The sequence below is a fragment of the Gopherus flavomarginatus genome, chromosome 11 (assembly GCF_025201925.1).
Source record: "Gopherus flavomarginatus isolate rGopFla2 chromosome 11, rGopFla2.mat.asm, whole genome shotgun sequence".
NCBI classification, from domain to species: Eukaryota; Metazoa; Chordata; order Testudines; family Testudinidae; genus Gopherus; species Gopherus flavomarginatus.
Window position 1 is genome coordinate 7,313,265 of NC_066627.1, and position 59,083 is coordinate 7,372,347.

Genomic DNA, 59,083 nt, shown 5'->3' on the forward strand with positions numbered 1-59,083 from the left:
AACCTATAAGGATGGAAACTCTGGAACGTGTAGAGGACAATTTCCTGGTGCAAATGTTGGAGGAACCAACTAGGAGCAGAGATCTTATTGAACTGCTGCTCACAAACAGGGAAGAATTAGTAGGGGAAGCAAAAGTGGATGGGAACCTGGGAGGCAGTGACCATGAGATGGTTGAGTTCAGGATCCTGACACAAGGAAGAAAGGAGAGCAGTAGAATATGGACCCTGGAGTTTAGAATAGGAAACTTTGACTCCCTCAGGGAACTGATGGGCAGGATCCCCTGACAGAATAACATGAGGGGCAAAGGATTCCAGGAGAGCTTGCTGGATTTTAAAGAATCCTTATTGAGGCTTGTAGCAAGGTGGTTACTTTGCTCCTGCCCTGAAGGGCTTAAAACAGCCCTGGGAGAGGGCTGTGGCAAGGAAAGCAGCTACTAGGCTGACTGGGGAAGCAGTCACAGCTGGGCCATGCCCCAATCAGGTCTCATCTGGCCCTATATAAGAGGCTGGGAGCCAGGAGTTCAACAGTCTCTCTCTGCATTCAGAGAGAGAAGGACCTGGCTTCAGGGACGTTAACCAGGTATCTGGAGTGGAGCAGGGCTGTGGAAAGGCCAAGGGAGCCAGGGAGCTTGGGCCTAGGAAAGCCCCAGGCTGCAGGCCTGGTAAGGCCTATTAGGTACTGGGTTGCAGGGGCAGCCCATGGGTAACCAGAGGCAGCAGGTCCAAAACTCTTCGCCTGTGGTGAGTGGCTTATACTGCAGTCTGCCCCAGTGAACAGGGTCTAGATGGAGACTAGGCAGTAGCCAAGACTGAGATGAAGTTGAGATAGTGGGTGGGGGTTCTCTTGGGAGGGGGAGATCCAGACTGTGGGGGTACTGTCAGGGAGCAGCAACCAGTTAATGGGGCATGGGGGTCCTGGAAGGGACCTGGGGGCCAGCAGTGGTGGTATGACACCAACCTGCAGAGGGCGCTCCAGAGGCTGGATGAGCTAATTCCCGGACAACCAGCAGGAGGTGCTGCAGCAGTGAGTCTCACATGTTTACAAGGCTGCAGGAAGAAACTATCTCTATGTATAGAAAGAATAGTAAATATGGTAGTGTCATAAACAGATGGTTAAGGGTTAATGTCTCTTTTACCTGTAAAGGATTAAGAAGCTCAGTAAACCTGGCTGACACCTGACCAGAGGACCAATAGGGGGGACAAGATACTTTCAAATCTTGGTGGAGGGAAGTCTTTGTTTGTGCTTTTTGTTTTGTTCGTTGTTCGCTCTTGGGACTAAGAGGGATCAGACGTACACCCAGGATCTCCAAATCTCTCTGAATCAGTCTTTCATGTTTCAAAATTGTAAGTAGTTGCCAGACAAGGAGGATTAGTCTTATTTTTGTTTTCTCAACTTGTAAATGTTTCTTTTTGCTGAAAGGATTTTTGCCTGTGTTTCCTGTAACTCTGAACTGGAGGCTAGAGGGGGTTCCCTCTGGTCTATATGAATCTGAGTATCTGTAAAGCATTTTCCATCCTGATTTTACAGAGATAATTTTTACTTTTTTCTTTCTTTAATTAAAAGCTTTCTTTTTAAGAACCTGATTAATTTTTCCTTGTTTTAAGATCCAAGCGGTTTAGGTCTGAACTCACCAGGGACTGGTGGGGGGAAAGGAGGAGGGAGGGTTAATTCCTCCTTGTTTTAAGATCCAAGGGGTTTGGATCTGTGTTCCCCAGGGAAGGTTTTGGGGGAACAGAAAGTGTGCCAGACACTAAATTCTGGCTGCTAGCAGTGTACCAGATCTAAGCTAGTAATTAAGCTTAGAAGTGTTCATGCAGGTCCCCACTTTTTGTACTCGAAAGTTCAAAGTGGGGAAAAAAATCTTGACAGGCAGGCAACCAGCTTGGCATAACAGTGAAATTCTTGCTGATCTTAAACACAAAAAAGAAGCTTACAAAAAGTGGAAGATTGGACAAATGACCAGGGAGGAGTATAAAAATATTGCTCAGGCATACAGGAATGAAATCAAGAAGGCCAAATCACACTTGGCCCACGTCCAGACTAACCCGCGGCATCGGCGGGTTAAAATCGATTGCTCAGGGATCGATATATCGCGTATAGTCTGGACGCGATGTATTGATCCCCGAGCGCGCTTACATCGATTCCGGAACTCCATCAACCCAAACGGAGCTCCGGAATCGACACGGAGAGCCGCGGACATCGATGCCGTGCCGTCTAGATGGGTGAGTACCTCGATTTTAGAAATTCGACTTCAGCTACGTTATTCACGTAGCTGAAGTTGCGTATCTAAAATTGATTTAATACCCTAGTCTGGACGTGGCCTTGGAGTCGCAGCTAGCAAGAGACGTTCAAAGTAACAAGAAGGGTTTCTTCAAGTATGTTAGCAACAAGAAGAAAGTCAAGGAAAATGTGGACCCCTTAAGAATGAGGGAGGCAACCTAGTGACAGAGGACGTGGAAAAAGCTAATGTATTCAATGCTTTTTTAAATTATGTATTCACAAATAAGGTCAGCTCCCAGACTGCTGCACTGGGCAGCACAGTATTGGGAAGAAGGTGACCAGCCCTCTGTGGAGAAAAACGTGGTTCAGGACTATTTAGAAAAACTGGATGAGCACAAGTCCATGGGGCCGGATGCGCTACATCTGAGAGTGCTAAAGGAGTTGGCGGATGTGATTGCAGAGCCGTTGGCCATTATCTTAGAAAACTCATGGTGATCGGGGAGGTTCTGGATGACTGGAAAAAGGCTAATGTAGTGCCTATCTTTAAAAAATGGAAGAAAGAGGATCCAGGGAACTACAGGCCAGTCAGCCTCACCTCAGTCCCTGGAAAAATCATGGAGCAGGTCCTCGAGGAATCAATTCTGAAGCACTTAGAGGAGAGGAAATTGATCAGGAACTGTCAGCATGGATTCATCAAGGGCAAGTCATGCCTGACTAACCTAATTACATTCTATGATGAGATAACTGGCTTTGTGGATGAGGGGAAAGCAGTGGAAGTGTTATTCCTTAACTTTAGCAAAGCTTTTGATACAGTCTCCCACAGTATTCTGGCCAGCAAGTTAGAGAAGCACAGACTAGATGAATGAACTATAAGATGAATAGAAAGATAGCTAGGGCCACATTTTGAAAGCTCCTATGGGAGTTCAGTGGGTATTAGGCAACTAGACACTTTTGAAAATCCCATTAAGTAGCTGGACACCTCTAAAAATGTGGCCTCCAGTTCCCAATGAAATCATTGGCTCCTGTCCTGCAGGGCAGGGCCCAGCTCTGGGCGTTGCAACCTGATGCTCAGGGTCACAGCACTGCTCACTAAATGTTTGGCCTGCCCACTGCTCTGCCATGAAGATGGAGGGGCAGCTGGGCCAAAGCAGAGCAGTTCTGTGAAAAAATGATAAAAGGAGGAAAGAATTTCATGCAGCTCTACCTATCTGTGTCTTTAGACACATCTCTGTCTATATACTTTTGAAAATCTGGTTTCTGGTGCACTGAGGTCCCTGAATAAGAATGGAACCCATGACCTCTGGCTATAAAACCATGGGTTGCTAAATCTTTAATTCTAGAAGCAAGTGTATGAGATATAGGCTATAGTGGACAACCTCTGTCTAGCCATAGAATATCAGGGTTGGAAGGGACCTCAGGAGGTCATCTAGTCCAACCCCCTGCTCGAAGAAGGAACAATCTCCAACTAAATCATCCCAGCCAGGGCTTTGTCAAGCCAGGCCTTAAAAACCTCTATGGAAGGAGATTCCACCACTTCCCTAGACACACAATAGCAGATTGGACGGTAGCCATCCTGAAGCAAAAAAACTTCAGCACCAGACTTCAAAGAGAAATTGCTGAGTTCTAGTTCACCTGCAAATTTGACACCATCAGCTCAGGATTAAACAAAGACTGTGAATGGCTAGCAAAATCATAAAGCAGTTTCTCCTCCCTTGGTTTTCACACCTCAACTGCTAGAAGAGGGCCTCATCCTCCCCGATTGAACTAACTTCGTTATCTCTAGCCTGCTTCTTGCTTGCATATATATACCTGTCCCTGGAAATTTCCACTACATGCATCCGATGAAGTGGGTATTCACCCAGGAAAGCTCATGCTCCAATATGTCTGTTAGTCTATAAGGTGCCACAGGACTCTTTGTTGCTTTTACAGATCCAGACTAACACGGCTACCCCTCTGATACTAAACAATCCTAGTTCTCTCAGCCTCTCCTCATAACTCATGTGCCCCAGCCACGTAATAATTTTCGCTGCCTTCTGGTGGACTCTCTCCAATTTGTCCACATCCTTTCTGTAGTAGGGGGCTCAAAACTGGATGTAATATTCCAGACCTTGCCTCTCCAGTGCCAGATAGAGGGGAATAATCACATCCCTCGAACTGCTGGCAATGCTCCTACTAATGCAGCCGAATGTGCCGTAGCTTTCTTGGCAACAAAGGCACACTGCTGACTCATATCTAGGTTCTTGTCCACTGTAATCCGTAGGTCCCTTTCTACAGAACTGCTTCTTAGTCAGTCAGTCTCCAGCCTGTAGCAGTGCGTGGGATTCTTCCGTCCTAAGTATCTACCTCTCCGCACAGCTTAGTGTCATCTGTGAACTTAATGAGGATGCAATCCATCCCATCATCCAGGTCATTAATGAAGATGTTGAACAAAACCAGCCACTGGAAAGTGACAGTCACCTTAACGTACTATGGCTTATACCAAGACAAAGATATGCAATTATGAAAGAATCAAGGCAACAAGAAGACACTGTCATGACGAAGGTATTTCAGCTCTGAGAAATGACCGAAAAATTCCATCTTGGGCTATGAAAGCCAAGCTAGGGTCCTCCCAGCTCACACATCATCACCTGTGATACTATTTCTGTGTTTGGAAAATGCATAGCCATTCTGCTGCCGATGCGAGAGTCTGAATTAAAGACAGCTCCTTCTCTCTGAGTATGAAGCAAGGTCTGTTTTTTAAGTGTTTTAGTCGCTAATAGCTGCTGAAGAAGAAGGGGCCATTTTTACATAGTCACTTTGCACCCACGAATCTGCAGTTGCTGGGTTAGTTTTCCCTGTTTGTACCTATTCTTTAGACCACATCACACTAAGAGCTGCCAAACCAGATCAAGAAGGGAGTCCATCTCAGCCAGTATGGAGTCTTGCATACCAACTAGAGATGAAGGTTAGTCTTGAGCTGGTGCATCACCCAAGCATATTGGAGCTGTGGTTCAAGTCTCTGTTCTTCTCCTTGCGTAAGACCTTGCACAAATTACTTAACCTCTTTGTGACTCAGTTCTCCATCTGTATAATGGGGATAATAGCACTTTCCTACTCCATGGAGATGTTTGGAGGCTAAATACATTAAAGATTGTGTGACACTTTGGTACTGAGGTCCATATTTGTAACATAGAGAGACAGAGCCAGCTTCCTTACAGGTATGAAAGGACTTGATCTTTTCCTGAATGCTGCTTAATTCTTGTCTTCAATTTTATCATGTGGCAGTGAGTTCCACAGGCTAACTGCATTTGTGAACATCATGTGAAAAAGAATCTCCTTTTGTGAGGGTCAATTTTTCTGCCATTCACTTCTATTGAATAACTCCCTTGTTTGTATTGACACAGGGAGCACAGAAGTGTCTGAGTGTTCTTCTCTGTGCCAGTTAGTGTATTTTGTATACTTTCATCCAGTGCCTACTTATCCATCTCATCTCTACAGAGAAGTGAGCTCTGTATTCCACATCAGAACATACCACATTGTTCCCTCCTGGGTGCATTGTTTTTTTTTCTTTCAACACTGAATTTCTTCTGCCTTTTTGATGTCTCTCTATCTAGCTTGGTCAAGTCTCTCTGAAATTCCTAACACCCTTCTCTGTCTTGACAATACAAAACAATTTTGTTTCATCAGCAAATTTTCCCAGCTCACTCATTTAACTCCATTTCCAACCATCCAGCTGTTTCACTATCCCCATATGTAAGTGGGGAATTGGTCCCACTATTATTGGGAACTTTCCTGGCTTATACCCCGGTGCAGTGGGCTAGTGAAAGGATCTGAGTCCTTGCTCCCACTTCGTTTATCCAGAGCCCTGCCTGACCTAGAGGCCTCCCTTTCCACTCTCCTGTGTGCCAGAGTCATCATAACCCCAACAAGGCTGGGCCCAGGATTCCTGGGGGCTCAACTCCCAACCTTGTTGTGGTCACTCAGGACAGGGGCTAGAGTGTCCCCATTCCAGGGTGCTCTCTCTGCACTGGACGCTTCCCTGACCCATTGATCATTACATACAGTTCAAAGCAAATACAATTTATTAAATAGCAACCAATTTAAAAAAATAAGGAAAAATGCGAAAGGTTACAAGAAAACACATCACCCCACTCTGTGGCACGGGGACCTCACAAGCAGCATCTCTCTGGAATGTAAGGGAAGTTCAATCTGTTCCTCACAAGTCCCAGGCCACCTGCCCAGGCCCTGGCTGTGCTGCAGGGATGCTGCCGGTCAGACATATGCTCTGGTGGTGGCCACACACCTCCAGGCTCAGGGTGGCAGGACCCGACTTCCCAGCATGGCCCCTGTCCCATCAGGGTTACGATCCCCCTCCAAGTCTGGTCTGCAAGGTGTCTTGGCTGGGGGTGTCTCTCTCTGCTGGGCCTGCTGTCCAGGGTCCCTCTTGCTCTCCCCAACTTCTCACTGTACCCAGGTCTGGACTGCTCCAGCCCCAGCTCCACTCTCCCTCAGCTCCAGCTTCACTCTGCCTCAGCACAGCTGCTGCTGCTGCTCTGCCTCCAGCTCACTGGGCTGCCTCTCTGGCTCTGGTTGCTGCAGCTCTGCTCCCAGCACAGGGCTGCTCAGTGGCCTGCTTTTGTGACTCTGTTCCCAGCTCTGACCTGCTTCCTGAGCTGTTTTTCTGGCCCCTCTGGCTGGCACAGATCTGCTCCCCAGCTCAGCTTGGGGCCCTACTGCCTCCTTAGCTCCCCACTGAGTTTTAGAAAGGGGACAACAGTCCCCTTATACATACATACCCATCTTTCTGTTTAGCTATCTATCCACAACAAAGGTCCCATGGTGCTGGAACAGTTTTTTTAGTGGGGGTGCTGAGCTGCACCTCTCTTACTCTGTCTGTGCCCCAACCACCCCGTAGAGCTGGGCTGGGAGCAGGGCCATGGGTCTGGGGTGTGGGGACTCAGTCACAGGTAAGGCAGAAGAGGCTGGGGCCACAGCTAGGGGTGGGAGCCCTGGACATGGGGCTGGCAGCCAGGACCCTGCTTGAAGGACTGGTAACAGACACCCCAGGAGCACAGGCAGTGGCTGCGTAGGACCCCTGGGGCTGGGTGCGGAGCCTCCAGGGCCTCAGCTGGGCTGGATCCAGGAGGAGACTCTGGCCAGGACCCAGGGCACAGGGCCAGTGGCAGGGATGCCAGGCGCAAAACCTTAGAGTGCTGCAGCACCCCCTGCATCCCTACTATCCGTACCTATGCGCATTCTGTGAAATGGAAGCTGAAGGCATCCCAGTGTTAATTTGCCAAGTTGAAGATTGTCCACTTAATCCCATTCCTTGTTTCTTGACTCTTAAGAAACTTCTGATCCATGACAGAATTTTACCCTTCACACCATGATGACTTAGCCTCCTTCAGATTAAATATAATGTGCATTAGCCACCAAAAAGCAAACATGATTCTGGGATGCATTAACAGGTGTGTTGTGAGCAAGACACGAGAAGTCATTCTTCTGCTCTACTCTGCGCTGGTTAGGCCTCAACTGGAGTATTGTGTCCAGTTCTAGGCATCACATTTCAAGAAAGATGTGGAGAAATTGGAGAGGTTCCAGAGAAGAGCAACAAGAATGATTAAAGGTCTTGAGAACATGACCTATGAAGGAAGGCTGAAGGAATTGGGTTTGTTTAGTTTGGAAAAGAGAAGACTGAGAGGGGACATGATAGCAGTTTTCAGGTATCTAAAAGGGTGTCATCAGGAGGAGGGAGAAAACTTGTTCACCTTAGCCTCTAAGGATAGAACAAGAAGCAATGGGCTTAAACTGCAGCAAGGGAGGTTTAGGTTGGACACTAGGAAAAAGTTCCTAACTGTCAGGGTATCATAAACCTAGTCCCAGATTTGGACCTTAGCGTCCAAAATATGGGGGTTAGCATGAAAACCTCCAAGCTTAGTTACCAGCTTGGACCTGGTAAAGCTGCCACCACCCAAAAAATTAGAGTGTTTTGAGGCACTCTGGTCCCCCCCCAAAACCTTCCCTGGGGACCCCAAGACCCAAATCCCTTGAGTCTCACAACAAAGGGAAATAAACTTTTTCCCTTCCCCCCTCCAGGTGTTCCTGGATAGACACACAGAAGCAAGCTCCGTGAATCTAAACAGAGGGATTCCACCCTCCCCGTTTCCAGCCTTGGAAAACAGAAGTACTAATCTCTCTTTCCCCCTCACCCAGAGGGAATGCAAAGTCAGGCTAGTAAATCTAACACACACAGATTTCCCCCTGACTTCTTCCTCCCACCAGTTCCCTGGTGAGCACAGACTCAATTCCTTGGAGTTCCCCACTAAAGAAAAACTCCAACAGGTCTTAAAAGAAAGCTTTATATAAAAAGAAAGAAAAAATACATAAAAATGGTCTCTCTGTATCAAGGTGACAAATACAGGGTCATTTGCTTAAAAGAATATTGAATAAACAGCCTTATTCAAAAAGAATACAATTCAAAGCACTCCAGCACCTATAGGCATGTAAATACAAAAGAAAAAAAACAATAACCCCTATTGTTTTTATGATCTCTGTACTCACAACTTGGAAACAGAAGATTAGAAAGCAGGAAATAGAAATCACTTCTCATAGCCGAGAGAGCATACAGGCAGAAGACCAAGAACAAAGGACTCACTCACAAACTTCCCTCCACCCAGAGTTGAAAAAATCCTGTTTCCTGATTGGTCCTCTGGTCAGGTGCTTCAGGTTACTTTTTTTTTTTCAGGTGAAAGAGACATTAACCCTTAGCTATCTGTTTATGACACGCCCCCCAAATTGCAGACAGTGGGGAAGCTCACTGGCGGCGATTTCCTCCTAGAACTTTAAACTAAACAGATTAATACAACACATGCACCGTTACATATACCACTAAGTATATAACTAACAGACTTCTACAGTTTAAGAACACTTTCTAACTACTGGATTCTGGGAAACTCTCACGGGAGAGTGCATCAGCAACTTTGTTAGAAGCTCCTGAGATGTGCTGAATTTCAAAATCAAAATCTTGGAGAGCTAAACTCCAACGAAGAAGTTTCTTGTTGTTCCCCTTGGCAGTATGAAGCCACTTTAGCGCAGCATGGTCAGTTTGTAGCTGGAACAGCCGTTCCCAAACATATGAGTGTAGCTTTTCCAGGGCGTACACAATGGCATAGCATTCCTTTTCACTGACTGACCAGTGGCTTTCCCTCTCAGACAGTTTCTTGCTGAGAAACACGACAGGATGGAAGTTGTGATCCGTTGCTTCCTGCATGAGAACTGCTCCTATACCACGCTCAGATGCATCCGTGGTTACTAGGAATGGCTTGTCAAAGTCCGGGGCCCTGAGCACAGGGTCAGACATGAGCGTTGCCTTAAGTTGGGTAAAGGCCTTTTGACACTTATCAGTCCACTTAACTGCATTTGGCTGGGTCTTTTTAGTCAGGTTGGTCAGTGGGGCAGCGATTTGGCTGTAGTGTGGTACAAATCGCCTGTAGTACCCGGCCAAGCCTAAGAAGGATTGGACCTGTTTTTTTTACCTTGGGACAGGCCACTTTTGGAGAGCATCCACCTTGGCCTGTAGGGGGTTTATGGTTCCTCGACCCACCTGGTGCCCCAGATAAGTCACTCTGTTTTGGCCTATTTGACACTTTTTGGCCTTAACAGTTAGTCCGGCCTGCCTTATGTGTTCAAAGACCTTTTCCAGGTGTAGTAGGTGTTCGGGCCAGGAGTCTGAAAAAATGGCCGCATCATCGAGGTAGGCAACTGCATATTCTCCCAGTCCTGCTAGTAGACCATCTACCAGCCTCTGGAAGGTGGAGGGTGCATTTCGAAGGCCGAAAGGAAGGACATTAAATTCATACACCCCCGCATGGGCGACAAATGCTGACCTCTCCTTGGCAGGTTCATCTAGCGGTATTTGCCAGTACCCCTTGGTTAAGTCTATTGTAGAGATGAACTGGGCACGTCCCAACTTCTCCAATAGCTCATCGGTGCGTAGCATTGGATAGTTGTCCGGACGAGTTACCGCATTTAGCTTACGGTAGTCCACACCTCTTGTCTTAAATAGGAGTTGGGAGGTTTAGGGGGAACCCAGACCCGCCCTTTACTCTGGGTTCCAGCCCAGAACCCTGTGGATTGCAACTGTCTACTGTGACTTGTAAAAGCTGTGTGACAGCTACAACTCCCTGGGCTATTTCCCCATGGCCTCCTTCCAACACCTTCTTTATCCTCACCACAGGACCTTCCTCCTGAAGTCTAGTAATGCTTGTACTTTGCAGTCCTCCAGCAGTATGTCTGCTCACTCTCAGCTTCTAGCACCTCGTGCTCCCAGCTCCTCACACACCCCTCACTAACTGACATGATGTTCTTTTTAAAACCAGGTTCCTTGATTAGCCCAACTGTCCTAATTGATTCTGGTAGCTTCTTACTTGGCTCCAGGTGCCCTAATTAGCCTGCAACTTCCTGATTGTCCTGGAACAGCCTATTATCTTACTCAGGGAAATGGGACCTGCTTAATCTCGGGCTAATACATCTACCTTCTATCATTCTCCTGTAGCAATCTGGCCTGACCCTGTCACAGTCCCCTAAAAGTGACATCAGTACATAATCCAAAATTTCTTTTTTTGTTTCTTACTTTGCAAAGTACTAATATTCACATAATGTACTATTCCTGTGTGACATTGCATTCTATATGATTTTTTGAAAGTATGCTGATGAGTGTGAATATAATGTAGGTAAACTATACTTAATGCAAAAGGTCTCTTGTATGGTATCATTACAAAGCTTATAATCTACAGAGTGTCAAGTATCAGAGGGTAGCCGTGTTAGTCTGGATCTGTAAAAGCAGCAAAGAATCCTGTGGCACCTTATAGACTAACAGACGTTTTGGAGCATGAGCTTTCGTGGGTGAATACCCACTTCCTCAGATGCATGTAATGGAAATATCCAGGGGCAGGTATATATATGTGTGCTAGCAAGCAAGCTAGAGATAACGAGGTCAGTTCAATCAGGGAGGATGAGGCCCTGTTCCAGCAGTTGAGGTGTGAAAACCAAGAGAGGAGAAACTGGTTCTGTAATTGGCAAGCCATTCACAGTCTTTGTTCAATCCTGAGCTGATGGTGTCAAATTTGCAGATGAACTGAAGCTCAGCAGTTTCTCTTTGAAGTCTGGTCCTGAAGTTTTTTTGCTGCAGGATGGCCACCTTAAGGTCTGCTATAGTGTGGCCAGGAAGGTTGAAGTGCTCTCCTACAGGTTTCTGTATATTGCCATTCCTAATGTCTGATTTGTGTCCATTTATCCTTTTCCGTAGAGACTGTCCAGTTTGGCCGATGTACATAGCAGAGGGGCATTGCTGGCATACGATGGCGTATATTACACTGGTTCATTCACCTGCACATCCACCAATGTAATATACGCCATCGTATGCCAGCAATGCCCCTCTGCTATGTACATCGGCCAGACTGGACAGTCTCTACGGAAAAGGATAAATGGACACAAATCAGACATTAGGAATGGCAATATACAGAAACCTGTAGGAGAGCACTTCAACCTTCCTGGCCACACTATAGCAGACCTTAAGGTGGCCATCCTGCAGCAAAAAAACTTCAGGACCAGACTTCAAAGAGAAACTGCTGAGCTTCAGTTCATCTGCAAATTTGACACCATCAGCTCAGGATTGAACAAAGACTGTGAATGGCTTGCCAATTACAGAACCAGTTTCTCCTCTCTTGGTTTTCACACCTCAACTGCTGGAACAGGGCCTCATCCTCCCTGATTGAACTGACCTCGTTATCTCTAGCTTGCTTGCTAGCACACATATATATACCTGCCCCTGGATATTTCCATTACATGCATCTGAGGAAGTGGGTATTCACCCACGAAAGCTCATGCTCCAAAACGTCTGTTAGTCTATAAGGTGCCACAGGATTCTTTGCTGAATCTACAGAGTGTGGTCGTCCTATTTGTATAAATGTATCTGTCTTGTAACTGAAACTAGAAATATGAAATATAACTCTGAGGGCCTACTGTAATTGTGGAAAGTGTGGGCCATTAATGGTGGTTTGGAATCTTGACGGCTCCCATCAACCAAGACAATTGACTGGATGGCTCTGTTTTCAGGCAGGCCTTCCTGTGAGTAGGCTGGGAGGAATGAAGTCATGGGGTCTCACAGGACACATGACCATGTCACCTGGTGTTGAAATCCATCTTAAACCTGGTGCTTTTCCATTTAGAAGGGGAGGTGGGGACCAAGAGGCAAAAGATTCCTGCCCTGTGCCAAAGCCATATGAGGGAGTGGAACAGAACAAAGGGGACTGCAATCATGAGACATCCTCTAGCTAGTCACATGAGCTGGAACAAGGGCTGTACGAGGGGACAGGATTGTACCCAGACTAGAAAGGCATCCAGTCTGTGAAAGAAACTTATTGAAACATCTCCGAGGGTGAGATTTTATCTCTATTCAGGTTTCTTACTATATTAGGCTTAGACTTGCATGTTTTGCTTTATTTTGCTTGGTAATTCACTTTGTTCTGTCTGTTAATACGTGGAACCACTTAAATCCCACTTTCTGTATTTTAGAAAATCACTTTTTACTTATTAATTAACCCAGAGTATGTATTAAAACTGGTGTGGGGTGGGGTGGGAGACAGCTGTGCCTACCTCTCTCTCAGCGTTATAGAGAGTGAACAGTTTATGAGTTTACCCTATACAGGGTAAACCAGATTTATTTGGAGTTTGGAGACCCCATTGGGAGTTGGCATCTGAGTGTTAAAGACAGGAACACTTAAGCTGCTTTCAATTAAGCCTACATCTGTTAGGGGATGTGGTTCAGACCCGGGTCTGGGTATGCAGCAGGCTAGTGGGCCTGGCTCAAACCAGGCAGGGTACTAAAGTCCCAAGCTGCCAAGACAGGAAAGCAGAGACAGAATAATAGAATATCAGGGTTGGAAGGGACCTCAGGAGGTCATCTAGTCCAGCCCCCTGCTCAAAGCAGGACCAATCCTCAACAAAATCCCCAAACCCCCCCACAAGAGCTGACCCCACAACCCTGGGTTTAGCAGGCCAATGCTCAAACCACTGAGCTAGCCCTAGATGCTAAATGCCTTTAAAAATCTGACCCTTGGCACATTTCTGGTTGTTTTTTTCTCTGCCGCGAACACATTATCATCACTTACATTAGTGCAGAGGGAGTGCGGCTGGATCCCAATACATGCACTCTGAGGTGGGTTTAATGCACGCATATGGCATCAAACTACACAGAATCAGGTCTTACCTCTTCAAAAGGAAAACAGCAGTTGGAACAGGTGTAAAACAGAATGAAACTCATCTGCAATCCATGTGCCCATTGCACATAAAGTGCAGTGTATTCCTCCCTCGTGTCTGAGTCACAGATGCAAGAATAAATATATGAAATCTTCCATCTACTAATTAATCCACAAACAAAGGTAGCTGGATAATTCAGACCTCAGACAGGCGAGCCCCTTCTAACTGGGAAGAGTCAATTATGGTGGAACTTTAGTAGCTCTCTGATCTGTCACTAGCCCCACTAAGGAACTGAAGCTATCTTCTCCATTGTATCTCGGATTTATGACAGAAGGCAGGATGAAGCGTGTCTCTGATTCCTTTGGGAGCCAATCCCTGATGTTTCCCCATCTTAACAACCCAATACTCGTTATGGGTCAGAAATTCATTAACATTTTACTTCCCACACGGCTGACACCACTACATAAAGTTCAACAAGTCATCTGAGTTTACATTATTTTATTTATTGATGTATGTTTAAATTATGTGACTTTAGCTGCATTATAGGTCTGGCAATAGCAACACAGGTAGTAGTCTGGTTAACACTTCCCACTCCAACTCCTGTTTGCAATTGCTTAGACATTTGCCAAAATTCTCTGCCTTGGCTCCATTTTTCAGCTGTTTCCAAGAAGCAGGGTGGTGACAAATGAGTGGAAATTCGCCACCTTTGAAAATTACCTGGGACCGACATTTGAACAGCTCTAATACTTCAAAGGATTCAAGTAGGAAATTGAAATCTGAGATGGTCTAGAACTCAGAGGTGACCATAAACGTGTGTCTTGATTTGGCTGAGTTCTAAGCCATGGAAAATCACAGTTTATACTAGCTCAATCGATTTCATTCAACCTTAGTCGCTTACTGTCCTTAAGATTCCAGCTGGGGTTTATCAGAGGAAGCTGACTTTCAAACATAAGTTATTGGGATAAGGACAGGGGTAACCGGGTGAAATTATCCATCCTCTGGCTTGCCTGCATATATATACCTGCCCCTGGAGATTTCCACTACATGCATCTGACGAAGTGGGTATTCACCCACGAAAGCTCATGCTCCAAAATGTCTGTTAGTCTATAAGGTGCCACAGGACTCTTTGCTGCTATCCATCCTTTGCTATTCAAGAGATCAGGCTAGCTGATCTAATGGGTCTTTCTGGCCATCAAATCTATTAATCTATTTAAAAAATCAAGAACAACTAAAATCTTTGGCGATTATTTCCAAAAGTTGTTTCCGGATTTGGGCCTAAATTCCAGCATTGCTGACCACTCCCAGATCATACTAAAGCCAACGGGAGCTGAAGCTTCTCAGAAGTTCCAAAAATAATTTAAGCCTGATGGCCAAAATCATGCAGCCTGTCCACTAATTTGGGGTGCCTCCATTTTTGGTGCCCAGTTTGTGAGAATGGAGACCTGGGTTTTCTGATCTGCTGAGCACTCTGAACTTGCATGGATTTCTGTTGGGGTTGTAAGTGCACAGCAATTTTGAAGAGAGAGACCAGATTGGTTGATGTTAAATTGAAGCACCAAAAGTTAGTGGCAATTTAACAAAATTTGGCTTGCAAAGACCCATCACCTGCAGGATCCAACTTTTGGTAGAATCAGATCTTTAGCAAAATGTCCTTGTGTTGTTACTTAGGACCCTAGTACTTTCTTCATCCTTACTTTTGTCATGTGAGTTGTACCATTGGAGCCAATCATAGAACCATAGGGTTAGAATGGACCACAACCCTTTCCAAGATGCTGAATTTGTTGTGTCTAAACGATCCAAGACAGATGTCTATTCAGCCTCCTTTTGAAAACCTTCAGTGAAGGAGCTTCCACAACTTCTGGAGGTGTCTGTTCTATTGTCCTATGAATAATGATCTGCAAAATCCATAGATTAATAGATTTTAAAGGCAGGAGGGACCACTGCGGTCATCTGGTCTGAACTTCCGCATAACACATGGCAGAAAATCCACCCAGTGTTTCCTGCTTCTAGCCCAGCAAATTAGAAATGAATTTGAATGCATCATTCAGAAAGGCATCTGTTCTTTGTTTAGGCTGGGATTTTGAAAATTCCTGAGGGACTGGGTTGCCTAACTAATTTAGATTCCAAGACTCCAAGATATGAAGTATGCAGCACTTCTCTTGTCGAGTCCTTGCTCAGGAAAATAGTTCTATTGGATATGTTTCTGTAACCAGGACTGAATTAAGGCAGGATCCAGGGAGCAGACCTTAGGCTGAAAGGTTGCCCCTGGACCCACAGAACTACGGAGGTTGCCTACTTCCAGAGAGTATTGGAATCTGCTGTGGGGTCAACGTTGGCAGACCATTGAGCCAGTGGTATCATAAGCACTTTGCTGAGTTGGTGGCCCTATGGCTGGATTGAATCCAGGCCTTACTCCACCTCACCCCATCAGTGAATTTGCTTTCTGAGGCCTGTTCTTTATGGCCTCAATTCAGCAAAGTATCTAAACGTATGCCTAGTTTTTAAGGATGTTTGTTGTTCCATGGAACTCTGGGAATTCTCTTGTGCTTAAAGTTAAGCATATCCTCAAGTATTTTGTGGAATTGTGGTATAAACTGCTCAGACGCTGAGGGAACTTTTACCCTGAACACTTAGGCACTTACAGGGTGAGGCAACAGCCATGCAGGGGTTTTGTGGATCATGGTGGAGCCTAAAACTGGGCCTTAAGTGCTGAAAGCTGGAGTTTAGGTGCCTAAATACCTTTGTGGCTCTGTGCCACAGACCTCACTTACTACTGCGTTGTCACTCAGTGAACACTGTGGTGGGTTCCTTAGATTGTCAGCCATGGGCGGTAGGTATAATAGGCCAGAGGAGGCTCTGCCACGCTTAGTGCTGCCACAGCCACACCTACTGGACCCTACTTTCTGGGTTTGGTGCAACATTTTTGTTTTATTATGCCTCATTCAGGTTCTGGGGCATCTGAGGAGGCACATACCACCTCCTCATCTGCCCCAGAACCTGCATAGGGCATATCAAAAGCCTCTTCTAACAGATGCTTTGGCTTTTCCCTGGGAGGGTTGGGTCCTGGGAGGGGAGGCACTGCATGGCTTCTGCCAGCCCAAGGCTCCTGGTGGGAGGTGGGTGCTCAGAGCTTCTGCCAGCCTGGGACTCCTCCGGCTGAGGCGAGGAATGCTCAGGACTTCGGCCAACCTGGGGCTCCTCCAGCCAAGATGGGGGGTACTCAGGGCTTTGTCCAGCCTGGGGCCCATGTAGCTGGGGGAGGTGAGGTGCTTGTGGCTCTGGCCATGGGGGGCAGGTCCTTTTGTTCTATGACAGGGCCTCTGTGCAATAATACTGTTGCCTTTTCCGACCCAAGCAGCTAGTCATAGTTCGGGACCCTAGGGGAGTTCCCAGCTGGAAGCAGAAGCCAATGGAGGATGGTGTTCGCTCAAATGCAGTCTTGTTTATTTACAAGGAATGTACCAAGTCCTGCTTCTCCAAGCACATGAGGAGCTAGTAACAAAAGGAGCAGTTCCTCAGCTCATGGCCCCAAGCCTCTCTATCCAACAGATCCACAGTCTCTCCTCAGATTTTGTCAGAGTTTCATTGTGTTCACAGGCTACTGCTTGGCTTTGTTGCCTCTACTTCTCTATCTGTTCTTGTCTGGTCTCATTTTCTGTGTATTCTCTCACAGACCTGGTCACAATACCCATAGAATCTTGAATACCCACGTGGTGCTACTTTCTGTGCAGAGTTTGTTGGCCTCTTGCGTCTTACAACTACCTTAAATGAAGGGCCCATTGACAAATCCATTTGAATGAGGTTTTACTCAACCTGTAACAAGTTTTCACCCAGCTCATAGCAATATAGTAAGAGTAACCATACTTAGCAGGGTTGCTGTATTGCTGGATGTATCATTTTGACGGATGTAAAATGAAGCCCTCTCATTAATATACTCAGTAATGGACTAAATACAAACATATAAAAGATTCTTTTTTTAATGCTGGTCCCCCAAGGCATGTACTTAATTAAAAAATGCTTATAATGCACAACATTGTAATGATTCCCTTTAGAAGAGATTTTCACAAGATCACTCAGGGGAGGTTCCTATCTCCTATAAAGAGAATAGGAAAAGGGTAACATCATTTCTGATGCTGCTTTTCCAGAATGACACAAGTTCTGGCCAGTGAACTGGTCTCCTTCCAACCAAACTCTGGACCACTTGAAAACAGACGATGAACTGAAGACAAAGATAAATTGACAAGATCCCATCAGCTGCTATTTACTTCATGACCCAAATAACGATAATAATCCTACATTCCTGGTGCAGGAGAAAGGTAACATTTATGGTATAAGAAACTACAATAATTTCCTTCTCCATTCAGGCTTCCACGGTGCACTGTAAATGCATAGTGAGACAGAGGACAAAATGTTCAAAAGTACCTAAGTCCCTTGATCAGGAGGTTACTAAGTTAATAAGGTGCTTTTGAAAATTGGACTTAGAGCTTTAAAACATTTTAGCCATAACCCCTTACCACTCTATAGGTGATGGGATGGATCACATGATGATTGCTTTTCTGTTCATTCCCTCTGAAGCACCTGGCATTGGCCACCATCAGAAGACAGGATACTGGGCTAGATGGACCTTTTGGTCTGACCCAGTATGGCCTTTCTTATGTTCTTAGCCATATATGCAAAAAAAAAAATCAATTAGATAAGGCCAAGATTTTCAGACTTGACTCATGTTTTTGTAAGCTTCTTTTTTTCAGTGCCCAATAGCAGACGTTTTAAAGGGGCTTGATTTTCAGAAAGTGCTGAGCGCCCACCTTCTGAAAATCACTAGTCACTTGCTACTTGGCATAAATTATTCAGTGAAGAACAACATTTGCTGAAGAATTTTTGTGATCAAAGAGCATCCAACCAGCTCTGTTTGTAACTGTGGTAGTTGCGTTTGCTGTACATCATTGAGAAGTCTTTTTCCAGTTTTCTGCTCTGTATGGTTCTTTCAGGGAGCAGTTTAGCTAAGAACTGTAGCGTGGTCCTGTGCACAGTCTTTAAATAAGCATGGATGCCAGTGATAGAAAAAAAAACTGCTGGACTATTATTTGTCAAATAAATATTTGCCAGGATTTTAAAGGGCCCAATTTGAGACACTTTAAAAGGGCCTGATTTCCAGAAAGAGGTGAGAACATATTTTACATCTAAACAGTGAGACCTGGTCTATTGTAGCTTTGTATCTATGCATGTGAGAGGCAGAAAGAAGCAGAAAACGAGAGAGGCAGGGGTTAGCATAGCCTTGGGATAAAAGCAAGAGACAGAGCTACTTTTGGGCACAGGACCCAATGGAAAGGCAGACCTGGATTGCTGAATGAGAAAAGTGCCCTTTTCACATTCTTTGTAAATAAACAGGATTCCCTACAAATATCTCTGATTTTTATCACAGATCTGTGCTACCTGTGCCAGCCAAGGGACAATGGTATTTAAATTTATTTCCCCATGTTAACTGCTGAAGAATCCCTGTCCCACTGGTGCTAAAGATTTCCCTCTGTTGGGATGTGACCATATGCCCAGTGAAGACCCTTCACATTGTAAACTGTCCAGTGAAAGGACTTGGTTCATTGCTGTGTCTTGTACTTAATAAATAACAAAAGTGAGGCATAGAATGGTTAAGAGACATACTCAGGGTCACCAGCAAGTCAAAAGCAAAAGCCAAAATCAAGATTTTTATAGGAGAAGTCTATCCTGGCACACAGTCGCATGCTTTTACCTTGATATCGTGCTACCTCTCATCAGTTATTATCCACTGTGTCCCTAATGCTCAGGGTTCACAGCAAAGTTTGGGCCTGGAGTTGGTCCACAATTTGCTGAATGACCAATTTTCCTCTCAGTTTGCTGATTCAACAAAATGTAAATGTTTCATGGGAACATACCAATTTTGGCACATTTTTTATGACAAATAAGTGAGATATTTTATTTCTGTAACTTCAAAGCATATAGATTCAACTATCATCTCAAGTTTAATAGACTAGAATAGAACCGAGTAGAAAAGATAAAGTAAAAAGCAAATGCTATATCTTTATCCCAACAAAGCACGTCAACATTTTGATGAGGTTCTTTAACTCTCTCTGAAATGAAATTTGTCAGAATTTTGCTGGAAATGTTGCTGTTTCATTATGATCTGGGATGAAAGGCAATTTCAGAAGGTCAGGATTGCCCATGAAATGGACATTCTGAGTTTTGGCCAGGTCACATCATTGAAAGAAGAGAAATAAATGAAGCACAGCTTCAAGAAACTTCTTTTTATTCACAATGGGAGTGGAGGGCCAATACTTTTGCTCTAACTTGCTAAACTCCATTGCTCTTCTAGATCTAGGCTAGAACCCAGGAGTCCTGATGCTAAGATACCCATTCTCTAGCCCACTAGACCCCAGGCCTTTCTCAGAGCTAAGATACAACCTAGGAGTCCTGGCCTCCATTGCTCTAATCCCTAGACATCACTCCCCTCCTTCACTGCTGTAAACACTAGACAGCACTACTTCCCACAAGGACACATAGCTACAGGTTTTATGGATAGTTTTTTTAATTGTCTCGTAATTATCTGCTAACTCTCTTTCCTTCAGACCCTCCCTATGAAGGAGACGGGCAGTGGAAACCTCACCACCATCTCACACATTCTCCTCCTGGGATTTGGGGACCTCAAGGAACTGTGGATCCTTCTCTTTACTGGCTTCCTAGCTATCTATATCATATCCATAGCTACCAACCTCATCCTGGTAGTGCTGGTGATGCTGGATCCACATCTCCAGACCCCTATGTATTTCTTCCTCTCCAGCCTCTCCTGCCTGGAGATGATCTCCACCTCCAACATCTCCCCTGTGATTCTTGCTGGTCTCCAGGCAGGCAATGTGACAATATCTCTGGGCGGCTGCTTTGCACAGCTCTATCTGTTCGGCTCCTTGGCCACCGTGGAGTGCTTCCTGCTGGCAGCCATGTCTTATGACCGGTACTTGGCTGTGTGCCGCCCACTTCACTATCCTTCCCTCATGGACGGCAAGGTCTGCAGGCAGCTGGTGGTTGGGTCCTGGGTGGGCGGGTTCCTATTCATGGGGATTGTGTCACTGTCACTTATAGCCTTGAGCTTCTGCGGGCCCTGCAAGATAGACCACTACTTCTGTGATTTCCAGCCCCTCCTGGAGCTCTCCTGCACCGACACCTCCATTGTCCAGACAGTCACATTCTTCCTGTCCTTCATCCCAGCCTCCCCATTATTTCTGACAGTCACTTCTTACATTTGCATCACCTGGGCTGTGCTAAGGATCCCCTCTGCCTCAGGGAGGCGCAAAGCCTTCTCCATCTGCTCCTCCCACCTCACTGTGGTTATGCTGTTCTACGGAACGTTGGTGGCTGTGTACATGTTCCCCAGGGGCAGCACGGACCTGAACCCCAGAAAAGAGCTCTCCCTGCTCTACACAGTACTCACCCCACTCCTCAATCCCCTCGTCTACAGCCTGAGGAACCAGGAGGTGAGCAAGGCCTGTGGGAGAGTTGCCAGGATGGTCTCATTGGGAGGCTTATGCCACCAGCAAGTCTCCAGCTTATGGCCCACCCAATAGCTGCTACTGCATGAGAGAGGCTTGGGGACACCACTACTGGGAATTCTAACAGCTGCATTATCCTCATTCCACTGCTCCCTGATCATCATCCTCTGGGCCCTACTGACCCAGTCTCTGATGGTCTCTACTGCTCTCTCTTGGAGTCTTTTGGCCTGCTGGTCTCCCTCCACCCCTGCTGCTCTCTTTTGGCTACAGTTGGGTTCTACCAGCTCCTACTGGTCCCACGGCTCATCCCTGGGTTCTACCAGTGTCATAAACAGATAATTAAGGGTTAATGTCTCTTTTACTTGTAAAGGGTTAATAAACAGTGACCTGCAACACCTGACCAGAGGACCAATCAGGAGACAAAATACTTTCAAATCTCGGTGGAGAGAAGCCTTTGTTTGTGTTTTTTGGGTTTTGCTTTGTTCTCTTTGGGCTCTGAGAGTGACCACACGTACCTACAGGCTCTCTAATCTTCTATTCCAATTTTGTAAGTATAAAGGTAGAAAGGTGGTATAGTCTTTTTATTTGTTTTCCTTTATGTGCAAATGTGTATTTGGTTGGAAGTATTTTAAATTGTATTTCTATTGGAGGAGGCTGTTTCTCCAATTTCTTAAGCTGACAGACCCAGTAACTTTTTACCATCTAAATTGCAGAGATAGACCTTTTACTTTTTTCTTTCTTTTTATTAAAAGTTTTGCTTTTAAGATCTGTCTGAATTTTTCCCCTTGTTGAGGCTCAAGGGAATTGAGTCTGTACTTAACAGGGAAGGAGAAGGGAGGGGAAGGGTGGAATCCCTTTGTTTTAGATTCACGGAGCGTGAATCTGTCTCTCTCTCCAGGATACCTAATTTCTTTGTGTTGTGATTCAAGGGGTTTGAATCACAGTAATCTTCCAGGGTAACCCATGAAGGGGAAGGCTGACAAAGGCAACAGTGATGAAAGGGGTTTACATTCCTTGTGTTAAGATCCAGGGGGTCTGGATCTTGGGGGTCCCCAGGGAAGGTTTTGGGGGGACCAGAGTGTATCAGGCACTCGAATTCCTGATTGGTGGCAGCTTATCAGATCTAAGCAGGTAATTAAACTTAGGGAAATTCATGCTAGTACCCCAACTTCTGGACTCTAAGGTTCAGATTGAGGAAAGATACTATGACAACCAGCCATTGCTGGTCTGTGCTGGCCTCTGCTTTTCTCTATTGTCCACAGCTGTGAGCTTCCGGCCTCTGCTGGGTTCGAACTGCTTCTGCCAGCCTGTTTGTAGCACCGGAGTCCCTAAGTTCACTAGATCAATTGCTCCCTTCCAAAATCTGGCTGCCAACTGAAAGCAGTTGAATTTTTTCCACTTGGATGGGGAGAGGGTGAAGAGAGCTGCATTCCCATTCATAGTGCATCCAAGCAGGAAGCTACCGTAATCCACTGCTCATGCATCCATTATGAGGTGCTTCATATCCCAAAAGATATAGCTTGGACTGCCCCAGTTCTGCATATTCACAAGCAGTGGAAGGGATGGCCCATACAGGACAAGCTGATCTTCTACTGTAGAAGTAGAAATTGCTGCTGCCCCTGATTATTTCCCCAATGCCCTTAGAAGGATTTGTCCTTCACAAACACATGTCAAAATTCGAGCTGGTTGAAAAATTTCTGATGGGCATTTCACTGAAATCCACAGGAGTGTCAATTCTGATAAACATGTATAAAAAATGTTTTGTAATTTGTTTTATTTTCTATTCTAATCTAAATTCACCTCTGTTTTCCATTGATCTGAAACAAAGTTATTTCAAAAATTTCATTTGGCAGGAAATGTCAAAATTTGATGGTTTGTTCCAATGCGAAACAAAAGCAGATTTCAAAATCACCAGACTTCACATCAAATGGTAATGCCAGGCCTAGACGCTGACTTTTATTTTTCCCTCGGGGTGCTCTAACCCCTACTCTGCCCTGAGGCCCTGCCCCCACTTCACCACTTCCCCCAAGACCCCTGCCTGCCCATTGCTCGCTGTTCTCCACCCTCCCTGAGGTCCCCCCTCAAGCCACCAAACAGTTGTTTGGCAGTGGCATCGATCAGCTCTTTGCTGGCACCACCGATTAGTTGTGATTTATTTTTCCATCTGTACTCCAGCCCTGGAATACTCATGGAGTCAATGCTTATGATTCCAGGTCCTGCACAAACTAGTCAGAATGCTTTAAATTGTTGTCTGATTTTGGTTACCTTCTTTTCTGGGGTGCCAAAACTGTTGCACTGAAGCTGTGCATGTTCACCATCTTCCAAAACCGGGCCTGACATTTTCTAGTTAGGAGCCTAAATTTAAATCTCTAAATATGGGGCCTGATTTTCAGAGGGACACTTCATTCAATGGGAGTGGTGAGTGCTCAGCACTTCTGAAAATCAGTATATAGTTGGCCATCAGCATTTAGTGCTAGGCACTCAAGTTAGATACTTCCTCACCAGGAGCCAAAATGTAGCCCTAAGTGAAGCCCCACATTGTAAACATAGGATTAAGTTTGGGGCCTCCAGAGTTGAAGGTTCAAGCCCCAAATATATGAACTCAGGTGTTGATGCAATATGTCCTCCAGCAGACTCCCAGGCAGCTGCTACTTTGAAGAATGATCAGCCAGTGGCAGACTCAAAACTGAACAGGCATGTTAGTGCTCTGAGTCATAGATACAGTGTTAGGGCAAGCTACTTGTCTTCACTTTCATGGCTTGGCCTAGCCTTGCCCAACCTGTTATCTTTAATTTTCTGTTGAGATGTTGACTCTCACCTCTGACTGGCCCAGGATGTCCGCCTTCATCGCCTGCTTGTTACATCTTTAAACGAGATCTGTTGTGCTGTCTCTCATGTTGCCACTCATGCTTAGGAGAAGCTACTGGTAAACAACCAGAAACTACCTCATTATCATCTTTCAAAATGCTCCTTGAAGCTCTCCTTTCCCGTGATGCCTATAAAAAATGTGACTATGGTTAGGCCACTGGTTTGCTGAGATCACTGCCTCTCATGCTGATCAATACTGCCTCATAGTTGCCTTGCATTCTCCCATCTGTCTGTATCCATCTATTCTCTCCTGTCTTATTGGCAGCGCCAATAATTTTTCAAGGGTTATTTTGTATTTGTACATTAAATAATACAAAAAACATTTTTACTATTACATAATATATGAATCCATATGATAAAAAGAGTAATTTTACATGTAAAAGGTATTAATTAAATTATTTGGCAATTACTTTCACCTTACCATGTGAATTTGCTCTTTTTTATCTACCTGTAATAAAAAGTAAGGAGTTTTTACAAAATAAATATCATAAACAGTTTTCATCTTATTTATTTAAAAAAAGTAAAACATTGTTGAACTGCTGGTCCAAATATATTTATTATTCTTACTTTAACATAGAATGAAGCCTGCAGCCCTGGAGTTCTCTGTCCTTGGCAGGCGCGGGGCCACGGCTTCTCTCCCCTGCTGGGCACTAGGCAGGAACACATAAATGCCCTGGTGGGCACCTGCGGGCACTGCATTGGGGACCACTGATATAACTAAACTATTGTTGTATGTAAAGTAAATAAGGTTTTTAAAATGTTTAAGAAACTTCATTTAAAATTAAATTAAAATGCAGAGTCCCCCAGACCGATGGCCAGGACCCGGGCGCCTGAGTGCCACTGAAAATCAGCTTGCGTGACACCCTTGGTACGCATGCCATAGGTGGCCTACCCCTGTCTTACAACATACACACTGCCAGTGAATCATAAATTTGATGGATGTCTAGAAGATTTGGACTTCTGAGTCTCATTAAAACTGAAAGAACATGTAAATCCCCTGGACAGATTTTCAAATCTCAGCCCAAGCTCTATGGAGGACTGTTGGGATTGCAGTTCGTGCATGTTGACCTCAGTTTCCCCATTTGTACGAATGGGGAAAACAATCCTTCCTTCCTCTATTTGAAAGGAAGAGAGGGGAAGATAACATTCCTTTTACCTTCATTGACACAAAGGGCATTTCTCCTGAGGCTTCTGCAGTTGCATCCTTATCAATCTTTAAAAGCAAAAGAGAAGGGAAGAATCTGACAATTTATATTTTAGACAAAGAAATACTAAAGAATTTGCAACTTATTTCTTAGACACAAAAATATTGCCTACATATGCCTTTATCACCTAATACCATGTCAGCACATTAGCAGCTTATTGTTATACTTAACCCTAAAATATCCCAACAGGTAGCAGTACCACAAGCCTCGCACAATAACCTTGTGACCCCCACCACAGCTCCTTTTTGGGTCAGGATCCCTACAATCACAATGCAGTGAAATTTCAGATTTAAATAGCTAAAATCATGAAATATGCAATTTTTAAAATCCCATGACCGTGAAATTGACTAAAATGGACCGTGGATTTGGTAGGGTCCTACCTAAAATACAAATATTGGTTTCATTGGAGCTAGGATAGTTTACTCCAGCTGAGGATCTGGTCCTGTAACAATATTTTCCATGGATAGGATATTCAAAGCCCTTTAAAGTAGACAGATGCCCCAATCTTATTAATATTACTGGGAGCTGGGTAGCCAAATTCCTAAATGACTTTGAAAATCTGAATCTGTAAACACAAGGGGGCAGAGCTAAGGTGGTGGGTGCAACATTGTCCTGAAATGAGTCCATTATTGTGCAGCCTTTGTGTTTTCTAATGCATAATTGTGTGATGGATTTTCCTAGGTTTTCAAGCAGGAAGATTTCAGAACGAAAAACATAAAAAGAAATAACTTCAGTCTCCAGAATTTTGAAAACCTTTCTAGCAATTGGCACAAGAGGAAGAGTAGAGGTTACATTTTAAGGGATTATTTTTCATTATTTGCTTTAAAATAGGTTGATGTTCATAGTTCTTTTTAAACCTATCTCAGCACACACAGTGCTCATGCTGATTATCTAATGCATCAACTTTATCCTACTCAAGCATATTGCCTGATATATATCTCCTTCTATGTTTTAACATAATAAACACTAATAACACAAACCTCCTTACAATGTTTGGTCTGATAATACTTATGTGAACGAAAATGAGCACTGCACAGTCAGTACAAATAAATAGAAAAAAAAATCTGTGTTCTTTGTTAAACCTGGTGTAAACAATTGTGTTACCTGCAAGATACTCAGAAGATACACCAGAGTTGCCCCAGAGATACTAACAAAACAGTACATTGTTATTCCATAGATAAGCCTGAGTTAATCAATAGATACTACAGAAGTACTACATTGCAATTACTCCATAGATACTACAGTATTACAACAAAGTTACCACATAGATACGGTCAGCAGAATGTGACTTTTATTTTTGTAAATTGAATGGATAGTATTGATATTTATTTTTAAGCATTTTTTCAATTTTTAGTGATTTACATTTTCACTGTTGTGGAAAATTATGTGGAGGTCAAATAATTTTTTAATGGCAGTAGACTGAGATTCAAAAATGTAAAGCTTTATAAGTGTTAAAACACATATTGTCAACATCACATGTAAATATATACAAAGTAAATATCTTTAAATCAAACTCTAATAACTGCTAAAGCAGCATTTTTTTTACTTTGCCAAACTGTAAATTTCACTTATTATCGATATAAATATTCTTTTTGTTGGTTTCTGTGTGTACAGTGAAATTTACCTTTACCAACATTTACAAATAAAAATCTAATCCTCACACGCCTATGCATAGATAATAGAAATTTGCTACAAATTTATTCCATAGACTATATAGGTTTATTAGATAAAATCTGCATAATTGCTATACAATTTCTTCATAGATACTACATACTTACAATAGAGTTACTCAATAGATATTACAGATTTACAACACTATTATCCAACAGATATTATAGGTATTACATAAAATGTGAAGAGTTACTCCAGAGTTGCTCCATGTGCTGTACAATTACAATATATATTTCCCCATAGATATTACAGAGATACAACTAAATTGCTCCAAAGATGCTATGATGTTACCACTATATTGCTCCATATATAGCAATGAATACTGCATGAATAGTACAACATTACTACTTAGATAGACTCAAAGACTCATAGACTCTAGGACTGGAAGGGACCTCGAGAGGTCATCGAGTCCAGTCCCCTGCCCTCATGGCAGGACCAAATACTGTCTAGACCATCCCTAATAGACATTTATCTAACCTACCCTTACATATCTCCAGAGATGGAGATTCCACAACTTCCCTAGGCAATCTATTCCAGTTTTTAACTACCCTGACAGTTAGGAACTTTTTCCTAATGTCCAACCTAAATCTCCCTTGCTGCAGTTTAAGCCCATTGCTTCTTGTTCTATCATTGGAGGCTAAAGTGAACAAGTTTTCTCCCTCCTCATACTAGAGTTGCTACAAACGTACTCCATATGCACTACAGAATTACTCCAAAGATACTATAGTCATTAATTGTAATATATCACTTTTGAGATGGTGCAACCAGAACTGCACACCATGGATTTATATAGTGCCATTATGCAATATTCTGTTTTATTATGTATCCCCTACCTAATGGTTACTAACATTTTGTTAGCTTTTTTGACTGCCTCTGTACATTGAGCGGATGTTTTCAGAGAACTATCTCTGATGACTCCAAGATCGCTTTCATGAGTGGTAACAGCTAATTTAGACCCCATCATTTAGTATTTATTGCTGGGATTATATTTTCCAATGTTCATTACTTTGCATTTATCAAAGTTGAATTTCATTTGCCATTTTGTTGCCCAGTCATCCAGTTTTGTGGGATTCCTTTGCGAAGCTTCACAAACTGCTTTAGACTTAACTATTCTGACTAATTTTGTATTGTCTGCAAACTTTGCCACTTCACTGTTTGTCCCTTTTTTCAGATCATTTATGAATATATTGAACAACACTGGTCCCAATACAGATGCCTGGGAGACACCACTATTTCTGTCTCTCCATTTTGAAAACTGACTATTTATTCTTACTCTTTGTTTCCTATCTTTTTAACCAGTAACTGATCCGTGACAGATTTTCATTACCAATCTGCCCAGGGCCACAGTTGACCAGGATGTGGCCACAGGATCTTTTGGGGAGGAGATGATGAAGCACACACCAAGGGTCTAAATTTTAAAGCTTTATTGATAAAACAATAAAATAACAGGAGATTGTGCTGGTACCATTCCCATGTCACTCAGGGGAAGAAAGAAAGTGTTAATGCCCCCAGGTCCTAACCCACTTTCATACTCACATACACATGGTATAACATCAGAAGAAGGGGGAGGAAGGTGGATGGAAGTGCTGTCCTGGGCCCAGGCTGTCCAAGAATCTGTTGTGCTCTCCAAGTTGCTCCAGCTCTCAGGAGGGTTTTAAGTCCTGGGCTGCTTTGGGGGTGTTTTCGTCCAGATCCCTCTGTTCCTGGTGCTCTTTGTACCAGTCCAAATAGGCTTGCTATGGTCTTGAACCCTTTTCCAAAACATCCTAGCTTCAGGGACGCCTGACTTGGTGTCCCCTCTTGTTATCTCGTCTATGTTTTCAAACTGGCAGCTTTGGGCTTTGTTTTCCTCTCCTCTGGCTTTGCTGTCCTGCAGATGCAGGTCAGTGTAGTTGGTTTCCCACAGCCTCTCAGGCAACTTTCAAGCCCCAGTCTTTCTCATCTGTCCGCCAAGTCTCAGCTGTGAGCAGAGTCCTTGGGTGGAGGCCAGTATCTTATCTTCGGACTGAGCTTGCTAGCTGCAGGGTTGAGTTAACCCATTCTCTGCTCTCTTTCTCCTACCCTTTCAGCCTTTCTTACCTACAAAGGAAATTTCCACTCTCCACTTACACATCTTTGACCTTCACCAAAATGCTTTGCAATGCTTGCAACAGAGTTAATCACATACAATGCTGATATGCTTTCCCCAGGGGACTTCCTACGGGGAGGAGGGCATTGGGGTGTGACACCTTCCCTCTCGTTCCATGATAGCTTACTTTGCTTAAGAGCTCTTGGTGAGGGACTTCGTCAAGGGCTTTCTGAAAATCTAAGTACACTATGTCCACTGGATCCCCCTTGCCACATGCTCGTTGACCCCCTCAGTTTCTTCTTCTTCTTCTATTTCTCTCTCCACAGCCCGTATCTGCCCAGCAGCCTCTTCATGGCACTGATGATCTCCTTGTTCCTGAGTGTATAGATGATGGGGTTCAGCAGGGGGAAGACCACGGTGTGGAATACGGCCACCACTTTGTCCAGGGGGAAGCTGCGGAAGGGCCGGCAGTAGATGTAGGTGGCCGGGCTGAACATGATGATGATGATGATGATGTGGGTGATGCAGGTGGAGGCTGCTTTGCTCATCCCCTTTGAGGAGCCACCTGCCCACAGTCGGACCAGCAGGGCCCCGTAGGAGATGAGCAAGAGGATGAAGCACAGCAAAGTGATCAGGCCACTGTTGAAGAACATGAAGAACTCCAGCACATAGACGTCGGTGCAGGCCAGCTTAATCACCTGGGTGATGTCACAAAAGAAACTATCCAGCTCATTGGGGCCACAGAAGGGGAGCTGGATAATTGGGATGACCTGGATAAATGAGTGCATGAACCCCATGGCCCAGGCAGCCCCTACCAGGGCCCAGCAGACCCCTCTGCTCACCACAGTGGTGTAGCGCAGAGGCTGACAGATGGCCACGCACCTATCAAAGGCCATGCCAATGAGCAGGTTGATTTCAGCCCCTCCTAGGACGTGGAGAAAGAAGAGCTGGGCCAGACATCCCCCATAGGAGATAGTCTTGTGGTGGGACAAGAAGTGGCTTAGTACCTTCGGGGGGATGACAAAGCAGTAGCAGATGTCCAGGAAGGCCAGGTTGGCCAGGAAGAAATACATGGGGGAGCCCAGGTGGGGGTCACCCCAGATGCTGAGGATGATGAGGATGTTGGCTGGGAGGATGATGATGTAGAAAAGCAAGAAGAGCACAAAGAGGAAAAGCTGGACCTCCCGGGTCTGGGACAGCCCTAGCAGCAGGAACTCTGTCACTTCTGTGTGGTTCCCATGCTCCATCCCTGAAACAGAAAACAAGGTGAATGTTATTGTAAAATTTACTATGCACATTATGGTAGTGGTGAGGTGCAACTTATACCATGGCCCTCATTGTACCAGCTGCTGCGAAGATCCCAGCTGAGATCAGAGCCCCCATCATACCAAGTGCTTCACAAACACTCAGCGAGAGGCAATCGCTGGCCAAGATGTAAGACACAGGGCTATAACTAGGGCTGATTAGAAATTTTTCCATCAAAACATTTAGCTGGTGATGAAGTGAACATTTTTGTGAGAAGTACCTGCTCCCCTTGTAATTAAAAAAAAATTTGTTCCTTGGAAAAACTCAAACCTATCACTTTGAAATTTTGGGGATTTTCAAAGCAAAGTCAAAATCCGCCTTCCCCCCCGACAATTTGACCCGAAAGGCCTTTTCTTTTCATTTTAATCTTTGGGGATTTTTTGACAGAGGAATGATGGTGGCATGTGTGCGCATACGTGTCACCAAAAAAATTTGGATGGGGTTTAGTGAAGATGCGTTAGTCAGATAATCAGATCAAGAAAATGACAGAGACATAGAAGCAGAAAGATAAGGGGGACAGGGCACATGGGGAAACAGGAGGGCTAGTAAAGAAGAAGCATGTGGGAATTGTTACTGTGTGTCGTAATGTCTTGATATTCCTTCCTTCCTTTTTTTATTCACTTATTCTTTTATCTCATCTCCATTTATGTATGTATTCCTCCAATTTCTTATGCATGCATTTGATTAGTTGTCCCGTCATTTACAAATTAATTGAAATTATTAATGTAATTTAATCAGCATAATGAGGACACTGATTAACACATCCATTTCTTCATTTATTTACATGTTCATTTATTGTTTGTTATTTGTGTATTTGTTCAATACACTATTTATGTTTTTATTTATACATTGTATTCTTCCACTGTTTGTTCATTCAGTCATGTCTTCATTCTTTTCTTTATGGGTTATACATGCATTTATTATTTCCTTCCATTGTTTAGTCATTTATTTATACATTAATTTAATCATCTATCCACTTTCTTATTTATTTATATGTTCTACTCTTAATTTAAACATTAATTTATTTAGTCATTAATTTATTCATTAGTTTAATCATTCATTCATTCTTTTATTCTTTCACTTAGTTATACATTCGATTAACATATTATATATACATTATATATATATATATATATATTCCTTCATGTATTGGTATTCATTTATTTATTTCATGCATTAATGTATTCTTTTTAAAAAATTACCTATATTTTTATTGACTAATCAAATTAATCATGTATCAATCCCTTCGTTTATTTATTTATGAATTCCCACCTTGACTTATTTATTTACTCATTTATCAATCCAGTCATGGATTCCGTCTTTTCTCTAATCCTTCATTTATATGTACATTCTGTTATTCATTTATTTATTTACATAATCATATATTTATTCTTTTATGTATTTATCTGAACATTCACTGATTGCTTCATTGATTTATTTATACAAGTATTTATCACTCAATTATTAATTATCTTTACCCAGTTACATATCCCTTCATGTTCATGTGTAGACATGTATTAATTCATTATAACACATATTTGCTCTTTTATTTACTAATTAATGTATGAATTTATTTACATTTTAATTATTTGCTTCTACATTCCTTCCTTCCTTCCTCCCTTATTCATTTATTAATTCTTAGGTCCTGGTTGTGCAGACACTCTACAACCCCCTGTCAATCACTGAGATGACTCAGCAACATAAAGTTCAGCACACACTTTGCAGCACCGTGTGTGTGTGTGTGTGTGTGTGTGTGTGTGTTACTTAGTTCCTACTCTAGCCATTTAGTAATGAAGATAATTCTGTATTTATCCTTTCTTTTACTCATTCATTCACCAAAAGCAGCAAAGAATCCTGTGGCACCTTATAGACTAACAGATGTTTTTGGAGCATGAGCTTTCGTGGGTGCTCCAAAACGTCTGCTAGTCTATAAGGTGCCACAGGATTCTTTGCTGCTTTTACAGATCCAGACTAACACGGCTACCCCTCTGATACTATTCATTCACCAGTTATTCATTCTCCTGCATTGATAGTCTTAATAAATACGAACCATGGCCAGGCGTGAACAGTGACATTAGAAATGCTACTACATCTCCCCACTGTATTCCCTGAAAATCCCAAACTCTGATCTCTCCGGGAACGTCTGGGATAGCCAGGGGCTGCAGGTTGGGATTGATGGAGATTAGCAGAGCTGTGTATGTGGAAAATCCAGGGCTGGGATAACAGGGATTGAAGGGCTCTGACAATGATGGGGATGGGGGAAACCCAATATTGGAAAGAAAGAAAGAAAGAAAGAAAGAAAGAAAGAAAGACTCACCTTGCACTGCCTTAGCCCTCAGTCAGGTTCCATCTCTGTTTCCTCCTGCCCTGTGGCCCCCTCCCCTCCGGCTGCCTCTGGCTATATCCCCTCTGTCTGGGAGGGTGATGGCACTGGCGGTGGGAGGACGGAGCTGTGGGGCTCTGGGGAGCACAGTTGCTGATCGGCACCACAGGGCTTGTTAGTGAATCAGGGCTGATCCCTGGGACCCCCAAGGGAGGAGAGACGGATAGGAGGGGGAGTCTTGACTTCCAGCATCTCTGCCCCATTCTGCTCCAACCACTAGACTTCACTCCCATTCCAGAGATGGGTACAGACACCAGGAGTTCTGATGCACAACCCCTCTGCTTTAATCACTAGATGACACTTCACTCCCACAACCAAAGAAAGAACCGAGGAGGCCTGACTCCCAGCCCCATCTCCTGATCACTCAACGACTACTTTGTGGGGCAGTCACATTTCATCACCAGTTTTCCTGCATTAAGAAGCACAACTCAGTGTAGTGTGCCAATGAAAATGATGACATACAGCATCTGTGGGGTAAGTGGCTGTCTGCAGTGTGTGTGTTTGTGTTTATGTTTGGGGGTTACTTGCTGTGTGCTGAGCTTGTGTTTGTCAGTCTGTTTGGTTTGTTTGTTTGAAGGACCGTGTGCTGTAGCTGGCAGTTGGAGACGGAGCTACCAGGAAGGTTTGAAAGCTAGAAGCCTCTGGTAATTGGCTGAGCCTTAACCAGTGGGCGGGGCATTCACTCAGGCCAGGGCTTTATAAAGCTGTGCACAAGTGACCATGGAGCTTAGCGATCAGGAGCTGCTAACAGGGAGTTTCGCAAGGGAGTTTGGAAGGGGAGTAAGAAGGGAGTGGGGGTCCTTGTCGGTCTCATCTGTGACCCATTGGTCCCCTGAACCTAGAAACTGAGCCACATCCAAAACCTTTCTGTTTACAGCAGAGCAGAGCGGACCGGGAGCTGCAGACGGGAATTTGAGAGAGTTTGACAGAGGGAGGCTTACAATGGTGAGGAGGACCCGCAACACCTGTGCCAGCACTGCTTCTGTCTCCTCCACCTGTGCCTGTAGCCAGACAGAGCACCAAAGCATGGATGCTTTTACCCAGATTCTGGTGTGGGCTTGCAAAGACTGTAATTTGCAATTTCCACTTCCTGATATCCAGGCTGGGGGTGGTATCCAATGTGAAAGGTGCCTACTGGTGGAATCTCTCAGGCAGCAGGTGGGAGAGCTACAGGAGGAGGTGGCTAGGCTGAGGAACATCCATATCCATGAGCAATTCCTGGACAGTATCCATGTGGAGACAGCTGATGTAGCTGTCCCAGTTCACAGAACTACTGACACACCAGTGGAGGAGGAGATGCCTCAGGGTGTATCTGACACACGAGTGGAGGAGGAGGCTCAGGGTGGACACAGCCAGCTGGTTACTTCTAGCAGCAGGCAGTGCTCCACCCCTGCTGCAAAACCTCCTGCTGTGGTAAAAGATAACTGTTATGCTCTTCTTGATACAGGAGAGAAGGAATCACCCCCAACAGTTAAGGAGGGGAAGTCTCGTACCCCTAAGGCTGGGAGGTCTGCTGCCACCACTGATAAGAAATGTAGGGTAGTGGTGGTTGGAGACTCTCTGCTGAGGGGGACGGAGACACCCATCTGTCGCCCTGACCGTTCATCCCGGGAGGTATCCTGCCTGCCAGGGGCCCGTATCCGAGATGTTACAGAGGCATTGTAGAGGATTATCCGGCCTTCTGACTACTACCCCATGCTACTCATCCATGTGAGCAGAAATGATACTGCGAGGTGTGACACTGAGCAGATCAAGAGTGACTACAGGGCTCTGAGAGTACGGGTTAAGGAGTTTGGAGCGCAGGTGGTATTCTCTTCGATTCTTCCTGTTGTAGGTAGGGGCCCGGGCAGAGACAGATGCATTGTGGAGGTGAATGCCTGGCTGCGAAGATGGTGTCGCCAGGAGGGCTTTGGCTTCCTCGACCACGGGATGCTATTTGAGGAAGGACTGCTAGGCACAGATGGCGTTCACCTTTCGAAGAGGAGAAAGGCCTTATTTGCGCACAGACTGGCTAACCTAGTAAGGAGGGCTTTAAACTAGGTTCGACGGGGACAGGTGAGCAAACCCCACAGGTAAGTGGGGAACAAGACCTGGGAGATGGGTTGGAAACAGGAGGTAGCACGGGCTAAAATGGCAGTGAGGAAGGAGGGTCAGGGCAAACCTGGGAGGCAAGATCAAACCAGTATCTTAGATGCCTATATACAAATGCAAGAAGTATGGGTAATAAGCAGGAAGAACTGGAAGTGCTAATAAAGAAATACAACTATGACATTGTTGGCATTACTGAAACTTGGTGGGATAATACACACGACTGGAATGTAGGTGTGGATGGGTATAGTTTGCTCAGGAAGGATAGACAGGGGAAAAAGGGAGGAGGTGTTGCCTTATATATTAAAAATGTACACACTTGGACTGAGGTGGAGATGGACATAGGAGACGGAAGTGTTGAGAGTCTCTGGGTTAGGCTAAAAGGGGTAAAAAACACGGGTGATGTCGTGCTGGGAGTCTACTACAGGCCACCTAATCAGGTGGAAGAGGTGGATGAGGCTTTTTTCAAACAACTAACAAAATCATCCAAAGCCCAAGATTTGGTGGTGATGGGGGACTTCAACTATCCAGATATATGTTGGGAAAATAACACTGCGGGGCACAGACTCTCCAATAAGTTCCTGGACTGCATTGCAGACAACTTTTTATTTCAGAAAGTTGAAAAAGTTACTGGGGGGAAGCTGTTCTAGACTTGATTTTAACAAATAGGGAGGAACTTGTTGAGAATTTAAAAGTAGAAGGAAGCTTGGGTGAAAGTGATCATGAAATCATAGAGTTTGCAATTCTAAGGAAGGGTAGAAGGGAGTACAGCAGAATAGAGACAATGGATTTCAGGAAGGCAGATTTTGGTAAGCTCAGAGAGCTGATAGGTAAGGTCCCATGGGAATCAAGACTGAGGGGAAAAACAACTGAGGAGAGTTGGCAGTTTTTCAAAGGGACACTATTAAGGGCCCAAAAGCAAGCTATTCCGATGGTTAGGAAAGATAGAAAATGTGGCAAAGACCACCTTGGCTTAACCACGAGATCTTGCATGACCTACAAAATAAAAAGGTGTCATATAAAAAATGGAAACTAGGTCAGATTACAAAGGATGAATATAGGCAAATAACACAGGAATGCAGAGGCAAGATTAGAAAGGCAAAGGCACAAAATGAACTCAAACTAGCTATGGGAATAAAGGGAAACAAGAAGACTTTTTATCAATACATTAGAAGCAAGAGGAAGACCAAGGACAGGGTAGGCCCACTGCTCAGTGAGGAGGGGGAAACAGTAACGGGAGACTTGGAAATGGCAGAGATGCTTAATGATTTCTTTGTTTCGGTCTTCACTGAGAAGTCTGAAGGAATGTCTAGTATAGTGAATGCTTACGGGAAGAGGGTAGGTTTAGAAGATAAAATAAAAAAAGAGCAAGTAAAAAATCAGTTAGAAAAGTTAGATGCCTGCAAGTCACCAGGACCTGATGAAATGCATCCTAGAATACTCAAGGAGTTAATAGAAGAGGTATCTGAGCCTCTAACTATTATCTTTGGGAAATCATGGGAGACGGGGGAGATTTCAGAAGATTGGAAGGGGGCAAATATAGTGCCCATCTATAAAAAGGGAAATAAAAACAACCCAGGAAACTACATACTAGTTAGTTTAACTTCTGTGCCAGGGAAGATAATGGAGCAGGTAATTAAAGAAATCATCTGCAAACACTTGGAAGGTGGTAGGGTGATAGGGAATAGCCAGCATGGATTTGTAAAGAACAAATCGTGTCAAACTAATCTGATAGCGTTCTTTGATAGGATAATGAGCCTTGTGGATAAGGGAGAAGCAGTGGATGTGATATACCTAGACTTTAGTAAGGCATTTGATACGGTCTCGCATGATATTCTTATAGATAAACTAGGAAAGTACAATTTAGATGGGGCTACTATAAGGTGGGTGCATAACTGGCTGGATAACCGTACTCAGAGAGTAGTTGTTAATGGCTCCCAATCCTGCTGGAAAGGTATAACAAGTGGGGTTCCGCAGGGGTCTGTTTTGGGACCGGTTCTGTTCAATATCTGCATCAACGATTTAGATGTCGGCACAGAAAGTACACTTATTAAGTTTGCGGACGATATCAAACTGGGAGGGATTGCAACTGCTTTGGAGGACAGGGTCAAAATTCAAAATGATCTGGACAAATTGGAGAAATGGTCTGAGGTAAACAGGATGAAGTTCAATAAAGATAAATGCAAAGTGCTCCACTTAGGAAGGAACAATCAGTTTCACACATACAGAATGGGAAGAGACTGTCTAGGAAGGAGTATGGCAGAAAGAGATCTAGGGGTCATAGTAGACCACAAACTTAATATGAGTCAACAGTATGATACTGTTGCAAAAAAAGCAAACGTGATTCTGGGATGCATTAACAGATGTGTTGTAAACAAGACACGAGAAGTCATTCTTCCGCTTTACTCTGCGCTGGTCAGGCCTCAGCTGGAGTATTGTGTCCACTTCTGGGCACTGCATTTCAAGAAAGATGTGGAGAAATTGGAGAGGGTCCAGAGAAGAGCAACAAGAATGATTAAAGGTCTTGAGAACATGACTTATGAAGGAAGGCTGAAGGAATTGGGTTTGTTTAGTTTGGAAAAGAGAAGACTGAGAGGGGACATGATAGCAGTTTTCAGGTATCTAAAAGGGTGTCATCAGGAGGAGGGAGAAAACTTGTTCACCTTAGCCTCCAATGATAGAACAAGAAGCAATGGGCTTAAACTGCAGCAAGGGAGATTTAGGTTGGACATTAGGAAAAAGTTCCTAACTGTCAGGGTAGTTAAACACTGGAATAGATTGCCTAGGGAAGTTGTGGAATCTCCATCTCTGGAGATATTTAAGAGTAGGTTAGATAAATGTCTATCTGGGATGGTGTAGACAATATTTGGTCCTACCATGAGGGCAGGGGACTGGACTCGATGACCTCTCGAGGTCCCTTCCAGTCCTAGAGTCTATGAATCTATGACATACATATATATGTATTAATATTAATACCCCATTGCTTACCGTCTTACTGATCTTCTGTTTACTGATCATTCTTTTTTCGTGTTCTTCACTACTATTAATATCATCACTCTTCATAATGGTTCTTCCTCTCATGACTTTTAATTATTCAGCTGGATTATTAGCAGAACCATTTGTTTTACGTTATCTTAAAATTAACATAATCATTAAGGGCTATCATTGATATCATAAATCACACTATACATGGAATTGTTCTCTTCTCAGGTGTTAATTTCTTTATTCATCTCCACACTTACTGTTCTATTAAGGATATACTGCATCTTATTGAGATTAATAGACCAGTAAGTGTGGAGATTGCCTTGTGAACAGGTCCCTTCTCCTTCATCATCTCAGCAACTGCCTCTCCATCCAGACACAATTATAGAGACCATATCCCTTCGCAGTTCAAGTTCACACAATATCCCAACATAATCTACAACAACTACCTAAATGGCAGTGTGATATCAAAAAGCCTTCGGGGCTGGATTAAATATTATACACTATAAACCAGTGTCTAGGATCTCAGCTGCAGAAGTTATGGCATTACAGTAGAATCTCAGCTTCCATTTTCTAAACTATTGCAATTTCCTAGACTTTGGGGTTGAGAATGAAAACTTGAAAATGTTACCAAGACTAAGACAAAAGCCAAGTGTAACCAGTAGAGAAAATCTGTCTGAGTCTTGCATAAGTCAATCACTCATGGAGAGGAGGGAGCTGTTCTGTGTTAACCAATACAACACTTGCCTGAGTCTGCAGAGAGCCTGAACCAGTCACAAAGATAGCTTCATAAGGCTGAGGCACAGGATGCTGCTCCAAGACTTCGCTTGCCATCAGTAGACAGATGGGGCAATTCTGAGTGATACAACTCATTTTTTTATAGATCTGTCTCTCCTAATGCAAATGGAGCAGTTCTTAGAGGGTGCTCCTAGGGAAATAGAAAAATATATCCTAGATGGGAAGCCCAACACTGTAAACAAGGCAGAAGGAAATCAGAACCAAATGAGTGGAGGTGGTGGACAAAAATAAAGCTAGTAGCAGTTGGTGCGAATAGCAGAAGGGGCAACCTAATACAACACCCTACAACCAGGGGCAAACCAAGGCCCCACCTACACCCCAAGGAAAACCCGAGACACCTTATTGTTCCACCACACCATTCTCCAGCAGCCCACCTTGCCCCAGTGACCAGTCAGCTGGGCAATGTTTTAAATGTAATGAGCTGGGGCATGTGAAGGCCATCTTCCCCAAGAACCCCAACAGATTGCAGTTCATTGCACCGGAATCATACCAAAGGTCCTCAGGCCCAGATGCCTCCCAGATACCATCAGAGTGAAGGGAAACAGTGAGTGTAGGCGGACAGAGGGACATTGGAACACAGGTGTCAGCTATCCACCAATCCTTAGTGGACCCCAAATTCATCAACCCTGGGGCCCAAGTGATGATTCAACCCTTTAAGTCAAATTCTTTAAACTTGCCTACAGCCAAGTTTCTGTCCAGTACATTATCCCATTCCCATCTGATGCCCATGCTGCTGGGGGAAGACTTGGCCAGCCATGTGAAGCTAGCCAAGAGGGTAGGAATGGTCACCTGCAGCCAGGCTAAGCAAGCCTCCACATCTATCCCTGTTCCTGAGCCTTCTACAAGGGCCTCAGCTGTGTTACCAGAAACCCAGACTCAGCCGGTGGAACTGGATCTCATGTCAATGACTGCAACAGCAGTAGTGGATCCAGTCCCAGAGACCCAAACAGAGCCAGCCCCAGAACCGGAACTGATGGAGCAACCAGCACCAGAACCATTGCCAGCACTGAATCCAGCACTTGCAATCCCATCTGCAACTCCGGAAGCAGTAACTCTAAGCAACATCAGGGCTAAAAGTGTGTGCAAGGCATTAACAGACATTTTTGCCAGAATAGGATGGCCCTCCAACATCCTTAGAGATTCGGAAACTAATTTCCTGGTAGGGACCACGAAAAGCCTTTGAGAAGCTATCATAAACAGATAGTTAAGGGTTAATGTCTCTTTTACCTGTAAAGGGTTAAGAAGCTCAGTGAACTTGGCTGACATCTGACCAGAGGACCAATAGGGAGACAAGATACTTTCAAATCTTAGTGGAGGGAAGTCTTTGTTTGTGCTGTTTTTTTCGTTGGTTGTTTGCTCTTGATTTGGCCTTCCTGATTTCAGTACTGCATGCCTGAGCAATATTTTTATTCTCCTCCTTGGTCATTTGTCCAATCTTCCACTTCTTGTAAGTTTCTTTTTTGTGTTGAAGATCAGCAAGGATTTCACTGTTAAGCCAAGCTGTTGGCCTACCATATTTACTATTCTTTCTACATACCGGGATGGTTTGTTCCTGCAACCTCAATAAGGATTCTCACACTTCTTATCAAACTGTCTGTAATGGGCTATCTTGATTATCACTTCAAAAGTTTTTTCTCTTACTTAATTGGCCTCTCGGAGTTGGTAAGACAACTCCAACCTTTTCATGCTCTCTCTGTGTGTATATATATATCTCCTCACTATATTCCATGCATTCAAAGAAGTGGGCTGTAGCTCACGAAAGCTTATGCTCAAATAAATGTGTTAGTCTCTAAGGTGCCACAAGTACTCCTGTTCTTTTTGCAGATACAGACTAACACAGCTGCTACTCTGAAACCTAAAATACAGGCAGGTCTCCTGGACTCCTTTCCCCCTCATGTTGTTTTCCCTGGGGATCCTATCCATCAGTTCCCTGAGGGAGTCAAAGTCTGCTTTTCTGAAGTCCAGGGTCCATATTCTGCTGCTCTCCTGTCTTCCTTTTGTCAGGATCCTGAACTTGACTATCTCATGGTCACTGCCTCCTTGAGTCCCATCCACTTTTGCTTCCCCTACTAATTCTTCCTGGTTTGTAAGCAGCAGGTCAAGAAGATCTGTGCCCCTAGTTCAGTGGTCCCCAACCTTTTTGTGGCAAGTAGCACATTATGTTTTCAGAAGAGTGTGGCATGCACCAACAATTTTTCAAGGCTTATTTTGCATTTGTACAATAAATATGAAAAACATCATATTTAATATTACATAATATATGAATCCATAAGATAAAATAGGTAATTGTACATGTAAAAGGTATTAATTAAATTATTTGTCAATTACTCTTTCACCTTACCATGTGAATTTGTTCTTTTTTATCTACCTGTATGAAAAATTAAGGAGTTTTTACAAAATAAATATCATAAACACTTTTCATCTTATTTATTTTTTAAAAAGTAACACATTATTGAACTGCTTGTCCAAATATATTTATTATTCTTACTTTAACATAGATAGCCAGTTATAGTTAATTAAAAATATTCTGTATATTGTTACTTGTATCTGTATTTCAATACACAAACAAACAAGTATGAAAAAAAATTAAACACAAGTTAATCATAAGCGCTCATCAGCACTTAATGGAAAATAGGTATCATTAATTCACGTGATTATTTTAATAAAGTCAGTGTGATTTTTGACACTGCATTTCTTCAGCTAATTTTTCGTAGTTGGGAGAGTAGGATGATATTCCCGTTCATAAGCAATCATCAAGACAGGCATTTGTAAGCTGAGATCTGTATTTTGATTTTATGATGTCCATTGTTGAAAACAGAACTTTGCACAGACAAGTGGAACTGAAATAAGATTTTATTTTGTATGCTACATTTTTTAAGATAGGAAACTTTTTTCGGTCAACCAGATTCCAAAAGTTTTCATCTGTTGTGTAGGTTTTAGAACAATATAAATTTGAAGGTCCAAAATATCCAGTTCTGCGTCTTCTGTTCTTACTTGAGTGAGACTCGAAATTGATGTAGCCATTTCTGTTACCTCTATTTGGGAAGTAAAAGGATTCACAAGAAAGGCAATTACAGGCTCAGTGGTGGTGAACTGTTGAAATCTCTTTTCAAATTGTTCCAGCAGTGTTTGAATATAGGTAACAAATGGTGATGGGTTAAAATCACTGTCACATACCATTTTCTTCATACCTGGGAAATGTTCAAGAGACTTGGTCTTCATATGTGACATCTAGAAGATCAGTTTTGTTTTGAATGATTTTACAGAACCTATCATTTGAGCCACATGTTTGTCTTTTCCCTGGAGCTCAAGATTTAAAATGTTCAGTTTGTCAGTAATGTCAGCAAGAAAAGCCAAGTCCATTAACCAGCTGGAATCTTCTAGTTGCTCAAAGTTCTGATTTGTGGACTTTGGAAATTCTTTGATCTCTTCTATTAGGCTTAAAAAATGTGCAAGAACTTTAGCTTCGCTCAGCCATCGTACTTCTGTGTGCAAGATAAGATCAGATTGTTTATCATCAACATCTTCCAACAGGGCCTTAAAAAGTAGGTGTTGCAAAGGTTTCGCTCAAATAGAGTTAATTATTTTAATAACAACATTCATAACATGTTGAAAAGAGAGAACTTTGAGGCACAAAGCTTCTTGATGGATAATGCAATGATAAGACATAAAGTTTGAAAAGGATTCATTCTTCTTACATTTGTCTTCAGAAACCAGAGAGAAGCTGCAGCCCCGCATCTGCCGGGGACAGAGAGTGCCGGCGACCGCGGTCCTGGAGTTCTCTGTCCCTGGCAGGCGCGGGGCAGTGACTTCTCTCCGGCTTAGCCACAGCCTCGCACTTGCTGGGGACAGAGAGAACCGATGCCTGCAGCCCTGGTGTTCTCTGTCCCCAGCAACCACAGGCCCACGGCTTCTTTCCCCTGCTGAGCACTAGGTGGGTGTACATAAATGCCCCAGCAGGTGCCATGTTGCCCACGGGCACCTCGTTTGGGACCACTGCCCTAGTTGGTTCCTCCAGCACTTGCACTTGGAAATTGTCCCCTACACTTTCCAAAACTTCTTGGATTGTCTGTGTACCTCTGTATTGCTCTCCCAGCAGATATCGGGGTGATTGAAGTCCCCCATGAGAACCACAGCCTGTGATCTAGTAACTCCTGTTAGTTGCTGGAAGAATGCCTTGTCCACCTTATCCTCCTGGTCTGGTGGTCTATAGCAGACTTGGTGATTACCTGTTCTGTTCATTCTCTTTGGGCTACCTGACATTGGTCATTGTAGGAAGACAAGATACTGAGCTAGATGGACCTTTGGTCTAACCCAGTATGGCTGTTCTTATGTACTACTGATCTTGCTATTAAGAGCACTGTGCAGCATTTTTACAATTCTTAACAGTGGAATCTTATAGTGGAATGATTAGGGTGGGTGGCTTGGAGTCAGGACTTCCTGCTTCTATTCCAAGTTCTGGGCTTAGCATGTAATCCAATGATTATGGGAGGGGTGGGGCAATATCACGACTCCTGGGTTCAAATCCCGCCCCCCACCAAGAGAGCATGGGGTCATGGGTGCTATAGAAGTGAGAAAGCAGCCTGGGACCTTTTTTGTTCTGTTATGGGTAGATAGTGTTGGGTCATGGCTAGAACAGCTGACTGGGATTTAGGGTTTGTCCTGCATTCTGTTCCGGATTCTACAGTCAGTCATTGTATAGCCATGAGTGAGCCCTTTCATCTCTGTGGTAGATGCTACTCCCATTTGCAGCAGTGTAAATACAAAGTAATTCCACTGCTTTCAGTGACATTACCCGAGATTTACACTGGTGTATTTGACAGCACATTCTAGCTCTCTGGTCTGCATTTTCCCCTCTATGAAATGAAGATAAGATTCACCTAATTTTATACTTCATTGAGTAGAAAGGTATTCAGATGTCTAAAAAGCAATTGGTCCTTACTCTGTTTTCCTTCAGCTTGGTGTAAACCAGCAGCAATCTCATTTGGTCAATGGGGCTGACTATCCTCTCACTCTACCCAGTTTAAATCTGGACTAACTCCACTGGAGTCAGTGGTTCCTCTACACCTCATCCCATCTTACACCAATCTGCACAAGCCAGGGGTCTGACTTCTGTGAACTAAGGTGGTTTTCACAAAAGAAGAATTATTCTACTGATGTAATCCTGACCATTGCCCTTCTCCTTCCCTCCAGAGGCAGCGCATGATGTTCTGAGGAAGAAAATGTCCAACCAAACCACCTTGATCCATTTCTTTCTCCTTGGATTCTCAGACATTTGGGAGCTGCAGATTTTGCACTTTGTGGTGTTCCTGGTGATTTACCTGGCAGCCCTGAAGGGGAACCTTCTCATCATCACAGCTGTAGCCCTCGACCGCCATCTTCACACCCCCATGTACTTCTTCCTGGTGAACCTGTCAATCCTAGACCTCGGCTCCATCTCTGTCACCAGCCCCAAATCCATGGCCAATTCCCTAATCAACTCCAGATCAATTTCCTATGCTGGATGTGTCATCCAAGTCTTTTTCCTCATCTTCTTGGTGGGAACAGATTTTTCCCTTCTCACCATCATGGCGTACGACCGACACATCGCCATCTGCCAACCACTGCACTATGAGAGTGTGATGAACAGGAGAGCTTGTGTCCAAATGGCAGCCAGTGCCTGGATCGGTGGAATTCTTTATGCTGCACTGCACACCGGGAACACATTTGCAGTAACTTTCTGGGCAGGTAACATAGTGAATCAGATTTTCTGTGAAATCCCCCAGCTCCTCAAACTTGCCTGCTCTGACTTGTACCTCAGAGAAATTGGGGCTCTCATCTTTAGTGCATGCATAGGCTTAAGTTGTTTTGGTTTAATAATTATGTCGTATGTTCAGATCTTCAACACAGTGCTGAGAATCTCCTCTGAGCATGGCCTGCATAAAGCCTTCTCACCTCACTGTGGTTTCCTTGTTTGTTTTCACTGGTATCTTTGCCTACCTGAAACCCACCTCCAGTTCAGCATCAGGTCTGGATCTCGTGGTGGCTGTTCTCTATTCTGTGGTGCCTTCTATGATGAATCCGATCATCTACAGCGTGAGGAACAAGGAGATCAAATCTTCATTGAGGAGACTGACTATGGGGAGGTTATTCATCAAGAATTAATTTTCTGTCTTTTTCAAATAAATACTCTTTCAGTTTGTGTCTCCCAGTCCATGCTATTTATTTCCATGACAACGCAGTTTATGCAGAAGTGGACAAGATTCTGCTCTCAATTGCCCCCAGTGCAAATCCAGATTAATTCCACTGATGTCAATGTATTTGGGCTGGTTTACATCATCATCAGATCTGACCCAATTCTGGTGTGTATTTCATAGGAGGGAGGAATCAGCATTTCATTCTGTGCCCAAGCAATGCCTATTAAGCTGTGTTGCCACTTACACCTGTTCCATGGACACTAGAAAGCAAAGATGGGAGCTTCTTTCCCTTTTATGTATTAATTAAGGTCAAAAGGTATCATCATGATAATCTAATCTGACCTCTTGCACATTGCAGGTGGCAGAACGTCACCCACCCACTCCTGTAATAGACCCTTAGCCTGTGGCTGAATTAGTGACATCCTCAAATCATGATGTAATCACTTCTAATTACAGAAAATTCACCATTTACACTATTTTAAACCTATAAGTGACCCATGCACTATGCAGCAGAGGAATGTGAAAATCTCCCAGTGTCTCTGCCAATCTGACTCCAAATATGGCGATCAGTTAGACCTTGCACATGTGGGCAAGACCCACCAGGCAGATTCCTGGGAAAGAATTCTCTGTGGTAACTCAGACTCTTCCCCATCTAGTGTCTCATCTCCAGAAGCTGGCGATCTTTGCTACTGGTAGTTGCCGATGGGCCGCATACCATTGTAGGCAGTCTCATCATGCCATCCCCTCCATAAGCTTATCAAGCTAAGTCTTGAAGCCAGTTAGATATTGTTTGGCCCCACTGTTCACCTTGGAAGGCTGTTCCACAGGGTATCAGCGGAGTCAGAGTGACATAAAACTGGCATATGTGAGAAAATAATCAGATCTTAACGTTTAGGGCTAGATCCTTAGCAAACCAGTGTAGTTCTATTCATTTTGATAGCACTTAACTAATTTACACCCTATGGGGATCTGAAATCCTGATTTCAAAGGAGATACATCCATCTACATGTATCCTTGATAGAAGCTACGTAGGGGTTGAACACAGGGCCTGTAGATTTTCAAGCAGGATCCCATAATCCCTAGGCTACAAGCACTGAGTGAACTAGTATAGAGACAAAAACCGACTCATAAGCTGCTGTACAAGCTCTGACCACTAGAGGAGACAATGAGCCATGTTGTGTTAGCCTGGGTTACATGCACATTTCTGGAGTGTGAGGATCTGAGTGACCATGTGTACCTGAGAATAAACGGCAATAACAATGACATGGGTTTATTGGGAACGTCTGGCCTCCAGGATGTGTTAGGTGAACTGGGTTCAGATAAAGCAGCCACACAGAGTCACTTATACAAATGCCATCTATTGGTCTCTGTGTGTTACAAATCTCCTCTCTGCCCAATCCCCAGAGTCAACGAGTTTGTCACACCCCTACCAGGGAGCCTGTCTCTTTAGATCAAGCTGCAGGGACTCCCACTCTTACTTCTGGAGATCCCTGGTTCAACCACAAGGTACCAGCCAAGATACTGACCATCATATAAGTGCAACAGGGGCCCTATTTCTATATTTATCCTAGAATCATAGAATCGTAGGACTAGTCTGGTCCCCTGCACTCTTGGCAGGGATAAGTATTATCTAGACCATCCCTGAGAGGTCTTTGTCTAACTTGCTCTTAAAAATCTCCAATGATGGAGATTCCACAATCTCCCTAGGCAATTTATTCCAGTACTTAACTACCGTGGCAGTTAAGAGGTTTTCCCTACTGTCCAAGCTAAACTGCTCTTTCTGCAATTTAAATTCATTGATTCTTGTCCTATCCTAGAAGGTTAAGGAGAACAAATTTTCTCCCTCATCCTTCTACAATCTTTTATGTACTTGGAATCTGCTATCATGTCCCTGTGACACTCTGTGCTCCAAAACTGTACCCTGGTACCCCCATATTTTACATGGTAATATGACTAAGATAGAAAGCAACAAAGAGTCCTATTGCACCATATAGATTAACAAACGATTTGGAGCATAAGCTTTCTGGGGGGGAATACCCACTGCGTCTGACAAAGTGGGTATTCACCCACGAAAGCTCATGCTCTAATACATATTTTAGTCTATAAGGTTCCACAGGACTCTTTGTAGATTTTTACAGATCCAGACTAACACGGCTACCCCTCTGATACATGACTATGATAGGTTTTGTACAAAATATGCCTTATGAGGTATCATTTAAAAATCGTTAATATCCTGTTGCATTGTATGTGCTATCACTATATGGGAAGTTATGAAGTTTGCTATGTATATGTTACTGAAGTGTATTGTAAGATTGGAAACACCTACAATCAGCCTTTCAGGTACAACAATGGCGAAGCCAGCCAACGTTGATGGCCCATTAAGGGGAAACCACACTACCAAGGACTATCACAGGATCTGTATACAATGAAGGCTTTTCAGAGGGAGCATATAGGGAATGGAGATTTCTTAACTCACATTATAGCAAAGGATCTTTCCAGAAAGCTGGAGGAAGCTATAAAGGGGGGAAATTACATCATCACTTGGTCTCACTCCCCCCCCCTGCAGTTGAATGCCTGGGAAGACATCTTGTGGACAAATGGGGGAGATGGTCCCAGGCTGAAAAGAGGAATCTCAGTCTGTGCCTGAAGGAACTGTACCACCATGTTGAGACAGTGTTTGAGTCAAATTCTTTCTAGTTTGTAGAACTCAGATTGTAATTTTGCTTTTATTTCTTGGGTAACCAATTTTGATCTGTACATTTATTACTTATAATCACTTAAAATCTATCTCTCTGCAGTTAATAAATCTGTTTTATGTTTTACCTAAAACTGTGTTTTGCTTGAAGTGCTTGGAGAATCTGATCAGTGTACAGAAGCTGGTGCACATCGACTTTTCTTTGTAAAAGTGGCGGATTGGGTAATAATCTTTCACCAGTGAGGCTTCTGACCAGGTGTGATGGGTGCACCTACCCTGAACCAGCCCCTAAAGGGTTAACTGTGCTTTTCAGGCTGAGGAAGCCCTGGCTCTCTGACTCTGCTGGGCATGTTCAGCCTGGAGGCAGAGTATTAAAGGAAGCAGCCAAACTCAGTGTGGGCAGACTGCTGAAGTGGGAGGATGCAGACTGCAGGCTCTCTTCAGGGAGCTGATACAGGCTCCAGATACAGATCCAGAGCATGCAGAGCTCCAGACAGACCCCAGACTGCCTGAGGAGCCCAGAGAAGAGTCCGCGAAGGCAGAAACTGTGCCACCTGAAGCCCCAGAGACCTGGGGGATCTGTGGAGCATCACTGGGGGAGAAAGTGTACGAAGCAGCCCAGGAGACTTAGACTTTTCTCCAGTGAGTGAACAGGGGAACCAGTCAGTATGTTTCATGAGGATGTGTGCTGATGTGGTGCTGAGCACCCCCACCACTGCCAAAGCCTGGTGTGGGACTTGGAGAAGAAGGGAGGGTTTGAGTCCCCCAACCTGGGCACTACAAACCCCTGAGTGGTGCCTCACTTCCCCAATGGGCCAATAGGCCAACACAGTTTTATAGAGTGGGACAACTTTATTTAATCTGGACATTAGGTCATGCTGCCCTGATTGGAAGGGCCACTTTATTGACTCTGGCCATCTTCCTGCCTGACCTGACTTCCCAGGAGGTGTTCTGCCTGCCAGAAGCCCGTATCTGAGATATCATGGAAGGATTCTTAAGGATAATTGCGCCTAGACTAAACTAAACACTTCCTTGTTTCTTAGGTTATATCTGAGAAGGTTGATTGGTGGGCTCAGATTACCATAGAACAACTACAGCTTCCTCTGTGTAGCTCTTTCCATGCACCTCTCAGCGGCCATCACAAGTGAGACCCTCCTGTAGCTTCATTCCAGCTAATAGAAACAAGAGAGAGAGTAAAAGAGCAGCTTTCCATTCCTTGATGATGAGAGAGCAAGAGGCCCCATTCCCATCTTATGGCCTCTCACCCATTTGCTACCCCATAAAACCCAAGGCCTCTTAATTTGACTGGTTGCATTGCAAAGTTTCTCTGTGCCAGAAGATGCTACCTTGAGAGGAAATTCATTAAACAATAAAATTAGTTTACATAAAAGGCTGCATTTTCATTGAGGTTGTGTGTAACAATCTTGCTTGATGCCATTAAAAACACATTTTCAAAGAAAGTCACAACTTGCAGTGGACCTGTGTGGGGTTCAGATGGTGACAGACAGGTTCTGAGGAATGACTAGACATGTTTTTCCATCATAGAGAATTTAAATAGTTACAAACATGTATAGCAACACATATCTATTGCATCTCAAACTGTAGCCATAGTCATGAGATGAAGAAATAGGGTTTCAGTCCAAGGGGTGCTGTCCAGGATCCCAAGCCCACAAGCCTAAGGATGGAGAACACTGGGTATACCCATTTCCGCTTCTTTCCTGGAAGGCCACACAGAAAACAGGTGACAGAGCTAGGAAACAAATTATTTTTTCTAGTGCCTAAACCACCAGACCTTCCTGCCTCAGCCTGGGAAGGAAGGAGATACAGCAGCTATGCTGTCTACATGCTGCAAGGCTGCATAGGGTCACTGATGAGAACTTAGCATGCATACTGTACTGCATGATTGATATGAGAAAGGAGCAACTATATTGCATAATGTTGTCCACCTATCAGCAGAAGCTCTAGGGTGGAAAAAGGGGGTAGCTATACCATACCCAGAGCTCTACATGGCTGCAGAAATTAAGGGATAAGAAAGGGGCAGCTATAGGGATAGATTCTCAGTTCTAGTAAACCCATAGCTCTGTTTACTTTAATGGGGCTACATCAATTTGCATCTGCTGGGGAACTGGCCTGTTGACTCTAATGGAGCTACAGCTTATGCCTACCAACTGGGGATCTGGCCCACAGATCCAGCAGAGCTACGTCAATTTACATCAGAGGAGAATGTTCTTCACTAACCCCAATGGAGATTCATTGGTTTACACCAGCTGGGGCTCTGGCCCACTCACGCCAATGGAGTTCATGTCAATATAATCCAGCTGGCAATCTGGCCCATTGTCATCACTCCGAAAGGTAAACTAGTGCTTCATCATACGATGAAAGATTTTCCCCCAGATGCTCATTAGGTTATTTCACTAAATGCATTTACATTTGGGAAAACACAAGTCAGTGGCATGAGACATTAATAAAAACAACGCTTTGGAGACATAAAAGGTTAATGGTGATGGGTTGAAGTGAGACCTTATTAAAAAGTTTTGGGACTCGATTGCACTTCTTAAATACTTTGAACTGGACTGGGAACAACAATCTTCCCCGCAGGATTTGCAATTAGAAAGAAATTGTTAGTCTTAGGCTTTCTGCAAAACGCCAAAGTAATTCAGGTCAAGGTGAGACAGCTTTCCCCAGATGCGGACAGTACATTGTGATGCACAAATTCAATGGTTTTATAGACTATGCTAGAATGTTTATGCTAACTGATGTGTGCATACACACAAGTGTACATGTGTTTCTGTCTGCATAAACCATTATCCTCTTCTGTGTGGTTTTAGATCCTCTAAAGTGTGCTCTTTTTTAAGCTTCTTAGAACTGATTTTCTTGAGATAATGTAAGGGCCAGTACTTCCAAATCCACAATAGTCTTGAAGTGTGTGTGACATTCTAAAACTTGGCAGAGGGTACTGTAACCCCCATATTCCTCATTTTCATATAATCGTGATCTCACATATAAAGCATGCCTTGTAAGTTATCAGGGGAAAGGTTATTTATTTTCAATAGAAATATTTTTTTTAAATTTTAATACATATAATCCATCAGGTACAAACAGCTACATGCATAATTTGCTCTGTATTTATGCTGGGATTTTTCAAATAATACCATGGATTTAGATATCCAAACTGAAATACAATAGGAGTTAGATGCCTAAGACCCGTAAGCTCGTTTGAAATCCCCAGCCTAAGTCTTTGTCCCATATCTCCTACACAACTAGCCTTCCTCCCCTCCATTTGTCTTAAGGAACTTTGGCCCAGATCCACAAAGCGATGTACAAAGGTGTTGAGACACTGAGCTCTCTTATAGCCTGGAGCCTCCCTTGGGCTATGGGATATTCAGATATGGTCTTCCTCAATCTCTCCTGTCAGAGTGGCTCCACTTTAATTAAATAATTGAATAATTACATATTAATTGGGCCACAGAAAGAGCAAGAAGACTTTATAGCTCAGTGGTTAGAGCACTCAACTGAGAAGTGGCTGATCCCTCTTCAATCCCTTTCCCTCAGCAGGCATAGTGGGAACTGCAACAGGGGTTCTCCCACATGCCAGGTGAGTGCCTGAAACCTCGGGCTAAAGGTTATGAGGGAGAATATAGGTGCCCCGAGGCCTAGATAAAAGCAGCAGTGCACATGTGCAAAGGCAGGAAGATAAGTGCAAAAATGTTGGCGCTGAGTAAGTTTACGCACCTATTGGGTGAGGCACCCATCAGATGTCCTTTTGTGGATTTTGGTAGTGCCTAATAATGGGATGCAGGTTCCTAAATCTGGAATTAGGCACCTCAGCCCATCTGTGTATCCAAGCCTCTGAGCCTGGATTTCATCCTGTTCATCCATCTATCTGACAGGTTCCTCAGCCCATTTCTAAAAGCCACCGGCCAGAAGCCTGCCCTTGTCCCTTGCCATTACCACCCCTTTTCTAAAACTCAAAATTAAAGAGAAGCAACAAGAGAAGCCAGATGAGAGTGAATCATAACCTGGCTACCTGCCAGACTGTAAGGTCAGAGATCACAGGCCAGACTTGTTTAGCTATGATTGTTTCCATTTACAGTGTACTTTAAAAAATAGCATGGATTCTCTGATCTCTTGTCAAGGCCACACACTGACTCCTAACATGTGCCAAAGCCTCCTTGACATTTTTATTTCTCAGGCTGTAGATGATGGGGTTGACTAGAGGAGTCAGAACTGTGTAGAAGACAGAGAAGACTTTGTTCAGGTCTCTCAGAGTTGGGGTTTTGGGAGACAGGTACACAATATTCAGGGTCCCATAGAAAATGGTCACCACAATGAGGTGGGAGGAGCAAGTGGAAAATGCTTTTTGCCTCCCAGTGGTAGATGGAATTCTCAGGATCGTGATGATGATGCAAATGTAGGAGATGAGAGTCAATAGAAATGGGGGCAGGGTGAATATGGAGGCCAGGACTAAAGCGACAAGTTTGATCGGGCGGGTGTCACTGCAGGAGAGTTTAGTCACTGGGGTGAAATCATAAAAGAAATGGTCTATTTCACTGGGGCCGCAGAAGATTAAACGTGACATCAGAGATGTTACTATAGCACTAGCCACCATCCCATTGATCCAAGACCCTGCTGCTAGCTGGAGGCAGAATTTGCCATTCATATAAGTTGCATACTGCAGTGATTTGCATATCGCTACATATCTATCATAAGACATGACAGATAAGAGAAAACACTCAGATCCAGCTAGCCAGGTAAAGAAATAATATTGCAAGAAACAGCCATTTACTGAAATGACATATTCATTTGTCAGGAAACTGGCCATCATCCTAGGCAGGATGGTGGAAGTGTAGCAGGTGTCCAAGCAGGACAAATTCCCCAGGAAGAAGTACATTGGGGTGTGAAGGTGCTGATCAGCCACAACTAGCACAATGATGAGGATGTTTCCAGCCACAGTGAGAATGTAGATCACTATAAATAGCACGAAGAGAAAAACACGCAGTCCGGGATGACTCCCAAATCCCAGGAGGATAAATTCTGTGATGGCTGTTTGGTTTCCCTGTTCTGTTTTTGCCATGAGATGTATCTAGGACAATTAAATGGAAGTGTGTGACATTATTTGATGAAAATGATCTTAAGTTTTCATGCAGCAATATAAATATAATTCCATAAATATTACATAATACAAGTCTAATATTACATAATATTACATAATACAAGGCTAAGACTAAAATGGTTGGTTGGAAGACTCACATTTGAGTGCCAGGGTGTCTAGAATCAGGGGTTGGAATTTTTAAAGGTGTCTAAGGGAGTTAAGCATACAGCTAAGGTTGACGTGAAATGGTATTTGTGTACCTTAATTTCTGCCACTTCTTAGAAAATCCTTTGTCTTCAAAATCCATGAAAAGATCCATCCATAAACCCAACAAATGACAGACATAATTATTGTATGATCTTCTCTTCTACCCCACCTCTTGACAAATGGGCGAAGAAACATCCTCTACATATAGAGTCCAGTCTTGATTTTGTCTAATATAGATCCTTGAATGATAGAAATGTAGCACTGGAAAGCACCTTGAGAGACTATATTGTGTATTTCAGACAGAGAATTTGTCTTTATTAAATTCTAGTTCCCTATGTAGGTACTTGCAAACTGTAATCAAGTCATATCTTAACTTCAAAAGAGAGCATTAAAAAGAATTAGTTTTAAATTGGTATGTAATTTGTTTTTTGTTATTGTATTGACTGTTCTCTTCAACATTGGCTAAAAATCAGCTGGCAAAATGCATGTTTTATCTACCTATGTACATTATGTCTGTGTTTGTAATTACAATTACACCACAAGCTTTGGAAAGATGTTCAATTGATTAATTATCTGTTGAAATTACACTTTATCTTCAGTTTGAATTTGTCTATGAAGTGTCAAGTTCCCATATTCCTGTGTGTGTGCTGATGGTTCAGTTTACTGGATTACTGGTATTGTCTACTCTGCATTGCACATCGGGAACACTTTCAGGTTACTCTTCTGCCAGTCAAATGTCATCCACCAGTTCTTCTGTGAAATCCCCCAGCTGCTCAAGCTCGCCTGTTCTGACTCATACCTCAGTGAAATTGGGACTATTGCCTTTAGTATGTTTTTAGGTTTAAACTGCTTTGTCTTTATAATTCTGTCTTATGTTCAGATCTTCAAAGCAGTGCTGTGCAGGGCCAGCGTAAAGCCTTCTCCACCTGCCTGCCTCACCTCACTGTGGTCTCTTTGTTTCTTTGCACTGGCTTCTTTGAGTACATGAAACCCACCTCCAGCTCAGCATTAAATATGGATCTCATGATAAGTGTTCTATATTCCCTGGTGCCTCCAGTGATGAATCCGATCATCTACAGCATGAGGAACATGGAGATCAAAGCTGCATTAAAGAAACTGATTGTTTGGAGGTTATTCACCAAGAATTAAAATGTCCATCATTGCTCCTTGATTGAGATTTCATTCTGAGCTTCTTCTTGGATATAATCAACTGATGACAAAATTATCTCCTTGAGAACACAGGGTGCACTCTGTTTATGAATTCATAAAATCCAGACTAATTCCTTTGAAGTTAAATGAGTTAGTTTAGAATTACACCAGTGTAAATAAGAACAGAATGTAAATATCTATCTATAAATGTACATACACACCTATCTCTCTTTGGGATTTATACTGCTAACATTGCCATGCTATCTGCGCATGTTGCACAGAATATCAACAGCCGTAGCTAAGTCATTAGTGAACATGAAATCTCTTTCTCTTCTTCTTTTTGGGGGTAAAAATTGTGGGTGGAGTTTGAGAGGTTTGGCTTGTTTGTTTGCTTGATTGTTTCTTTTTTGTGTTTCATTTTGTTGATTCATTGGTTGACTTGTTTTTGTTACAGATGACTTTTTGCAGTAGGAATTTGCAGGGTGGAATATGTTTGATTAAGTGTAGGAATCAGATTATTTTGTCATTTATTCAAGGTGTCAATGATATCTCTTTGAAAGGGTTTTCGGAGAGACCAGAGGTTTCCCTTTCCCTAGGGATGAAGAATTGAAAAAAAGTTTCTATAGGTGTGTGGCTAGCTGAGTTCCTTTTAAAACAATTATTTTAATGTTATTAGAGAGATTGCCTTCTGCACATTTCCCCTGTCCTTCATCATCTCAGCAACTGTTTCTCCACTCAGACACGATTATAGAGACTATGTCCCTTGCCAGTTCAGGTTCACACAATATGCCAACATAAGCAACTCTGCATATGGAGAAGGTATTAGGAAAACATTTAAGGCTGGATTAAAGTTTAAGGACTATAAACCAGTGTCCAGGGCTTCGGCTCCAGGAGTCATGACATTACAAGAGAATCTCAGCTTCCACTTCCTAAGCTATAGCCATTTTCTAGTCCTTGTGGTTGAGAAGGAAAGCTTGAAAATTTTCCCTAAGACAAAAACCAAGTGTAATCAATAGAGCAATGGCTGCCTGAGTCTTGCATGAGCCAATCACTCATGGAATGGAGCGGGCTGTCCTCAGTTAACCAATGCAACACCTGCCTCAATCTATAGGCAGCCTGAGACAATTGCTCTGAGAGAGGAAAAATGCATAGGGTTTAATGATGCAGCTACATCTTCCTGAGTGTGCAAAGAGCCTGAACCAGTCACAAAGTTAACTCCATAAGGCTGAGGCTCAGACAGTTGTTCTGGGACTGCTCTCACCATCAGTGGATAGATGGGGCAATTCTGAGAGATACAACCCAGTTTTTTACAGTCATAACACCACTTTTCCCCACTCTTTCCTGGGGTACCTCTGAGAAGGCCTGTGTCCTGCTAGAGTAAATTCTTCCTCTGGGTGGGTGTCCATGACTGGGCTTTTTCCTGCTCTCTGATTCCTCACTATCTCTGTTATGATACCTAGCAAGTTTCTATATATTCATCAGCCAATTTCCCAGCTGGGTGCCCATTTCACAGGTTTCTGTCTATGAACCATGATATCAATATCATAGAATATTTTAAATTGGATGGAGGTTCTAAGCAATGAGCATCTCAAATCCTGGAACACATATGAAACTAGACATCATAAGAACATAAGAACGAACATATTGGATCAGACCAAAGGTCCATCTAGCCCAGTATCCTGTCTTCTGACAGTGGCCAATGCCTGGTGCCTCAGAGGGAATGAACAGAACAGGAAATCATCAAGTGATCCATCCCGTCGCCCAATCCCAGGTTCTGGCAAACAGAGGATAGGGACATAATCCCTGCCCATCCTGGTTAATAGCCATTGATGGACCTGTCCTCCATGAATTTATCTAATTCTTTTTGAACCATATTATATTCTTGTCCTTCACAACATCCTCTGGCAAAGAGTTCCACGGGTTGACTATGCTTTATGTGAAGAAATACTTCCTTTTGTTTGTTTTAAAACAACTGCCTATTAAAGTCATTGGGTGACCTTTAGTTCTTCTAGTATGAGAAGGAGTAAACTTCCTTATTTACTTTCTCCACACCAGTCATAATTTTATAGACATCTATCATATCCCTCTTAGTCGTCTCTTTTTCATGCTGAAGAGTTCCAGTCTTATTAATCTCTTGCCATACAGAAAGCTACCCCCAATCATTTTTGTTGCCTTTTTTTTCACCTTTTCCAATTCCAATATATGGTTTTTTTTAGATAAGGCAAAGATACCTGCACATAGTATTCAAGATATGGGATCTCCATGGATTCATATAAAGGCAATATGATATTTTATGTCTAATCAATGCCTTTCCTAATGATTCCCAACATTCTGTTCACATTTTTTTGACAGCAACTGCATATTGAGTGTAAGTTTGCAGAGAACTATCCACATTGACTCCAAGATCTCTTTCTTGAGTGGTAACGGCTAATTTAGACCCCATCATTTTAAATATATAGTTGGGATTATTTTTTCCAATGTGCATTACTTTGCATTTATCAACATTGAATTTCATCTGCCATTTTGTTGCCCAGTCATCCAGTTTCGTGAGATCCCTTTGTAACTCTTCACAGTCTGCTTTGCACTTAACTCTCTTGAATTGTTTTGTATCATCTGCAAATTTTGCCACCTCACTGTTTACCCCTTTTTCCAGATCACTTATAAATATGTTGAACAGTACTGGTCCCAGTAGTGACCCCTGGGGGGACACCACGATTTTTCTCTCTCCATTCTGAAAAACTGACCATTTATTCTTACCCTTTGTTTCCTATATTTTAGCCAGTTACTGATCCATGAGAGGACCTTCCCTCTAATCCCATGACAGCTTATTTTGCTTAAGAGCCTTTGGTGAAGGACCTTGTCAAAGGCTTTCTAAAAATCTAAATACAGTATATCCACTGGATCCCCTTTGTCCACCTGCTTGTTCACCCCCTCAAAGATTTCTAATAGATAAATGAGGCATAATTTCCCTTTACAAAGAACATTTTGACTCTTCCTCAACAAATCACATTCATCTATGTGTCTGATAATTCTGTTCTTAACTATAGTTTCAACCAGTTTGCCCGGTACCGAAGTCAGGCGTACCAGGCTGCAATTGTGAGGATTACCTCTGGAACCTTTTTTAAAAATTGGTGTCACATTTGCTATCCTGTAGTCATCTGGCACAGAAGCTGATTTAAATGATAGCTTACATACCACAATTTTACATACTGCAATTTCACATTTAAGTTCCTTCAGAACTCTTGGGTGAATACCGTCTGGTTCTGGTGATTTATTACTGTTTAGACTAGGGGCAGACAACCTATGGCATGAGTGTTGAAGGCGGCACATGAGCTGATTTTCAGTGGCACTCACACTGCCTGGGTCCTGGCCACTGGCCTGGGGGGCTCTGCATTTTAATTTAATTTTAAATGAAGCTTCTTAAACATTTTATAAACCTTATTTACTTTACATACAACAATAGTTTAGTTATATATTATAGACTTACAGAAAGAGACCTTCTCAAACGTTAAAATGTATTACTGGCATGTGAAACTTTAAATTAGAGTGAATAAATGAAAACTCAGCACACCACTTCTGAAAGGTTGCTGACCCCTGGTTTAGACTATCAGTTTGTTGCAAAACCTCCTCTAATGACACATCAATCTGGAATAGTTTCTTAGATACGTCATCTAAAAAAAATGGCTCAAGTTTGTGAGTCTCCATCACATCCTCAGCCATGAAGGTCGATGCAAAATATTCATTTAGTTTCTCCGCAATGGCCTTATCATTCTTGAGTGCTCCTTTAGAATCTCGATAATCCAGTGGCCTCACTGATTGTTTAGCAGGCTTCCTGCTTCTGATGTACTTTTAAAAAATTGGTATTACTTAAATTCCAGAATTAAAGGGACAGATTTTAAAAATATTAAGTGATATTGTGGGATTTTCAAAAGCATCTAGGCTCCTAACACCCATTGAAATCAATATGTGTCAAACATCTAGCCCTAAATACCTGCCCTGGTCCAAAACAGCCCAAAGGCCTTGATCTTATGCACATACTGTTATAATTTTTCATGTATCTGAGAGAGCTTCTAGGGATGGTCAAAAGTCTAGCTGCTGCTGCTTAGTGGGTGTAGCTGATTTATTGTAATATATTGTGCTGTTGAATTATATTTTTTATTCCTTCTGACTTTAATGGATTTTAGGATGTCAACAGCTTACAAATGCAGGTGTTCTATGTACAATTAATTTAAATCAAGCATTAAATGTTGTAAAAAGAGCAATTTTCCAACACAATATTTCTCCTTTGGAAATTTCTGTTTGGTTAAAACCAAAACTTTTCCGTGAATGTGTTGATTTCAATAATGTTTTGTTTTTAAAAAATAGGGAGGGGGAGGGTTGATATTGTTCAACTATTCAGGTTTGACATTTTCAATATCCACGTAGAGTGTCAATATAAAATATTTGGTTGATCCCAATTTTTTTAATAAAAAGTTTGTCTCATGGTAAATTTCAACATTCAATTAAGAACAAAAACAAGTTTCGAAATGAAGATTTTTCCATGAAACAGAAATTCTGGATCCTAAGTTCAGATTCCAGATCAACTATCTCAGTCTTTCTGACTCTTAATACATCTAGTCCAAGCTGCTGCTTCTTGCACACAACCCCTGTTTTTATTAATTTAGAAGGACCATAGGGGCCCAAAGAGTCAAAGTTGTTAACATAACCCAGTCACTTTCCAACAGTTTTATACAAAGTTTGAAGTCTGGTAAACAGAGACATCAGCCTGCTCAGTATCATAGCAAACTCAACGTTAATTTCTTTCACTGTTTATTAAAGACACAGAAAAGAAGGAAAAAGAGGTAAAGCATATGGAATGTATAGTGTTAAGTAAGGCTTTGATTGTAACAATGTCCCTCATTTCAGAAAGAACCCCATCAGCTATCACTTTGTTTAATACTCAGTTGAATGGCATTAAAGATGTCAGTAACTGTACTTTGTGGGGGAAAAGGAAGAAGATAGTTGAGATGGCCTGGATCTCATGGTGATGTTCTTGTTAACGTCTGGGTCCATTTCCTGGAAGGCAAAAAGAAAGGGGAGAGAAAAGAACAGCAAAGATAGAAAATTCAGCTTCTGTCTCTGGTGTTGTCTCTCACTTCTGGTAAAATGCAGGACCAGCACAAGGGCTGATCGACCACTCTGAGACATGCAAACTTGTGCCAGCATTGGGCAGTTTAATGAGCTGCTTTTAGCTGCCTCTTTCTGGTCACAGACTCAAAGCAGGTTTGCAGAATGGGCAGTCTTGGCCAACTAAGACAGACTCTTCTTAGAGAGAGGGCAAAAAACTAGGACAGATAGGAAAGAAGAGAAAAAACTGGGGAAGGAACCCCTACATGTATAGGTAGGAAGAGATGAAGTTTCACATTTGAGGTGTATTTGGGA

The 59,083-nt window shown here is 43.2% G+C and overlaps 3 protein-coding genes and 1 pseudogene across 3 annotated transcripts; 2 read left to right on the forward strand and 2 right to left on the reverse strand.

Annotated features, from left to right (window-relative positions):
- Nucleotides 1-4,688: 4,688 nt before the first annotated feature.
- LOC127031815 (olfactory receptor 6N1-like) lies at nt 4,689-21,050 on the forward strand. The gene is made up of 3 exons (XM_050918843.1): nt 4,689-4,761; nt 5,076-5,164; nt 20,058-21,050. Exons 1-3 carry the CDS (start codon nt 4,689-4,691, stop codon nt 21,048-21,050), a joined length of 1,155 nt encoding a protein of 384 aa, XP_050774800.1.
- An 8,045-nt stretch (nt 21,051-29,095) lies between these two features.
- Nucleotides 29,096-30,034, reverse strand: LOC127031214 (olfactory receptor 4N2-like). The gene has a single exon (XM_050917981.1). The coding sequence runs from the start codon at nt 30,032-30,034 to the stop codon at nt 29,096-29,098; it is 939 nt and encodes a 312-aa protein (XP_050773938.1).
- A 13,531-nt stretch (nt 30,035-43,565) lies between these two features.
- Nucleotides 43,566-44,487, forward strand: LOC127031816 (olfactory receptor 14A16-like; annotated as a pseudogene).
- Nucleotides 44,488-51,313: 6,826 nt separating this feature from the next.
- On the reverse strand, nt 51,314-52,288 carry LOC127031817 (olfactory receptor 10A7-like). Its single transcript, XM_050918844.1, has one exon. It carries the CDS (start codon nt 52,286-52,288, stop codon nt 51,314-51,316), a length of 975 nt encoding a protein of 324 aa, XP_050774801.1.
- Between the last annotated feature and the right edge of the window lie 6,795 nt (nt 52,289-59,083).

Excerpts from the sequence above, each read along its gene's own strand:
- LOC127031214 (XM_050917981.1), bottom strand. The coding sequence starts at position 30,034 with ATGGAGCATGGGAACCACACAGAAGTGACAGAGTTCCTGCTGCTAGGG.
- LOC127031815 (XM_050918843.1), top strand. The coding sequence starts at position 4,689 with ATGGCTTATACCAAGACAAAGATATGCAATTATGAAAGAATCAAGGCA. Across the intron at positions 4,762-5,075 it reads AAGACACTGTCATGACGAAG|ACCACATCACACTAAGAGCT; the intron begins GTATTTCAGCTC and ends CCTATTCTTTAG. Across the intron at positions 5,165-20,057 it reads CATACCAACTAGAGATGAAG|ACCCTCCCTATGAAGGAGAC; the intron begins GTTAGTCTTGAG and ends TCTTTCCTTCAG.
- LOC127031817 (XM_050918844.1), bottom strand. The coding sequence starts at position 52,288 with ATGGCAAAAACAGAACAGGGAAACCAAACAGCCATCACAGAATTTATC.